General features: G+C 35.5%; 6 protein-coding genes and 1 long non-coding RNA gene across 8 annotated transcripts; 3 read left to right on the forward strand and 4 right to left on the reverse strand.

Moving 5' to 3' along the window:
* Nucleotides 1–361: 361 nt before the first annotated feature.
* LOC104246804 (zinc finger BED domain-containing protein RICESLEEPER 1-like) lies at nt 362–4,934 on the reverse strand. The gene is made up of 3 exons (XM_009802687.2): nt 4,802–4,934; nt 761–2,729; nt 362–678 (listed from the first exon to the last, which is right to left on the reverse strand). Exons 2-3 carry the CDS (start codon nt 2,706–2,708, stop codon nt 623–625), a joined length of 2,004 nt encoding a protein of 667 aa, XP_009800989.1. The 5' UTR covers nt 2,709–2,729; nt 4,802–4,934; the 3' UTR covers nt 362–622.
* Nucleotides 4,935–9,837: 4,903 nt separating this feature from the next.
* LOC104246805 (HVA22-like protein f) lies at nt 9,838–12,865 on the forward strand. The gene is made up of 5 exons (XM_009802688.2): nt 9,838–9,991; nt 10,521–10,547; nt 10,643–10,765; nt 11,665–11,911; nt 12,595–12,865. The coding sequence occupies exons 1-5, from the start codon at nt 9,945–9,947 to the stop codon at nt 12,619–12,621; spliced, it is 471 nt and encodes a 156-aa protein (XP_009800990.1). The 5' UTR covers nt 9,838–9,944; the 3' UTR covers nt 12,622–12,865.
* A 1,317-nt stretch (nt 12,866–14,182) lies between these two features.
* On the forward strand, nt 14,183–15,687 carry LOC104246806 (receptor like protein 29-like). Its single transcript, XM_009802689.2, has one exon. The coding sequence runs from the start codon at nt 14,201–14,203 to the stop codon at nt 15,599–15,601; it is 1,401 nt and encodes a 466-aa protein (XP_009800991.1). The 5' UTR covers nt 14,183–14,200; the 3' UTR covers nt 15,602–15,687.
* Nucleotides 15,688–23,569: 7,882 nt separating this feature from the next.
* LOC104246807 (uncharacterized) lies at nt 23,570–25,252 on the reverse strand. Its single transcript, XR_716058.2, has 3 exons — nt 24,847–25,252; nt 24,616–24,758; nt 23,570–24,007 (listed from the first exon to the last, which is right to left on the reverse strand). It is a non-coding gene; the product is annotated as an uncharacterized lncRNA (long non-coding RNA).
* A 4,467-nt stretch (nt 25,253–29,719) lies between these two features.
* Nucleotides 29,720–35,474, reverse strand: LOC104246811 (glutamyl-tRNA(Gln) amidotransferase subunit A, chloroplastic/mitochondrial). Its single transcript, XM_009802693.2, has 10 exons — nt 34,844–35,474; nt 33,494–33,805; nt 32,890–33,069; nt 32,696–32,790; nt 32,111–32,186; nt 31,895–31,972; nt 31,383–31,476; nt 31,181–31,230; nt 30,934–31,047; nt 29,720–30,223 (listed from the first exon to the last, which is right to left on the reverse strand). Exons 1-10 carry the CDS (start codon nt 35,375–35,377, stop codon nt 30,131–30,133), a joined length of 1,626 nt encoding a protein of 541 aa, XP_009800995.2. The 5' UTR covers nt 35,378–35,474; the 3' UTR covers nt 29,720–30,130.
* A 1,079-nt stretch (nt 35,475–36,553) lies between these two features.
* Nucleotides 36,554–44,765, reverse strand: LOC104246808 (uncharacterized). 2 transcript variants are annotated; one of them, XM_009802691.2, is made up of 11 exons: nt 44,518–44,765; nt 43,332–43,373; nt 43,066–43,210; nt 42,161–42,390; nt 41,817–41,874; nt 40,797–40,874; nt 40,583–40,671; nt 39,235–39,316; nt 38,363–38,551; nt 38,104–38,252; nt 36,554–36,879 (listed from the first exon to the last, which is right to left on the reverse strand). In XM_009802691.2, exons 1-10 carry the CDS (start codon nt 44,640–44,642, stop codon nt 38,106–38,108), a joined length of 1,185 nt encoding a protein of 394 aa, XP_009800993.1. In that variant the 5' UTR covers nt 44,643–44,765; the 3' UTR covers nt 36,554–36,879; nt 38,104–38,105. The 2 variants fall into 2 exon arrangements, with proteins under 2 accessions (XP_009800993.1, XP_009800994.1); XM_009802692.2 differs by having other exon boundaries at nt 36,554–36,895.
* A 5,054-nt stretch (nt 44,766–49,819) lies between these two features.
* On the forward strand, nt 49,820–50,215 carry LOC104246812 (uncharacterized). The gene has a single exon (XM_009802694.2). It carries the CDS (start codon nt 49,820–49,822, stop codon nt 50,213–50,215), a length of 396 nt encoding a protein of 131 aa, XP_009800996.2.
* The last annotated feature ends 21,197 nt before the right edge of the window (nt 50,216–71,412 follow it).

Below are 71,412 nucleotides of genomic sequence, written 5' to 3' on the forward strand. Positions count from 1 at the left end.
TCTTGTAAGGTCCCATAGTAAGCAAAAACCCTATAAAATTCTTTGGATATTTTCTCCAACTAGTTTGAATAACTCACTATTCACTTCTCCCTTTATTCGGCTGTGACACACCTTAGGAGGTTGAAATACAAAACAGCAGACTCTATTGTCTCCTAGTAGGCTGGAGCATGGGAATGAAAGCTGCAAAAATCCAAGAATACCTCGCAATTTTCCACTCAGCTGGTTCAGATGAACAAATCACTGACCATAATGAGCATGAGTTACACAAGTTCTGAACGATCCACCCCCACGGAAAAGGCTTCCAGTTTGGCTTGTTCAAATACCACAATGGGAAGAAAAAACAAAACTACATACAGATAAATAAGTAAACTGATGGGGCCTAACACGGCAAAAACTGTTAGATTCTTGAACAAAAGATCCCATCTGATGTTTGGCATAAAGTGAGAGCAAATGATTTCTATCACCAACTTATGGAAGCTCTGGAAAAGCAAAATCTTCAAATGAACTAATTTCTACAAAATCTTAACATAACAAGGAGAGAAACTGTTTAGAAGATGCTAATATACACAGAAAGCAAAAGAATGGCAACCTGGAATGACAAAAGCATACCAAAAGCTTGCTATTATTTTGCATCATAGCATAGGGCCAGAGTAACGGTGCTCGATGAAGCCCTTGAATCTGTTGAACAAAAACTCAGAATTATTCTTCACAGATAATATAGAATATATCATAATTGTAAACTACAAAATTAAATATCAACCTTCAAACTCATCACGCATCCAGTCCTGGGCACACATCAAAGCTTGCAAGGTATCTGATCTTAGCGAACTGCGATACTGTTCAAGAGCTTTATTCCCAGTGTTGAATACAAACTCTAATGAAGCTTTTGACATAGGCATTCCAAGAATATTCCGTGCCATCATGGACAGAATAGGATACCTTGGAGTGTGAACCTTCCACCAGTTTAATATGCTAAAATCGGCTTTTCTAGGGAAAAGCGGCTCTTCCAAGTATTTATCCAAATCTGATTTTATGTTGTTGCTCTGTGAGGTCTCATAGATGAATTTGTCGTACCCTGTCAGCCGATCATTATTACCACCAACTTGAGATGCTTCAGCTTGACCATTAGGAGCTAATGGTGAGTAAATAGCATGGCCATTATACAGAGCCTTCATACAATCTGAAACAATATTAATACAGTCTGGAGCACTATCACCATATATTTGAGGATAATAGTATTCAACCAATTTCATCTTGTATCGTGGGTCTAAGATGGCTGCAATTGCCAAAGCCAAGCTACATTTTTTCCAGTACTCATCAAATCTGCTTTTCAACTTTAGAGCCAAAGAATTAACAAAATCATCTGAGTTTTGACACCACTCAATCAACTGCAAATGAATATCACAGATCTCTGGAAAGTATGTATTTGCAGTAGGATACTTGCTTCCTGCAAAAACACTGGAAACTTCAACAAAGAGCTTTAGGAAGCTAGCAATGGCACTTATTCTATCCCACTCTGTGGCAGATGGACACATTCCATACCCAGAATCATGTTCTTGCAAAAGGGGAAATGCATCTTTGTACTCCAAAGCAGTTTCAATCATGATATATGTTGTGTTCCAATAAAATGAATTATCAAGATTCAAGCGCTTCTTGCAATCGACCCCAACAATTTGAGCCATCTCAGTGAACTTTTCCTGGTTTGCCTGTGAACTTCGAACATACCGAATACTTTCCCGGACCTTGTGGATTAGCGGGCTTGCTGTTTCTAAGGTATCTTGGACCATCAACTTGACAACATTAGCTGCACAGCGTGTATCAAATAATTGGCCGTCACAGTAAAGAAACCTGTGCTGGCAAAGCTGCTCTCTGATTCTACTTACAATTTTGTCATATGTCGAGTAGTTATCAAATGTCACAGAAAACAATTTCCTGTCAATATCCCAATTTCTCAGACTAGTCATGATAACTTCTGAAAGCATGTCTTCTGTTTGGGAAGGATCAGTTGTTAAAAAATTCAGAATCTTCTTTTTCAGCTGCCAAGAGTCATCTATGTAATGCGCTGTCAAACACAAGTATTCAGCATCGCCATTAGCAGTCCATGTATCAGCACTAAGGCTGATTTTCCCAGGCAATTTGTCCAATTCTTCATATACTTTCTGTCTCTCCATCAGATAAATTTCCCTGCAGTCAGCCTCAACTCCATCAAATGTTGCAATGTCAAATAAAGGTTGAAGATTTCTGACAAATATACGGAAACCAATATGTTCAACCATAGACAAAGGATAGCCATGTAATATGATCATGCGAGCAAGATCAAGCCGGCTTCGCCTATTATCAAAGTTAATCCCATTGTTGAGTAACCCATCTCTTGTGTGTCCTTGTTCAAACTTAGTCCTCACAATGCTGACTGCTTCAGCCTTCCTCTGCTCTTGATCAAAACTAAAATTCGAGATGGCAAGGGTTCCCTCCTTTTTCTTTCCCCGTGTAAGCAACTGACTTATGTCATGGTTTGATCTCCTACGACATCTGATCAAATGATTTCTCAAATGTGAAGTCCCACTGGTGCTAGACCCGCTAAGTTTCCTTTTACAGTGCCTACAGATAGCCACAAAAGTATCACCTTTTTTTACTCTATCAAAATCATTCCACACAACAGATTTTAGTCTACTAGAATTCACTATAACTGCTTCCTCAGCTATCTCCATTGCTTCCGACTGTAGCAATACCTGAGATTTTTTTTAGGGAGCATGGGGAAAGTGCAAAGACACTTATTAGTTCTAAACCAGAATAAATGAAGAGACAATAAAGCTTCAATAACACAAAGGCTAATCGTAATCAAGCAGTTCTTTTAAATACCAGTTGAATATAGCTGTTCCAATCACAACAAGCACAAAGATATATATCTTGCCAGAAATTGACAAACCTTCGAAATGATAATAAATATTTCAACACTAATTGGAAGGTCTCAATGCACATAAAGGTTGTACAACTATTTCTATCAACTATTAGGAACCTCAGCCTCCTAAAAAAGCTTATTACAGAAATAATAAGTAATACTTGGGAGAAAAAGGAAGTACAAAGTAATCATCAGGGACAGAGCAATATTGCATGAAGGGCCTTCAATTGAATCCCCATAGTTTAAAATTATACAGCACAAATAAGGTAAAAACTAATTTTTTGGGCATAAGGGAATTTCTAGTGTAGCAGCAAAGGTGGCTCAAAAACTGCTTCAAGCAGCAGGGTTGAGAGCTAGGTGGACATTCTAACATTTTTTAATCTCCTTGTTAGAATTCTTGACTGTGCTACTACTAACCATATACTTCAATAGCACCAGCAACTTGTAAGATGGCTTCTAGCTTACACAAGATCCGACGAGCTAAACTTTTTTAAAAAACTTGAAGGATATCATCAACTACAACATGCTCAAAAATGAACTTTTAACAAATAAAAATGGAAGCAAACTCGTGAAGAGTTCCGAAGAAAACATGACAAACAAAGTGGTCAATATAGATCATTCACTGTCAACCAAAATAACAAGATACCTTGTTTTAATGAGCAAACAAAATAGCACAGCTTTCTGCATTTCAAGTTTTCTTTTCTACCATTAAATGATAGAAAGAATGTAGGTATACACAGTTGCCTTATTCGTTGGCCGAGCATCAGTATGTATATATAATATACTAAATAGTAGACCTATGCCAGACTTTTCTACCAGTTAAATTAAGAAAAAACTATCAAATTCACCCACATATTTGGGCGAGGATCAGTATATATAATATACAAATAAACCTATACAGGACATTTCTACCATTTAAATTACAAAAAAACACTATCACATCCACACACATTACATAAAAGCCAGACCTTTCTACCATTTACATGACAGAAAACACTATCAAATCTGCACACTTTAGACTTTACATAAATTTTTTACAGCTTTATCAAATGTTTTTGTTTTTTATTTATTTATTGTTACAGCTTTTTCAACTGTCTTCTAATTATTGTTACAGCTTTATCAAATGTTTTTCTAAAGGTAAATTAAGCTAGAAACCTTTAAATTTCAAACTACCCATCTAAGGCAGCACAAGACAACTATAACTTCAATCCCAAACTAGTTGGGATCGACAATATGAATATCCATTCTGCCCCATATCGATACTTAAACCCACCTAAGATAATAAGAAGAAATTCACAACTAAACTAGGCACTAGTGAAATTCTAGCCAACACAACACCGGAATTCCTCATTAATTTAAAAAAACACAAGGTGATTTTTTCCATCTGTTCAAATCTTGCTGGGCAAAATTACCTGGTACCTATGCGAGTGGGAGGTAGCAGGCACCGGTAGTCATAAAAAAAATTCCTCTTTAATTTACAAAGCACTACATTGTTTGGAAATAAAAGATGCAAATTTCATTGTTCAAAAAACAAAAGATGCAAACTTTAAGCACAAATTAGAGATTAAAAGGAAAAATTTAAAGAGCAATAGCGTAAACGACTCAACAAAATAGTGAATTTCGTCCAACCAAACCGGGTCTCCATGACCCAGTACCCGACCCATAATCCGATTCATTAGGGTAGACGAAAAATAAAAAAAATCGGGTCGGAGAAGCACATATTATTAAAACCTTATGAATATCGGATCCGAAACCTAAATTAACACAAAATCCTTTCGGACTTCGGGTCTAAATATATCCAAAACAACAGCTTCAATTATAATACTACCATACATGACATGAAGAGAGAGAAAGACAGAGAGAAACTGTGTGTGTGTGTGTGTGAGAGAGAGAGAGACTTACGAGAATTGAAGAACGTTGGCGTTGTTACAGAGGGAAGTTAGGGTTTGTTTGTAAGCGGTTAAGGTTTTTTGTGTGAAGAAAATCACATAGTGAAGGTGTAATTGTGTGTGATAAACGAAGAGATGAGAGTGAAGTGAGCGTCTCGTTAGCGAGAATTGGTGAAGTTGGGTTGCCAAGAGAAGGCGCGAACCCGAAGAGACAAGTTGTTGGGCCTACGGTTTGGGTTTATCTTCGATCTGTTTGGCCCATTTTGTCTGTTCCCGTTTTGAAGAATTAACCTAAATAGAAGTCCATCCAACTGCTTAATTTAAAAGTAGAAATTTTTACCTCCGGTAGCAAAGCAAAGGTTAACACCTTATTTATTTTAAATAAATATCATTTAAAAAAATTATATTTTATAGATACATTTTAAGGTTTATAACAAAATATTTAATTTTGGTTACCTCCTAGCCCTAAGTCACTAAATACGTTATTCAGTTATACTATTTTTTTTCTCTCTCTACTTTGATACATCCCATTCTCTTCCCCATTCTCTGAAAACACGAAGCTCAATCTCAAAATTCCTCTTACCCACACTATTTTCTTTTCATTCCGATCAATTCTTGCACCGAAAAATTTGAATTACGATTTCTCTGTCATCAATTCTCTCCACGAGTTTCGTCCACATATTGCCCGATGCATTCGAGAGCTTGTCTAGCTCTTACCTTCCTGAAAAACCGTGGGGTGATTTTCCTTTTGCAGGGTTTATAGCAATGGTTGCGGCAATTGGGACAATGATGGTGGATTTGATAGCTATGAGTTATTTTAGGAGATCAAGAAAGGAGATTTCTCTGTTAAGGTCACTAAAAGCAAATCAAATCCCTAACCAAATCACTAAAAGCAGGTAATGAAAATAAGAAGACGCGTGTTGTATCTTCAAATCTCAAAGGTGTCGCGTGTTGTATCTTCAAACATTGCTACGGCGGATTCGCCGGAAATTAGGGTTTGTTCTTGAACAAAGACGACGGAGTTTGGGGCTGAACAACATATTTTCTGTTAATGTATTTTAATGTATTTCATTGTATTCATTGTCTTTTTTTCATTGTAATTCAATGTATCTTGTTGTATTCTATGTATTTCATTGTATTCACTATCTTTTTTTTCATTGTATTTCAATGTATCCCGTTGTATTCTATGTATTTCATTGTATTCATTATCTCGCTATATGCCATGAATGTATTCATATATTTTTTTAATTAACATAATTTATGTATCCAGATGTATTATATAATTTCTCTGAAGATTGCTATATTTTTTGGGGTATTTTTCGATTGAGAATCTTTTTTATAACTGAAAATACAAAATTTGTATGTTATAATTGAGTTTGTTGAGTTATATTAGGAGTCTGTTATGTTAATTGATTCACTTTTCGCTTTAAAAATAGTGTAATCCCCTATTTCACGTCGTGAATACAGTCGAATACAATAAGAATACAATAATCTGTTAAGTTGTAATGCCACGTTTTACTCCATGAATATAGTCGAATACACTCGAATACAACAACCGATTAGCTGGACTTCCCTGATTCATGCCTATTTTTGCTACTGTATTCATGAATACAATAGCTTAAATCCATCAAATACATCTTATAACCACAGAAAAGGTATTTATAATCCGTAATATAGCAAATGGTATCTATAGATGGCTAATTACTACTAAATGATAGTGCTTTATGAAAATTTCTCTTAAAAGTAACCGCTAAATGTATAATTTATATATAATCTCTATATATATATATTAAAGCAAGAAAGTTACCATATATAATTGACATTATGGTTAAGCCAAGTAGCAAGCTAATAAATATCATGGTAACTTTATCTTATATTTAACTATTTTAGTTAAATACAAATATTATATATATATATATATATAAGATAATTTTAAATATATAAATAAAGTTCTACAATTTGAATTTAAATTAAAAATAAAATTTATCTTTTTTTATCATGTTATCATACTTAATTCGGTTAATGATCATCTGCAATCATGTTAGGAACTTTTGTTATTTTTTATAATTATTTAAATACTACTTCGCCTCTAGCAACAAAAAAAAAACTCCATATAACTATAAAACTCTTTCACATTTAAAATCCAATAAGTATAGTTCTTTGAAACACTATCGCTAGATTTGAATAAAACAAAATTCTTTTAAAATAAATATAATATATAGGGTATACGTCTATGTTTATCTAAATAACAAAAAAGAGTTTACAAAACCAAATAAAAGTTTGCTTACATATATAATAAAGTAAACATACATGCTGGAGAAAGAAATATCACAAAATCTGTCAATATTAAAAAACAGTTGTTTCTTTTTTCTTCTTGAAGAAAATTTGTTTGAAGAGTCAATTTGTATAAATGGATATCAAACAAATAACAAAACTTTGGCTATACAATTGCTATCATTAATTTCAATTTAGCACATTCAAGGAATTGAAGGGTATAAGCTGAAACCTCTTCATTTAGCTGTAGTCAAGCTAATATTGTAAGGGTATAATATTTTTTTCGTTGAAGAATATTAGTTTTGAATCATTAGATTATGTGTTTTTTTTTTTCAAACTCAACAAGAGATAAATTGGTTTCTAATTGATAGTTTTTATAGCGACTTTTAAGTGTAAAAAGAATATATATAAAGAAAAAATTGGTATGACGTGAAATATTTTTTAAAAAAATGCAAACAAATTATTTCGAAAAATCTCTTTGCTTTTTTTAATTCAAAGATAATAAAAAGATAAGATATTTTTGAACATTACTAGAGAGCTTTAAAATTATTATAATAGAAGTTATATCATGGATAAACTCAAAAAACTGAAATCTAATGGAATATTTACATAATATCTTTACTTTTTATAGCTAATATAAATAGAAGATATACTGACAACACATGATTATACACATATTATATTTGGATTATATATAAATTACACATCATTCAATTTTTTAATTTAAGTGATGGAGTGAGCACTTATTTAGGCTAATTAGATGAAGCCAAAAGAAAATATGAAATAATTTCAACCAAAGACTAAAAATATAATTAAAATTCATATGTAGACAATTTTTATTTAAACTCATCCTTTTATAGTGAGATAAATTAATTTTTTGTAACAACAGAAATAATGACATAAAAAACAAGATAAAAGAAAATAAATATTGAAAAAATGTTAGAAAGATCTAAAAACGAGAAATAGAAGATGACAACAAATTTCTTCTTATGTTTTCATCTTTGTTGAGTATAAAAAATTTGAAATTTAATCTCATCGATTTCAAATATATTTTTCTCAACTCAAATACATAGATAATAAGATAAGGATATCTTCGAATATTTTTTAAATTTACATTATGTGTCGTTTTTAAAAAATCATTATTACTAACAAACTGATATGATATTCGAATTTGAATTGGAATGCAATTTGAGTAGTTTGCATTGAGGTTAAGCCAAGTATGGTGTCGAAAAATAAACTACTTGACAATTTTAAGACAATATATGTAATGTTTTATAATAATAATCAACTAATTTAACATTTAATGATTCAAAGAACAAAATTTTTGTATATATAGGGTATTAAAAATTCAAATTTTAAGATTATTTACATACAATCCAAATAACTTAAATATTTGACATGATTAGTGTCCGCGCATCCGCGCGGGTACTAATACTAGTATATGTATAATTATATAGAATTAATATATAATTTATGTATATCGGTTAGAAAAAATAAACAAAAATGCAATCGGCATTTTATAAAGATCCCGTGTCCCCCCCCCCCCTCCTTTTTTTAATTCCCTAATTATCATTTAAAAAATTCCCCAGTTCTCTGTTTTTTCCTTCTTCTGAAGGTCTAATAAATTTATTGCCTTCTTTTCTTCTTCTTTTATTTATTTTTTATTTATTAAATTAATCATTTCTCATTTTCTATTTTTCCTTGCTGACCCAATTTATTTATTTTTCAACCTAATAGAGAATAGATTTAACTTATATATTGTCAATATATTTTTCACATAATCAGTATATTTTAACTACAGTTAGATAATAGAAGATGAATGTATTATTGTATTTTAGTCGGGAAAAAAGATCAAATTTTCTCTTAACCCTTTTCATTAAAAAATAAAATATATTTGCTCTTATTGACTAACGCTGGAGCTTAGTTTTTAATGACAGTTTAGCAATTGTTAATAGTGGCGGAGGCAGGATCTCCACGGAGGGGGTTCAAAAAATATTTTTTTAGCTAGTGAGAATTGAACTCATGACCTTATGTAGATTTTGAACCCCCTTAACCATTAAACTATACTTTTGGATTGTGTTAAGGGTGTTCAAAACTTAATATATAGAGATAAAAAACAGATTTTGCCTTATATATACAATGTAATTTTTCGGCGAAGGGTGTTCGGGTGAACACCCTTGCGCCCCCTAAATCCGCCCCTGATTGTTAATGCCGCATATCTAATGTGTGGGTCTTTTTTTTACAAGAAAAAGGGTTAAATTTTCCCTTGAGCTATACCATTTCACGTAGTTCAAGAGCAATAAGTAGAGGTCAAGTTGAGGCAAATTAGAGCTCCGTAATTAATAAAGGTTATGGTAGAGTGGTAAGTACTCCTTTATTCTTATTCAAAGGTCTTAGATTCGAACCCGGGATACAAAATCACGTTTGTTAAGAAGCGTTTTACCCCAATATAGGGTTTTCCAGCGCGACTCCAGATTTATCGGACCCTAATACAAATACCAAATATCGGATAAAAACCGGAAAAAAATCTAGATTATAGTTGACGTATAGGTAGAGGCAAGGTTGTGTGTAATTATAGGAACGAAGAATATAATCAACCACTTTCTCATGTGTTAATTTCCACTTTAATTTCTTGACCATATTCTCATTCCTTCATGAAGGAGAAAAGAAGACTTTCTCTCTTTTGAAAAGATATCCTTTACTTGCTTCTCTCATCTACCAAATACCTAATAATTAGTACGTATATAAAATCATGCAACTATTTGAATATTTTTTATATTCCCTACTTCTCTCCATAATTTCCTTTCTCATTGGATAAAAAGAAATTAAAGAGATCAAATTTTCAAGAGGCAAGAGAGCAAAGTAAGAAAAACATTTCTTCAATGGGTGCTCTTGGAACTATTGCTAAGAGTTTGAATGGGCTAATCGGGTATTTTTTTTCGTAAATTTATTTTTAGTTTTATATGCTTTTTACAAATTTTATTCATTTATATTAAATTTTTTACATCTATTATATAAAAACCTTCTTAAGTATATAAAAGGGGTATTATCACTTTTAGCCCGCATTAAAAATTATTTATATTTGATAGTCGAAAAAGTGTATAAAAATTGTATAATTTTTGTATATAATATACAAAATATATATATAATAAAAAAAATATACAAATTGTATACATTTATTCCGCTTTTATTTTTACAGTGACTATACAGAGTTAATCTTTTCTATATAAAAACCGTCTTTTTTTTTATATCTCTCCCTATATATATATACATATACACACACTATATGACCATTTTGTTATATTGTAAAAACCATATATGTTCAACATGCATGCTAATTTTCTGCAAAATATGGTTGAAGACTATTGTATATTTTCTTCATTTTTATTGGTTATTTTTTGTAATTTTGGAAAATTAAGACCTAACTTTTTAATTTTCCATCTCCTTTTTCTTAACAGCCCTGGAGTGGAGCTTCTTTATCCTTTGTAAGTTGCCATATAATTTAGTTGCTAGTAAAAATCCACAATATATAGAATACACGACATTATGTGTCACTAATTAATTTATTTTCAATGAATAGGTATTCTTCTATGCGAGCAATTGAGAGCCCTTCACCACTAGATGATCAACAATGGCTAACCTATTGGGTTCTCTACTCATTTATAACTCTTTTTGAGTTATCTTGCTGGAAAATCCTCCAATGGTAACAAAATATTATGTACAACCATCTAGCTAGAGAATTAATTTTGTGAATTCTAACTTATATAAATGGATAAAAAGGACAGTCCGATGCACAAAGTATCCCGTGTTTACGCAAGGTCCGGAAAAGGATCACACCCAAGAGGGTGTAATGTAACAGTCTACCCTGATGCAAGTATCATTGGCTGATTTTACGGCTTAAAACCCATGTGACCTAGGTTATATGTTAGCGAGTTTATTGTTGCTCCAAGACTCCCCTTCGTCTTATATTATGTTGCTTGCCTTATTTTTCAGATTACTAGTCACCTTTTTCAATGAACGATTACATGTAGTCATCTTTAGATGACCTAAAAACATTCAAGTAAATGATCATTGTATAGTTTTGTATATCCTGAATTCAGTGGCGAACTCGAGCTTCGGCTATGGATTCCGTCGAATTCAGTAGCTTTGTTCCAAATCCTCTATTTGACTTAAAATATTCATTTAGAACTCAATAACTTAAAAAGACTAGAATCACGAACTCACTAACTTTAAATCCTGACTCTACCTCTGCATGAATTTCTTCATCTTATATATGTTATGTTACTTGCCTTATTTTTCATATTACTAGTCACCTTCTACAATGAACGATTCCATAGAGTCATCTTTAATTAGATAACCTATAAACATTCTATTACATTGTCAGTGTATATTTTGTATATTATGGATTCATCGGTGGAACTAGAGCTTCAACTATGGGTTCGGTCGAATGGAGTAGCATTGATTCAAACCCTGTATTTATCTTAAAATATTCATTTAAAACTCAGTAACTTAAAAAACTAGAATCACGAACTCGCTAACTTTAAATCCTGACTCCGCCTCTAGCTGAATTTGATCATATTACATTTGTAATGTCATTGGCAGGCTTCCATTTTGGCCATACATCAAGCTTGTATGTTGTATGTGGTTGGTGCTACCAATTTTCAATGGAGCAGCTTATATACATGAGAATTTTATAAGAAGACATGTTAAAGTTGGGAGTCAAATTAGCTCAACTTATCCTGAAAATCAAAGAAAGGCTCTTCAAATGATGAGCTTAGATGCAAGAAAAGCAGTTGAGAGATACATAGAAAAATATGGACCTGATGCCTTTGATAAGGTCGTCAAAGCGGTACGAACCAGTTTAATTTCTATACATTGACAGTATATTACTAAAGAATGAATTTTTTTTATATATATGCGTGTTTTGGTCTAATGAATCCATTGGAAAAAAATTTACTTTTTTTCAAAATTAGTGTTTGACCATGAAATTTTCAATTTTCACTTGAAGATGAATTTTGAAATTTTTCGGAAATTTTAAAAACTCCAAAAAGTTATTTTTCAAAATTTTCGCTCAGATCACTCGCAAAAATTCAAAAACAACCCCAAGCTATATTCATGTCCAAATACAACTTTAATTTTTAAATATTATTTTCACTTGAATTTTTTTTTTCAATTTTTTCGGGGTTTTACAATTTTTATGTCTAAACGCCCACTAAGAATTCTTAGTGGGCGTTTGGACATAAGAATTGTAAAATTCCAAAATAGGGGGGAAAATTTTTTCAAGTGAAAATGATATTTGAAATTTAGAGTTGTGTTTGGACATGCATATAATTTTGGATTATTTTGAAGTTTTGTGAGTAAAAATTTTGAAAAACAACTTTTTGGAGTTTTTTAAATTTTCAAAAATTTCCAAAATGCATCTTCAAGTGAAAATTGAAAATTTTATAAACAAACACTGAATTTTTTTGAAAAAAATGAAAAAAATTTCTTATGTCCAAACGAGCTCATATTGTGAATTTGAAATGTTTTCAGGCGGAAAGAGAAGCAAAGAAACACTGAAGAAACGACTGATTTCAGAAATTTCTCTCCCCGTACCAACAACAACAGATTGTATATCAATTTATATTTAGAATTTCATAACTCTTCCATATAAGTGAAATTACGAATATATAAGCCTTTTTTTTTTATTATATATATTAATAATTTGGAGAATCTTTGGGATGTTTCATATTGTATTCAGGGAAATGAGCAAAAACTATCAAGGATTAATACATAATATATATCATAGAGATTTACGTGTAAATCTAGCATTGATATTCCTCTAAAATTAATTAAACTTAAATTATATACACGGACCGCATAAAGAATTTTTACACTACCAATATATTTTAAAGTTAGCCATCAATTTTACTAGATTAAAAATTGATGTTTATTATATAGATTTACGTGTAATTACTTTATAAGTAATATGAATATGTAAATATTTTTACACTATTAGGGATTATTTGGTTAGGCAAGTTATCACAGACTTATAATGACGTGATTATAATACGGAAGATCAAATAGTAACGAGATTATTTAATGATATATTTTTATTGATAGATGTTTGATTCATATGACTAAATAAGCATGCATTTGGTGTTTGCTAAATAAGCTGAGATAAACTTTTATTTCTAATTAAAGGACTTGAGGAAAGAGTCTTGAAAAAGACTTTGTCGTTAAAGTATTTTATCCTGAGATTATTAATCCGGAAATTACTATATAGAATAATATCACAATTGTGGTATAAATTAATCCCGAAATTATTAATCCTAAATTCGAAAATTCAACCAAATGTGAGGGATAAAATAATCTTACGTCTAATCCCAAAATTATTATCCGTTATCTCACCAACCAAACAGACCCTTTACTATATAGAATTTGAACTCCAATGAAATACATATGCATTGATATTTTCCAATATCTCCTCTTTCTGTCTCCCCCCATGGATTCAAATGTCCTATGACCCTACCTTAGGTTTAAATTTCTCACTCAATATGATCATGTCCCCACTTCCCACCTGTCATTTCAGTCACTTCTCCTCAGTTCAAACTCACCCCAAACACCCCCACCTCCCCCCCCACCCAAGAAAACCAAAATTCAATAGCCTCCTAACAACAGTTAAAAAAAAAAGTAGCTCGGTACATAAGGTATTCCGTATTCACACAGGGTTCGGAGAAAGGCTGCAACCTAAGGAAAGTGATGTAGACAACTTGCTCTAATACAAGTATTAGTGATTGCTTTCACGGTCGGGGGCGAAGCTACATAGCCCCTAAGGGTGGTCAACTGACCACCCTTCGTCAAAAAAATATATTGTATATATAGGTAAAATATTGGATTTTAGAGGTATATAATATATATTGAATATCCTTCAACGGTTTTTTTTTTACTTTTTCAAGTTTGAAACCCTAAATAACATTCCTGACTTTGCCACTGTCCACGGCTCAAACATGTGACCGATATATCACTCAAAAATAACTTTACTGTAGCTCCAAAACTCCGTTTCAATACCCTCCTAACAGTTCTTGCAAAAATGATTCTATACCTAATACCAAATATAGCTACAACAATTGATCAGAACTTCAGAGACTTTAACACAATGTATCCATTTGCACTCTCTTTGTTTCCTTTGCTTCTACTCCTCATGTTCATCTTCTCATTTCTTTCTATCCCTTCTATCTCAACCAATCAACATGCAAATAACAAGAATCTCCCACAGCCAATTACTAACATGGAATCCCAAGAACTTGAAATCCTTTTCAAGATTATGGAATCCATGTCTTCTGATCAAAATTGGAGAATTTCCCATCCAAATCCATGTAAACAAAGTTCATCTTGGCTTGGAATAGAGTGCAAAAAAAGTAATATTGATAACATGTTTCATGTTACTAGGCTTGATTTTGGTACAAATCCAAACCCCACATGCAAAAATACATCAACTTTCCCTTCACAAATTTTTCAACTCCCAAATCTTGAATCTATTTTCTTTATTCAATGTTTCACATATATCAAAACAAGAATGACTTTTCCAAAAACAAGAATTCTAAGCCTTTCACTCCAACAACTTAGTCTAAGATCAAATCCTTCACTTTTTGGTTCAATCCCACCTCAAATATCACTACTAAAATCACTTCAAATTCTTACTTTGTCACAAAACAATCTTGTTGGTCAAATTCCTTTAGAAATCTTTACCTTGAGTTCACTTGTACATCTTGATTTAAGCTACAACAAGTTTACAAGCAAAATCCATGACCAAATTGGTAATTTCAAGAATCTTGTTGGCTTAGATTTAAGCTACAACAATTTCATTGGTCCAATTCCTAACACAATTGGCCAACTTGGTACACTTCAAAAGCTTGACTTAAGTTCTAATTCATTCACTGGAAAAATTCCAGAGAGTATAGAAAATCTACATTCTTTGATTTTCTTGGCTTTAAGTAACAATAAATTAAGTGGGAATTTTCCTAAAGGTTTAATTAAGTTGCAGAGTTTACAATATTTTCTTATGGATGATAATCCAATGTTTATTTCATTACCAGTTGAGTTCAGTCAGCTGAAAAAACTTCAAGAATTGAGACTTTCAACTTCTGGTTATTCAGGAAAAATACCATCAAGTTATTCAAAACTCTTGAATTTAAGCACATTGTCATTACAAAATAATCGATTAACGGGCGAAATTCCAGTTGAATTTTCTAGTTTTTCACATATGTATCACTTGAATTTGAGCAGAAATTTTTTGGATGGTGTTGTTCCATTTAATTCAAGTTTCTTGAAAAGACTTGGTAGGAATTTGGACTTAAGTGGAAATCCAGGGCTTTGTTTTAATCCACCTGAGGCAAATGGAGTTTATGTTGGAGTTAATATTTGTGGGAGAAACAAAAATAGTTCTATAATTATGCCATTGAAGAAATCTGAAGCTTCATATGGAGTAATGAAGTCATTTTTTCTTATGTTTGTTTTGTGTACTATGGCTTTGTATTATTTGTTGTTCTTTGTTTAGGAATTAGGTTTGGTTGTATTATTGATTCTTTCTAGTAAATTGTACTTCATCTGCCTCGTATTATATTATGTGTCGAGTTTCTCTTTTATGCGCTCTTTAAGAAATATTAATTAGGAATGAGATTTGACTATTCTATTATTATTTATGTCTTAAAATATAATCTCTCTTCGTTGAATATTTATTTCATTTATATGTTATCTTCATCTTCAAGAACAATTATTACTAATGGTAAAAAAGAAAAAAAAATCAATTTTGTCTAGAACTTTTAAAATGACAAATAATTTGAAACAACTATTTTTTGTAACCGCGACGTTTAATATGAGACGGAGGGAGTACATCCCAACATATACTTCTGAGTCTATTAAGTAACATAATTATTTCTTACTATTCTCTCCATCTCAAATTATTTATTGTGCTTTCTAAAAATAGTTGTATCAAATTATTTATTATTTTAGAAGTTTACGACAAAATAAATTATATTTTTCCCATTTTACCCTAAAAATAGTTGTTCTTGAAGATGGAGATAGCACATAAATAAAGAGATCATATCTTAAGATATACATAAGGGTAAAATTATTTAATCATCCTCCTAATTAATGTTTCTTAAGGGGCGTGTGTAAAACAGAAACACGATAGATAATTTCAAACGGAGGGGGTACTATTTACTTTGCAATTATTACTTTTTCCTGTTCATAATAAGTGACTTTGACACATCTCTTAATAAAATATAAACTTCTAGACGAAAAAGAAATATTCACTAAATTATCCTTAACTAATGATTACCTTGACACATTGGTATATGTAAATGAGAGGGAATTTTGAAAAAAAATAAAATTAATTACTTCTTATGTAAATGAACACTTATTATGTATCGACTTGAGCCGGTCCCCGGTGGCTAATACCTTCTCGAGACTATCTAACCTGAAATCTACTTTCCATCGCTCGTTTTAGGTTGACATAATATATATATCTCATTTTTTTTAAAAACAACAACATGATTTTCGATCTCTTAATAAAAGGAAAAGGAATTATACTCACAAATTATTACTTATATAATTACATTTTCCAAAAATCCAATGTTTTGGCATTCTAATATTAGAGGAGATAATACTTTAGGTCAGAGCAGTTCGAGTTCGAGTCCTGGGTATGGAAAAATCCTTGATAAGGAGCGCTCTCCCCCGAATGAGTTCCTATGCGGCGCGAATCCGAATATAGTCTGACTCCAATGCGGGTACCGAATATCGGATGGTAAAAAATCCTGCTTCCGCCACTGGTGGGGCAGAGTGATAAGGGGTTGTTTGTGTAGGGACATGAGTGCTGTGTATGAAGAAACAAGACCTTCAGAGGACTGAACACAAGGACACTTAAAAGAAGAAGCTGCTGGATCCCACCCTTCAGTTCAGTCTATTCATATCAGTACTAAATTTCAACTTCCTCTTATATATGAACTAACTTGCACCATTATAATACAAAGTTTTTTCAAATATTGATAGCTGCATTTCTTGTCCTATGTACTTTAACTGATCATAAATTTTACCTTATTTACCTTTCACTACTATTCTATTAACCAACAATTGTGAATAATGGTAGCAGACATATCAGTGGCGAACTAAAAATTACGCTAAGCGTGTTCAAGATTTAATATATATCTCTAAAAAATATTTTTTGATTATATACGCAATATAATTTTTTATATACATAGATCATGTTGAATTTAGTATAATTACAACCACATGTTCATATTATTTATCTTTTAAGATTTTCACACGACTCTTAGCTTGCGTTTGGCCAGAAATTTTTAAATTTATTTTGAAAAATCTGATTTGGGTGAAATTTGGTTTGAAGATGAAAATGAGTTTGGACATCAGTTTTCTAAACATATTTCACCATTTTTTTTTAAAAACATGAAACATGACTCATACCCACAAGTTTTAAAAACTATCACAAATACCCAACAATACATTTATTATCATTATCGTAAACCATAGTCCTGAACATAAATAAATTTGGTACAAAATTATTATTTTTAATACATAATACACTATCAAATGACCAAAAAGACGAAATACCATTGTTACAAAATAATAAATGGTGGGCTCTTTTATAAAATACAAAAATAAGGGAAAATTTTATTAAAAATATAATAGTAATATTTTGGACGCTGGCTTTGGGATTTGAGAATTTGTCAAAATATGAATAAAATTTATGAACAAACATATATTTGCCAAAAAATATTTTGCAAATACTTGGAACGGTCCTTAAGAAGATGCTTAATACTTTGAAGGAGTATTTGTCTAAAAGACCTCTTATCTCTTCTTAAATTTCTTACGTAACTAACATTCCAGTAATTAGTTAGAATAGTAAGGGTAAATTTGAAAAAAAAAACGATAAATATGATGTAAGTGATTTCTTGTTTTTCTAATATCTCAAAAAATTTGAAATATAATCATTTTGCCATAAGGTCAAATATGTGTGATCGAAGAATTTCGAGTTCGAGACATGAGAATAGAAAAAAATTCAGGTAGGGAGCACTTCCTCCTATAATAAACCACACAACATGAAATCAAATTAGTCGGGCTCCAATACAAATTACGATTAATGCTAATTCCCTACATCTTTTAACTATTTGAATGACTATAAGAGAAAGGAATAAATATTCGACCTTACGCTTTTTGTAGAAAAGGGACAAAAGCAAAAGTCTATGCTTTTTTCACTCAATCACTTGTCACTAGCTACTCTATAAAGTACCATCAATTTACTATTTTCATGTTTTGTATAGTGAATGAGCCTTCGTTCTTGTTTTGTCCACATTGTGTCTTTGAAAATGGTTTCCTTTTTATATTTTTTTAGATTTTAATCTAGTATCGGTATCTGTGTTAAAGCCCGATTAAATCTAAACCGACCCCAAATGTCTCATATTTGGGAGTGGAGGAGAGGCCCCTGGAGGGGGCGGGGAAGCATTGTCTAATAAAGACGATTCCATATCTAGAGTTCAAATAAGAAACCTCTAATTAAGATGAATTAGTACTAACCATCCAATTTATTTTGGAAATGCTTTTCTTCGGCTGAAAGTCTATCGGAAACAGTCTCCCTATCTTGTGTAGAAGTAAAGTCTATGTACACCGCATCTTCTCTAGATGCCACTTGTAGAATCATACTAGATATATTGTTATTATTGTTGTTAAGTACTTCATCCGTTCACTTTTAGCGGTCCTCTTTGGACTTTTCATACCCCTTAAGAAACAATAAATGAAATATATATTTTACAATTTTACTCATAATAATGATAATATTTTTAAAAGTCTTGAGAAATGATTTGGGAAATAAATAGTTAATGATAAGGATAAAACAGGAAAAAAAAAAGATTGTTTTTTTCTTTTAGTATAGGGGCCAAATAAAAGTAAAAAAATATTTTTAGTATAATAGACAAATAAAAGTGAACGAATGAAATACTTATTGTCCACTACAACCTTTATCGTTTCGTTACCATCAATTTACTATTTTCATATTTGTATAATTAATGAGCCAAAGTTATAGTTTTGTCCACATTGTGTCTTTGGAAATGATTTCCTTTATTTATATAACTTTCAAAAAACACCAAACATTGAGGAAACAGTGTACAGACTACAATGTGAAAATATAATAAATTCTCATTGCTAAAAATGGGGCAAAACAGTACTTACACCAAAAAATAAAATAAAATAAAATTGGGTAGACACCATAAATTCAAATATGTAACCAATGAAGCATCTCATTCAGTCATTTATCATAATGGAGCATGGACGAAGCAAAAACACAGTAATGTCAAACTCCTCACGTGGCCAAACCAGTACTACTAATTGCAGGTATTGTTATGTCTTACCTCTTGTATTTTCAAATCGGTATTGAAAACGCCACTTCCAACCAAGAGGTTGTGAGTTCGAATCTCCCCAAGAGCAAGGTGGGAAGTTCTTAGAGGGAAGGATGCCGGGGGTCTATTTTGGAAACAGCCTCTCTACCCCAGGGTAGGGGTAAGGTCTGCGTACACACTACCCTCCCAGACCCCACTAAGTGGGATTATACTGGGTTGTTGTTGTTGGTATTGAAAACGCCTTTTTTTAAGCAGAGAATCTATTGAAAACAACCTTTTTATTTTATTGGTAAAGTCTGCGTACACACTATTCTTTCCCAACCTCGCATCTCACTGGATATATTTTTGTAATAATTGCAGGTATTGTTGTTATGGTGGCAAAATTTTATTATTTATACTAAATCAATAAATGTAATTCATACATATATTTCTTAAATGTATGATTAAGTAGGGGATGCACAAGCTATCCAAAAGGGATCGACATTATCAGCAGAATTATATGCTTTGATTATAAGACTTAAATTAGTCTTACAATATAATTTGCGCCCCACAGAAGTTGAGTTAGATGCTAAACAAATTATTACAATGTTGCAACCAGATAATCTTCCATTTGCCAATATGTTAAATGACTTCAGGTACCTCCTAAACCAGCTTAATAATCCGCCTGTTCACCATGCGTACAGAGAACAAAATGCTGTAACGGATCTGCTAGTGATGGACATCGGCATTATGATGAAGAGGAAGAAGAGGTATGCTCGTGGCCGACCGAGGATTAGATGGGAGCTTTAACCAAGGATAAAGCCCAGGAATTGGAGGGGAGGTTATCCGCTATGTGAGCTTGGAGGAGTAGTGGAGACGCGAGCACTATGTGGTCGACGACGGCGAACTATGTGAGGGAGGCGGCGAGAGAGGTGCTAGGTGTATCGAAGTGCTTTTCTGGCAAGCACCAAGGAGACTGGTGGTGGAATGACATAGTCTAAGGTAAAGTGGAGACGAAGAAGGTAGCATACGCGAAGTTAGCAGAGAGCACAAGCGCGGAGGAGAGGAGTGCGAATAGAGAGAGGTACAAAGTGGCTAGGAAGGAGGCAAAGCTGGCGGTTATGGAGGCGAAGAATGCAGCGTTTAGCCGCCTATACGAGTAATTAGGGGAGAAAGGCGGGGAAAGGAAATTGATTCGGCTGGCTAAAGCGAGGGAGAGGAAGGCTCGGGATCTGGACCAAGTAAGGTGCATCAAAGACGAGGGTGGTAGAGTATTGATGGGAGAGTCCCAGATTAAACAGAGATGGCAGACGTACTTTTATGGTCTCCTGAATGAGGAGGGGGACCAGGAAATAGCGCTAGGGGACTTGGGGCATTCGGAAAGTCTCCGAGAGTTTAGATATTGCAGGCGCATTAAGGTGGAGGAGGTCGTGGGGGGGGGGGGTTGCGTAAGATGAGTAGGGGTAGAGCGACCGGGCCAGATGAAATTTCGGTTGAGTTTTGGAAGTGTGTGAGTAGAGTAGGATTAGAATGGCTGACTCGGTTGTTCAATGTAATTTTTAGGACGAAGAGGATGCCGGAGGAATGGAGTACAAGTTCAGTGGTACCGTTGTACAAGAACAAAGGAGATATCCAGTGCTGTAACAATTATAGGGGTATCAAGTTACTTAGTCATACCATGAAAGTCTGGGAGAGGGTGGTGGAGGTGAGGGTGAAGAAGACGACGTCTATATCCGACAATCAGTTTGGGTTCATGCCGGGCCGCTCCACTACGGAAGCTATCCACCTTATTAGGAGGTTGGTGGAACGGTACAAGGATAAGAAGAAGGATCTGCACATGGTGTTTATTGACTTGGCGAAAGCGTATGATAAGGTTCCGAGAGAGGTGCTCTGTAGATGTCTTGAGGCGAAGGGTGTGCCGGTAGCCTACATACGAGCGATCAAGGACATGTACGATAGAGCAAGGACTAAGGTCAGGACGGTGGGAGGCGACTCGGAGCATTTCCCGGTTGTTATGGGATTACACCAAGGCTCAGCGCTTAGCCCGTTCTTATTTGCCTTGGTAATGGATGCTTTGACACACCATATTCAAGGGGAGGTGCCATGGTGCATGTTATTTGCCGATGACATAGCTCTAATTGACCAGACGAGGGGATGTTAACGAGAGATTGGAGGTTTGGAGACAGACTCTCGAGTCTAAGGGTTTCAAATTGAGCAGGTCTAAAACAGAGTACCTGGAATGCAAGTTTAGCGCTGAGTCGAGGGATATAGGCGGGGACGTGAGGCTTGGGTCACAGGTCATCCCCAAGAGAGATAGCTTCAAGTACCTTGGGTCGATGATTCAGGGGGACAGAGAAATCGACGAGGACGTCACTCACCGCATAGGGGCGGGCTGGATGAAATGGAGGATTGCATCTGGAGTCTTGTATGACAAGAAAGTGCCACCGATACTCAAAAGTAAGTTTTATAGAGCTGTAGTTAGACCGGCCATGTTGTATGGGGCAGAGTGTTGGCCGGTTAAGAACTCCCATATCCAGAGGATAAGAGTAGCAGAGATGCGGATGCTAAGGTGGATGTGCAGGCACACTAGGATAGACAAGATTAGGAATGAAGATATTCGGAAGAAGGTGGGCGTCGCTCCTGTGGATGACAAGATGCGGGAAGCGAGGCTCAGTTGGTTCGGGCACGTGCAGAGGAGAAGCCTCGAGGCACCGGTAAAGAGGTGTGAGCGGTTGGCCGTGGCGGGTTCGAGAAGAGGTAGAGGGAGACCTAAGAAGTATTGGGGAGAGGTGATCAGGCAAGACATGACACGATTGCACATTTCCGAGGACATGGCCCTTGATAGGAAGGTCTGGAGGTCAAGCATTAGGGTTGTAGGATAGTGGTAGTAAAGCTTTCCTTACTTCATTCCGGAGGTGAGACAGGGTTGGATTAGGGTTGGTCTTAGATGGCTTGCAGTTTATATTGGTCCCACACTATTCTTGTTGTTTGTCTTAGACCCGGGCCGTAGATTATGGTTACTGTTATTGCATGTCATTCATCTTTTGGTTTTTATGTTTCTGTTACTATTTCGATTTCTACTGGATTTACTAATGAATTCTCTCCTTATCGAGCCGAAGGTCTATCGAAAACAGCCTCTCTGTCCCGATCGGGGCAGGGGTAAGGTCTGCGTACACATTACCCTCCCCAGACCCCTCTATATGGGATTTTACTGGGTAGTTGTTGTTGTTGTTGTTGTTGTTGGATCAGCTAGCAAAGGCAGCCAAATATTTTGTTAAATCGACTGATCCGTATGTCTATGCTACTGCAACACTTTTTGTGAATCAAGCTTTGGAAGATGATAAGAAGCACCTTTTGGAAGTAGATATAAGCCAACAACAAAATGGCTTTATTAGTGGTTATGTGTAAACAATATGTTGTATGTTAACAGTAGTAGTAATGTACCTTCGTCTAGTAGTAGTTTATTAAAGTATGGCACTAATACCACTTGTAATGGAAGGCTACCACAACCACTCTTTGTACGCACTAGTTAAATATATATAAATATTATCGTTTGCACCCAAAAAAAAATATGTATTTTTATTTTTAACTAATAAGGTTAAATTCCTTAATTTGATATAAACACTTGTGAAAATTATATACCGTCCATCTAGCCTGCCTTTTCTTTTCATTTTTCACGCATAATTTTAGGTGATTAGAAAGAAAGAGAAATGTATAAATTTAGATGCTCACAAAAATAGTCGATAAAATGTAAATTTTTTTTTTTGTATATGTATATATAATATACACATTTTACATATTTTTTTACTAGCGGAAGTAATTAGTTTCGGCCGACTGGCCATATTGGTAGATTCCTTCCTTCATAATATACCTTCACTATAGATAGATAAAAAAATGAAAAATCGTCGTGTCAGAGCGGACCGGGTTGAAATAGTTGCGGGTTAAGGTTCAAGCCGCACCCCTATACCATTGCCATCTCTACTTGTGGAAATCATGGACAAACTCGAAGCTCAAAGACAGTTGATTTCAGTTCTCTTTTCTTGATTTTCAGACTTGACCTTTACATATTTGATTAAGCATGAGACCACTAGTCAAGAATCTTGAAAAGAGGTAACCAAAGTATACAGGTTAGAACAAAATATGTGTAAAGTTTTAAAATGTTACTAATACTCTTGCACCACAATTTTACAGTCCAATAGTTATTTGAATAAAACTTTCTTCAACCACTAGTCAGGGCAGAGCTATAATATTAGGTACGGGTTCGAATGAATTTAGACTCTATATTTGTATTATGAAATTCATCAAATATATAAAAATATTTAACTGCAAACCTAGTAACTAAAATGAGCAATGGGTTCGGTGGCAGACCTATAAACTTCAAAACTTGACTCCGTTTTTGCCACTAGTTTTGTCTTGCCATTGCTCTCTCCATCTCCTCTTCCCAATATCTACACCACCTATTCTTAGTTGCTGCAGCTATGAGGAAGTGCTTAGTTACCATCTTCCTTTAGGTATAAGTACTGCCCAATTCTTTTGAATAACTTGTGTTGAGTTTCTTCCAGTTCCTCTACCTTTGCCTGCATTATGAAGTTACCATATATTAAGGAAAACAAGAAAACCATAACTGATTTTTCGTGCTGGCTGAAACATTTCACATAATTCATAACATAATCACTTGAAGTTCATAATGAAGAAGTACGGAACATAAAATATACTTCCTCCATCCCACTTTATGTGAAGAAGTTCGGAGTACGAGCATCAAACCACCAACTTTCGGTATAAATTCAGACATAAAATTTTCAAGTTTTTGAAATAAAATTGACATATGCAGGAACTATGGGAAAAGGACCATAAGCAGCATAGTTAATAATTCGAACTGTTAGAAAAAGTTTGAAACAATCATACTAGAAGAAAAACTGTTTGATCCTTAGAAAGTACAACAAAAAAGGGCAGCCTGGTGCACAAGGCATCCTGCATTCACGTATGGGGAAGAGCCGCACGCCAAGGGGTGTGTGATGTAGACAGCCTACCCTAATGCAAACATTAGTGACTGCTTCCACAGCTCAAACCCGTGACCTATAGGCCACATGGAGACAACTTTACCTTTGCTCCAAGGTTACCTTCTTTAAAAAGAATAATAGTATCACATAAAATGGGAGAAAGAAAGTAAAAAAAGGTAAACCACCTCGTACAATTGTTTCCATTTGAATGTTCCATTCCTTAGCTTCATGTCTTGGACAACCTGATTTGTGCTTTTTTCACCAAATTGAATCTTGTAAAATCTCTTCCAGAGTTTAGTTTATTAGTTACTGGACAAAGATCTCTTCCCTGAATTTAGCCGAAAGTCGAGCACTGAATCAAACATGATGTGTAATGTTGAAAAAGAAGAAGAAGCTAAAGCAGTTTAATTTCTTACTTGTGTTGAATTCTCTACATGTATCAACTGCTCAAGAGAACAGTGAGGCAAAATACGCTGAAGAAGATGAAACTCTGTTTCACCAACATCTCCAAGAAATCCAACATTATCTATTGCTTTTTGAACACATAAATCTACTAAAGAAGGAGCCATATGCATCATTGTCATACGTCTTTGGTGTCTGATTACGTGTGTGACCCAATCGATTCGACTGTCTTAGACCTTGGTAAATTAAGCTGATCAGCTAAAGAAAAGAAATGTAGAATCTAAATCGTAAAAATGGTACAAAAGATAACAATACATCCCCAGTGTAAATATACTGTGACACTTCCCTTAGGAACTTAAACAGCGGAAAGATACAACTGTAGCATAACCTTTAGGCTTTAAGTACTGACCAGCTTTTACCATTTCTTCAATCTCAAGTTTCTTGTCACTATTATTAATTATTTTTACATATTACAAGTCATGATTTGTATATAATTTTCCTTAAAAAGATGGACAAATTTTCCTTAATTCTAGGAATACTGAAATTTTCCAGTCTCAGCTAAATCATACAACACAACAAGCGCCAATCAAAACAAGTCACAACTACTACTAACCATATGTTTGTAACACAATAATACAGAAAGTTTAAGGCATACTTATGCATCCTATGATAATCAAAATATTCGTGCAATTAACTAATGGAGCAACTTTAAGAGTTTAAAGAAAATATAATAACAAATGAGTAATAGCCCGTTTGGCCAAGCTGCAAAAATCAGCTTATTTTGAGAACGCTTTTTTTCAAAAGTGCTTTTCTCAAAAGTACTTTTGGTGAGAAGCAGTTTGTGTTTGGCTAATTTGAAAAGCACTTCTGAGTAGCAATTAGTGTTTGACCAAGCTTTAAAAAACTGTTTCTAAGTGTATTTTTCTCAAAAGTGCTTCTCAAAAAAGTGCTTTTGGAGAGAAGCTACTTTTTCTGCTTCTCCAAAACTGCTTCTGCTTCTCCTCAAAAGCACTTTTTTTCCGCCCAGAAGCTTGGCCAAACACCTCAAATTGAGGCCAAAAGTGCTTTTGGCCCAAAAAAAAAGCACTTTTGGCCAAAAATAAGCTTGGCCAAACAGGCTATAACTCTCTTTGCCCAGAACTAATGCAGGGACACCTGTACTGAAATTTGGGGAACCAAATTTAGGGAAGTTCTCATTGGTGTCAATAGATGTCGATGTAAAACAATAATAGTGAAAGAGTGAATTCACTAAATTAATAAGTAGATAGCACTTATCCACGATAGCTTTAGTAGAAAACAATAACTATAAGAACTGTAAAATACTATGCTGCAAACAAATACATACACTTGGTAGGTTTCTAAGAATGAATAATGTAATCAGTAGGGCTCCTTACATGAGGAATAGCCAAAATAAACTCGGGAACTCCTTCTCAATGGAGTCAAACCACAATGATGGTCACTACTTATTGAGAGACATAACTGACGGTATGCTAGTTCTACTTCCCCATCGGTAAGAGTTCTAACTGTGATGTAGAGTTACAAAGTGCACTAGGTCTAGCGAACTCGCTGTTGAATATAGAATCCGTCAAAGTCCCCAACAAAACTACATTTTAGCAAAACTACATAATATCCATATCAAACAGTAGTAAGAGGATACCAGGGAGTCCAGTTCCATATCTATTCATATCATGAAACAAACTTTAGCAAAATGCTTGCAACGTAGATACATTTCAAGTAACGATACGTGAAAAATCCATATCTAGTAACAGTAAATATCTCAAGAAATGGTTTGGTAAATAAAATCAATATAGTTCAAAAATATTTCTAAATCATATAAATCAATAAAATCCTAAGGTTTTTTTTATAACCGTATTGTCTCGGGGTACTTGCTAGTGATACCTTCCACCAACACAGGTATTAAGTAATTCCGTTCACCAAGGTTTAGACTGAGATATCACGGTTCTAAACCCGCTTCATTGACCACTATGATACAAACCCTTGGGTGTGCAATCCCTAAGTTTTTTCCTAATGACCAACAATGCCCCTCTACCCTTTTCCACGTAAATACCGGGCTTAGTTGGCATTGAGCATGGCTCAAACATGTGATCTAATTCATAAGACCCTCAAACTTTGCTACATTCTAAACCCTAACTTTCTCAATTCAGTCTATATCTTGGTTGAATTTTCACTATGTCCAAATCCCAATTAACACAATTTAATTCAAACTACCAATGAGAGGCGGATCCAGGATTTGAGGCTTATGGGTTCCTACCGTAATTTTAGATTAATATGCAATAATAACTGGGTTCACAGTAAGATATTTACAAATATTTAGTGAATTTCTTAATATAAATACAAGATCTACGCAAAAGTTACTGGGTTCCCGATAACCCGTATTGTAAGCTCTAGGTCCGCCCCTGCTACCAATAATACTAACTTTAAATTGAAATAAGAAGGCATTAATACCTTAAATTTTTCCTCCTCTCTCTTTCTCTCAATATAAATTCTTATTTTGATAGCTTCGCAAAAACTTCGGGCTTTTATTTTTCTTCTTCAGAAGCTTCGTTCATCACCCTTTAGAAATCTCTTATATAAATTCTTATTATGTTATTCTATTCGCGACAGATGCCCTTCACTAGCTAAAGATATTACATCAATGTCCGTTCTATCAATTCTAATGGTGGATAAGTGTTAGGGCTGGACATATATCGGGTAAAACCGATAACCTGAACCATTAATTCTTTATTGGGTTATCGGTATCGGGTTATTGGGTTAACGGTTCGACAATAGTTTAGAATTTTTTTACTATTGGGTTATCGGTTCGGGCCTTAATTTGCCAATTGTGTTAATGGGTTAACCGATAACCCAATAAGAATTAATAAAATTACGACTTAAACCCTTAAGTATATGCATATGCTAGGGCGTCACTTCATTCTCTCCTGTTATTTTTCAGCCGTATTCTTCAATTGCTTTAACGTAAGTCTGTAGTCTTATACATTAGGCTTTTAATTTCTATAATAAAATTCATCTTCATATTGGTATTTTTGATTATTAATGATTCTTTTTTTTTAATTTTCGTTTCTTAATTTTGTGAGCTCATGTTGTGCAGCCTATACCTACTACAAATTTCTCTTCGCACTTATCAATTCTCAATCGACAATCTTCGTCAGTTTCAGGTATATTTTTGAACATTATTCTTCTATACAGTATGCTAAGCTTTGACAACAAGATAACATTTTCTTGCCTTCTAGGTATTTTTCATTTCTGTATCAGTATTGCCCATGCATAGATCAAGATTTTGCTCCATAGTTTCTTTTTTCAAGTTAGGCATTTGACAAACAACATCCAGTTTATCTTGAACTGTTAGTACTATATGTTTGGACTTGTTAATTTTAAGGTAAAATTGCTACTACTTTGTATTATTATTAATGTATTTGGACAACTGTTATTGAAGAATTAGTACTATTCCAGTTGTGGCCACTGGACATAATGCAGAAATGGATAGTATACTATATGTGAATTCTTTTTTTTTTTGCTTGACTCCAGTAAATTGTTTTTTCTTTTTTGCTTAACTCTATATTGAGTTATCTTATCAGGTAAACCGATAACCGAACCGATAATGATCGATAACCGATTAACCGATATCTTATCGGTTCGGTTATCGGTTTATCAAATTTGTAAACCGATAACCGATATGCTAAACCCATAATATTCATAACCGAACAGAACCGACCGATGCCCACCCCTAATAAGTGTGTCTATTCGTGGGCTTCATCACACTCTGCTTTTTGGGAAAGTGCACAATTAGCCACTAATTAGAACTGTATTTACTTTTAAGCCACTGTTTAAAATATATTTACTCTTTAGCTAGCTCTTTAATAAATTTTTATCCATCCGGACGAAAATACCCCTGAACTAGACATGGTGTCCTTAACTTCATAAGTGTTGTGTAAATATTAAGGACAAAGTGTCATGTATTTACACCTTCTGTTATTAAACTTTAGGACATCATGTCCTTAATTTCATGAGTGATGTGTACATAATATTTTAATAGAGTAATGACTATTTTTGCTCAGCATTAAAATACTAGATAAAACTGAATGCCACATTAAAAAATGGCTATCTAACGCCATTTCTACCCATTTTTAATGGGAAAGTTACACATTTCGATTTAGCTGTGGCCAAAAATATTTATATTTGTTAATTAATATATTTAAATTGTATACTATATTATGTAATGACTAACATGTCCTTTATTACTTAGAGATTACAATCAGAGGCTGTTTGGTTTCCTTTTTACTATCTTTGTTCTATTTTATGTGGCTATCTATATTTTTTTATTAGTTCGCTCAAAAGAATAGACAACTTTCTATATTTAAAAACAATTTAATTTTAAATTTTTTATTTATCTTCGAAGTATTTTACACTGTCAAAAAAGTCATGACAGACTTAAGACGATAAATTTTAAAATTCTTTCTTTCTTGAATTTTATGCAAAGTCAAACTCACCACATAAATTGGAAGGAAGGGAATATAAGTTTTTTTATACCAGACTACCAGTAATTTTCATAAGATTATACTATGTCAATCATGTAAAAAAGTAATGTCTTTAAAATTGTCTTAAGTACTCATAACAGATCAAAGACCTTGAAAAAAGAATTTGCACTATAGTTTGATTGCCTGCTAAAGTCTTGATTCACAATATATGCAAAGATTTATAAAAAGAAGATGAATTTCATGAAAGTGAAGATGATGATAAAGATAAAGATAAGAAGCTTTACAAAGATAAAAATTAAAGATATTCAAGGGCCAACTCTGAAAGAGCACTTGAACATAAGAACAAGTTATATATGTATAACTTTCCAGAATATAAACAGAATGAAGGGAATTTATGAAATACAACTTTCCAGAAAATAAAAAATATGAAATAAATGTGTACATGATGAAGGTGTTCAAAATTTATGCAAGCTAATTTACACCTAAGAAAAATGCTTTCAATAAGTAACAGTGTCCCAATTTTTTGAGAGTTCTTATGAATTCGCAATTGGCGCATATTTTTTACGCCAATCCTCCTTACAAAAATTCAGCACTAGAAACTTCTGAACATATCAGTTTTGTGTCAAATGTGGCACGAGCAGAGAAAGCTTGGCGGAACATTTGATATGGAATGGATGCATCTGTCTTCCTATTAGCACAGAGTTTTCCACCATAAGCTATTTCGCCAGTGTCTGAAATCGCTAGGTTGATTAACTGCTGCAAGTGGAAGAACACTCTCCCACAAATGTGCAAGAATTCGCGACTAGCATGCCAATTCATCGGCTACTATAGGAGGAATAAAAGAGCAGCCTTGCAGTGTCTGCTCAAAGATATGGCCTACTTTAAGCAATTTCTCCTGCAGTCATTTTAGTAAGTAAAATATCAAGAACTTTAGCATGTCTTAGCGGGAAACAAACACACACATATGTGAGCATGAGCAAATAACAGCATGAAGAGAAGGAAAAGAAAAGGACATATACGACTAGAAATCATGTGAGGCAAGGTTCAAATGATTTGAAAATCTCTTCAGAACATAGACAAGGATATCCTTCAGTGAACTCTAAAACTACTTGGTGTTTGCATTAATTTCTAAATTCTAATCATTTTCTACTAATTAAGTTTTGCTTGTGTTAAATTCGAACATTCGTGCTACATAGTTTCCATTTCATCTTTCCTTGAGCTGAGGGCCTATCGGAAACAGGCTCTCTACCTTCTCAAGGTAGGAGTAAGGTCCGCGTACACACTACCCTCCCCAGACTCAACTTGTGGGATTACAAGAGTTTTTTTTTTTTTTTTTTTTTTTGTACTCCATGGTTACCAATTATTCTTTCCTATAGTCCCGTAAAGAACTGAATGTATTCAGCACTTCTTTTTTAGATGCTCATGTTTAACTCGATTACAATTTCAAGCTAAGTAGCTATATCATCCCTCTTTCCCCCTTTCTCTAACTTTTCTCAAAAGAGAGGTCTAAGTAAGTCAAAGTACCCCCCACGTTCAAATATCCTGTTTTATCCTAAATACTGGAATATGAATACCAACTGGAAAAATCGGAGTACTGAGACCCACCTCTTCAAATGCAGCACCAATCATCTGAACACCAACGGGAAGGGCCGCAGAGCTGCTATCAACAAATCCACAGGGGAGAACTAATGCTGGAAGACCAGCCAAGTTGACATTGACCTGCCGATGATAAAAAGAATCATCAACTGAAGAGAATAGAGAATAAACGAACAAGTTACATCATCAACCGACTAGAGGGGAAAAAAGTTCGAAAATTACCAAGAGAAATATAAGAAGCAACAAAACTACTTACAGTCATGATATCACCAGCATACATTGACAATGGATCGTTCTTCTTTTCACCTGTAAATGTCACATGTCCTAGTCAAAGTTAGTGTGGCCTTTCAATAGAAGGGTCTTACGGAATAAAAAGAAAGAATAGAAAAAGATATTTAAGCAAGACTGCAAAGTAGATACATCAGTAGAAGTAAAAGCAAAAGCTAAAAGAAGTATACCAATTCTGTAAGCCGCTGATGGTGCAGCAGGTGAAATCAAAATATCATTCTCCTCTAATGCTGCCCTGAAGTTTTCCCTTACCAAAGTCCTAACCTGGAATAGAATCACTCTTTAACTTCTCAAAGAATTAAATGAACATGAAAATACCAAAGCACTTGTAAATTGGGGTTACATAACTCATTAAAATATGAATTATCGAGTCTAATAGATGCATCGACCAAACATGATTGGTTCTAAATGCCACGTACACACTTGATCAAAACTCAACTTGATAAATTTTTGGAGTTAGAACTTCACAGTCAGAAACTGACGTGTAGATTGTCTTGTATAAGCATTATTGCCAGAGACACAAAAAAGGTAATTTAAGAGGCTGAAATATTTACTTAGTTCTAATTGGCTTATATTAGCATTAATTATCTTGAGATGCATGAGAATATAAGAAAGTGTTTGCACTTTCAACTTATATATAACTATGAGGACTTGGAATATTCTGAGTGCATGGATGTACAACCTGCTGAGCTCGCTTGTAGTATGCATCATAATAACCAGCAGATAGAGCATATGTCCCCATTAGGATTCTCATTTTCACCTGTAAAGACATTTAATACACTCAGTCCAATAGTGTTGTCAAAAGTCATCACATTCATGGAGAAGGGGAAGCAGGAGATCCTTTGTGATGTAACCACTAGAAAGCTACTTTACACAGAAAACTTTTGTTCCTTGGTACCTCAGAACCAAAGCCTCCAGCACGAGATTCCCCATAAAGGGAGTTTAACTCATCGGCAACAACTTGTTTGCCATACCTGCATTTTGACATCACATGAAGTTACGCTAGCTCCGATGTAATACTTCTAATCGTACATTAACTACTTTCTGCAGAATTTCTCCGAAGCTTATGTTTGGGTCTTCACCCATGAATTTTTGGGTTTTAACATTTTGAAAGCTTATCATTACTAATGTCAGGCAGTCTCCGAGATTATAACTTCTCTTTCTAAATTATGGTTGGTATCCACTTATTCTCTTAGCAAAATGGCAGTAAATTCTTAGTTCTTGAGACTGGTATGCAGTAATTAAAAAGAATATATCTGTTCGGCACTCCCTCTACTTTCTGCTCTCTTTAAATGGTAAGACTAACGAGGTACTTAGTTACTCTCCTTCAATTTGGCTTCCAAAACAGAGGATTAGAGCTGAGGAATCCTAAAAGATATCTAAAAATTGAGGATTGAAGATAGTACTGCCGTTATGTATTTCTATTTGCTCCGAGGAATGGAAAGGAAAGTTCAGATGGAAAAAGAATTCTTTAATGCATCACCTGATACCATCATAGCGGGACAAATTTGAAGAAGATTCAGAAGAAGCAAGGATATAGTAAGCTGGCAATCCTAGAGAGAAGGATGGCAATGAGACCTGCAAAAGTAAAAATTAACAACTAATTTCAAATAAGGAACGCCACAGAATATGGTAACTCAACATGAGGTTCATAACTACCGAAAAAATGAAGAATACCTCGGTGACGGTGCATCCTAGTTCTTCAAGATGACTAGCAGCACCACGGATTGAAGTAATTACTTCCGGGTCAACTCCATCTTCAATGGTTTCTCGGATCAGACCAACTCTCAATCCTTTCAGAGGTTTGGAGTCCAAATGATCTCTAGCAATAAATTGGGAAGCAAAGTCGGGAACTTCCTGAAGAGTAATATTGCCAAATAATTAAAGCAAACCTCTAAACATATACCACTAGCAGACTGTATAGCCATGTGGCTGTTTATATCAGAAGGAAATACCAACAAGCTCTTATTAGACTTGAATCAGATTACATTACTCTCTTCCCCCAACCACTCATTAATAACATAGAACTCACTCTTTGAGACTTTGTATGCCAAAATCTTCATATTCATAACAAGCACAAGTGTATTCAATGAATAAAACTTAATAGAGGAGATTCTTTTTCTACCCTCCCTAGACCCCACGATGTGGGATAATACTGGGTATGTTGCTGTTGTAGAGGAGATTCTTTTTCCCTTTCTAAAATAGAAAAACATAGCATACCTGAGGCAAATACAAGGAGTCATGAACTACAGAAAGCAAAGAACATGTACAGAAAGCTTACTCGCTTGCTACTTGTTGCGTCAAACTTGTCATGACCAGATATTGCATGAAGGAGAATGCCTGCATCAGCAACTGATGAGCCAAAACAACCGATAACATCCAGAGATGAAGCATATGCCACAAGTCCGTATCTAGAGACACGCCCATATGTTGGCTTCAAACCAACAACACCACAGAAAGAAGCTGGTTGTCTAACACTTCCACCAGTGTCACTTCCCAATGATACCATACATTGTCTAGCAGAAACAGCTGCAGCTGAGCCCCCTGATGAACCACCTGGTACTCGGGACAAATCCCAAGGATTTGCTGTCACCTAATAATACCAAGATGCATCACCTGAGTAAACCATGTTAAGTTACAAATCGGACTCGTTAGAGCAAATTCTTTTAGCTACTCTTATGTCATTACTACCTGATGATATTAAATAGAACCTACTCGCATATTTAACATGGTAGAGAATCCACTCTAACCCTTCTAAGTTCCAACGCATACACCTTGATGTATTCAACTCAGAACCCCAAAATAAATGAGGCTGGAGACATAAAGATGGAAACTTTATTTAGATTAACAGCAAAACATAGAAACTTGAAATTGTTTGTTTTTGTTGACAAATTAGAATTAAGCTATTCTCCTAACTTCAATTGTACAAGCAGACATTAGGCAGCCAAACAAGAAAATATGCAAGTACAACTCAACTTATTACAAACTGTAATACAGTCCCAACGGCAAATTGCAAACTCACCCAATTTCAAAGTTTAACTCATGGGCACTTAAACATGGGGCTCGATAGGTTTTTTATTTTATAAGGGGAAAAAAATACCGGTAAAATTTTTCTTAGTGAATACAACCTTTAGTTTTCGGCATTGCGTTGCTAACTCAAATTCCATATAACTAATACGTCATATAATTTTCCGTGTAAAACTCTTTGTTACTAATACTGGCATAACTTAGGCGAAGATCTATGTATTAGTTTGTTTAAGATCGAATGTGATACTAAACATACACATTTAAGCTAATACAAAACATAAGAGCATGAGCATCTAAAAATGCCAAAAAAGAATAACCTTTAAGCTAATTCTTGACTTATACATAAAATAAGAATCTGTACGTTACTCCCTCCCTCCGGATTTATGTGATAGTATTTCGTTTTTGGTTGTCCTAAGAAAATGATACATTTCTATATTTAGAAATAATTTTAAATTTTAAACTTCCCATCATACCTTAATGAGATGATTTATGACCACACAACTATCTATGACTTGTTTAGACCACAAATTTCAAAAATTTCTTTCCTTTATTAAACTATATGTCAAGTCAAACAACATCACATAAATTGAAACGGACGGAGTACCTGATAAGCGGAGCCTTCAGTTGTACTCCCCATACCAAACTCATCCATATTAGTTTTCCCAAAAACAATGGCACCACACTTTTTCATTTTGCCAACAGCAGTAGCATCAAATGGGGGTTTATAATTCTCCAAAATCTTGGACCCTGCAGTTGAAGGCATATCAGCCGTACAAATATTATCCTTAACCCCAACCAAAACCCCAGCAAGTGGGCCCAACTCCTCATTGTTAGCAATTTTCCTATCAATCTCTTCAGCTTCCTTCAAAACGACGTCGGATACATATAAAAAGCTCTTGAGCTGCGGTTCTGTGTGACGTAAGCGTTGAAGAAAAGTAGTGGCGAGATCAACGGCTGTGATTTCACGGGACAACAGGGATTTACGGATTGTGAGGATTTGGGAAGGTGGTGGTGGTGGGGTGGTGGAGGTGGGTAGGGGGGTGGTGAGTTGAGATTGAGATGTGTGGAGGCATTTGAGAGAGAGGGATTGAAAATTAGGGAAACGGAGAAGGCGAGGAGTTTGTACTGAAGATAGCATTTGGAGTTTGTACAGTGTGATAATGGTGAGACGGAGAAGCCCAAGGTTTTATCCACTTAAGGGGTCGTTTGGTTGGCTTTATATAATGAAACATAGCATGCCCTACCAAATGAGAAGGAAGTCGCAGGAGCAAGTTAAGAATTAGAATTCCCGACTCGTTTGACCATAGATTCCCAAATTTATTTTGAAAAATCTGATTTGGGTGAAGTTTGGTTTGAAGATGAAAATGTGTTTAGACATACGTTTTCAAAATATTTATTTTGAAAAAATCTGTACTATAATTCTCAAATTTTGGGATTTTGGTCCAAAATCAGCAATTGGGGTGATTTTGGGATTTGTAATTTTGCTAAAATGTGGGCAAAATTTATAGCCAAATATGAGTTTGCTAAATAAATCTCAAAATTGGCAAAACTTATGGCTAAACGGGTCCATAATCTCCGGGAAAATTACCAAAGGTTGTGGTAGAAATGTAGAATAGCTATAAAGTATCCCTTATTTTTAACTAACGGCTTGTTTGGATGGTTGTCATGTATCGGTTTCATAATATATTATAATATTATATTGTATTGTATTGTACTGTATCGTTTTGATGTATATAATTATTGAATATATTGTACTATTTGTCATCGTTTGCAATATTATAAAGAAAAAGTAAAATACGAGGTAGAATTATTATTAAAAAAAGTAAGGTAAAAGATAAAATATGATTATTTAATATTAAAGCAGGGCAAGATTAGAGGAAAAAAAATAAGGTAACGACGCAAACACACCAAATCATGTTACGTAACAATAGATTTAAAGATACGATACAATAAAATTTTTGTAACAAATATTGTATACAATATAATAGATAAGAACCATTCAAACAAGCTGTAAATATTTCGACTTTGAGCCTTAGAAATAAAATTATTTTTTATAAGGAGTTCCGCCGGACACCAAAGTTGCTACCCAAGATCAAAATTAAATGTTCAGCAAGGGCCCGCACTCTCTCTTTTGTAGATACGCTATCCCTCAGGCTATGGTATGGGGAAGGGGAAGGGGGATCTACTCATTGATTTTATATTAGATGAGTGCCCGTACTATGATCATTCGGGAGATAGAGTGTTCAGTTGAGGAGATAGAGTTTTCCATTTTTACTTCCTTTAGCTTATGTTTCCAACATTTGAGGATAGAGTGTTCAGTTGAGGAGATCTTGAAGCATAATATCCTTCAAAGAGATCCCCATAAAGCTTAAATTAACTGTAATAGCATCAGCTATATGACATTTACCATTCAACTTAAGAATTCGCAAACCTAATGGTTAATAATTTTTACATTGCTCTACTTGCCAAAGGTACAATAATCTCTATTTTGCAGTACAATGGTGAGCCTCAATTAGCCGCTTGTGCACTTTTCCTGAGATGAACAGCTTGCATCGAACCAACATTTTCAACAAACTTGGAAGCCAAATAACGCAGGACCAATAGCGCTCCTTTGGGGTATCAATCGATATGCCTCCATTTCTGAGATCGGCAAAAACTGGCTCAAATGTTAAAAACCAAAAGAGAAAATGTAACAAACTACATCAGAGTGGAAGAATAGCAGAAGACAAATGCAGAATCAGATATCAGCCTAAATCAGTAGTTAAACAGTTTATCCTAGCACAACTGTAGAGACTAACAGTTATGACGGTGTTTGATAGGATAATTTTACCTTTCGTAGTGGGATAGGTATAGAAGTTGAAGTTTCGCATGAAAGGAAACACGATTACATGATTAAAGGGCAGAAGGCATTATAAAGAGGTGTAGAATTGATCTGAAAGGCCAGTTTATAATGTAAACTTGAAAGGTATTTACCAGTCTAAGAAGCAAGAAACTTAAGAGTTATCAACTTAAAACAACAGGTTGTCTGGGTTTGCCCATATAAATATGGTGGAGATTTCCTAATGTGAACAAAATGAAACTTGACAAAGCAAGACATACGAGGAATGGTTAGATACACCACATGAAAAGCCGTTAGAAGGACATTTGCATGGAAGATGAAGGAGAATATGGGTTAGGGCTGCTAGAAGAATTACCCCAATCAATATAGATTAAAGTCGGATCTCGATTATATAACATAGCAAGTGGAAGTAGACCTATCTTCAGTTATGTTGCAATGTCATCAGAGTTGATGGGGCTATGGTGCACCGGGAAGAAAGGAGGAAGAAGAAGGGGAGTGAATGGGCCAAAAATGCATGATGCAGGTAATTATATAGGAAGTGGGGCCCAACTGGCGTTCAGAAACACATCAAAGGGACGAAATTTAAATTAGAGATGAAGAAGAGGAGGTAGTCATGATATGGGAGTGGGAGGGGGGCGGGCTGAGCAATTAAGAGTAAGAAACAGAATGGCAAGGAGAAGCTAGCAATTACTGAGCTTCAGTCTCTGTTAGCCCACGGGAGGGGAGTGTCCTACAGTATTAATTCGCTTGAAGTACGAAAAAGTCTCAAATAAAGATGTTCGGAACATGATACATCATAAATTTTCCACTTCAAGTTGGAAAACAGTTCCAAACATTATAAATACCAAAATTTCGCTAGAATCAAGATACTAATGATATATTTTTTTTTGAACATGGAGAAGAAGAAAAAGTAAACGTCATGACAATTAGTTTACACCTTGTATAGGAGAATTTGTCCACTTTTTGCTACCAATTATATTAATTATTGGAAAAATAACAGTGAGCAGAAAGGCGGATTCTTTTACCTTCAAAATGAGAGCCAAGAGGAAAATGCCACCAACGGAAACATCAACAACAAGCCAGAGCTCACCCAGGTATCTAGACCCTTAACCTTTCTCATTTTCTCATCCACCGAATTCCAAAAATGTGTGAAAGGACAAGAATCTTGTGGATCCTGTAGCATTCATTCCTAATCAAACTTTGTTTTCTTCTAAATGGGATTAGCAATAACCCGATAAGTTTTCAACAGAAGAGCTTAGAAAGAGTGTGGCAATGAACACTTACCTCAATATTTGAGTCAGTAGTTGGACACTGAACATCTGAACTTGCAAGTGTTCGTCGTATGCCTTGGCTGGATTTCCCAAGAGGCATCTTTAATGTGGACTTTGTGGAATCTTTACCAGTGAATGCTTTATAAGCAGAATCAGTGTGTACCGTCTCCATGACTGAACCGAAAAAGTTTGTCACTGGTACCTATCAAAGTCAGAGATTGCCCGTTTCACTTTCACATAATAACACCAGCAGTCTAATTAGTTTGTTGGATGACAAGAACAAATTAGGTAATCGTTTTCAGAGTAACATTTCAGTTAGTCATCTAATTTAGGACAGCTTAACGGATACTTGACTGTCTCATGCTGTTGTTTCAATTTGAACATAAAAGGGGAAAAACATTCATAAAATTCTGTGCTATTTTGGACCTCTTTTAGCACTTCTTTTATTATTTTTACTTCACTTCTGCATACTAAAGCAAGTTATTGACACTAGTTTGTGCTCGTGGTAAGCAGTTTTAAGCCCTCTTGGTAGGTAACTAAAAGAAATGAAGTGCACTGTATTTAGATGAAGATGGGGTCCTATTAAATTAGCTCTTTTACAATTATTTTGTTAATTTCTTCTACTACTACTAATTTGTCATGCAAGTCAAATTAAGATCTTCAGCTTCTTAACCGATCAACTGTACATAAAGTGGGACCTAAGAACTGCAACTTTTCCTTTTATTTTATCCTACCTATCTCCACTAAGATCCTTTACTTTTCTCTTTTTTTGTCTTTTTGGGTTTTCATGGAGTTCTTCTTTCCACGTATTTCCTTTTTCTTCGGGAGAGTTGGGGTTGGGGGAGGGCAGGGTTGCATGGTAAAGGAACAAACATAAAGTCGTACCTCTTCTAGTTGACGAGGGTATAGATCTGTTCGATAATATGCAGTTGACATCAGCATATTTGGATTATATGAACTGAAAAGACTGCAACGGGAAAAAGATTAAAGAAAGTCTAAAAAAATTAAAGAAATTCTATGTCCAAAACAAATATCATCTTCTGATTAAGACAGGAAAAAGGAGATTGGAAAAAACAACAGGAAGAGAGGCACACATAATTTCTAGGATCCATGAGAGCATAGTCAATGTAACAGCAGGAACTACCAGCAGTCAAGCCCCCAGTGCAGTTAACCTTTGCAAACTACACCAAGTATTCTGGATCTACTTTTGGTCCACTTTGCTGCTCGAGTCCATATGACATGTACAACTTGAGCAGGTAGGTTATCTAAGATGCGAACCCAGGCAAGGCAATTATCACCAAAGTTACCAAGTACGCACTCCCGTTTACCCTCTATAACAGTCCCCTTTCTAGAGTTCCAAGCATTGCTTAAAAGACTTCAATAACCCAAGCAGCATTTCTAAATATATGTAAAGTTCAAACCTGCTTAAATGTACTCGATATGGTTATCTAAAATCCTTGAATAAGACTCTTTCCATTTTATTAAAGAAAATCCTTGTGGGCCAGGCCACAGTCAGACCCTTGAACAGCCAATAATTATCCTTCAAAATTTCTGAATTATCCCCAATTATCAATTAAAGGAATATACTTCAGCATTTTTATTATCAAGTAAAACCCATAACTGATGGCCATTGCAGCTTCAAAGAAGATATCTCCTTTCTCTCTTACCTTACTCAGCTAGTGGATGACTCTCCTTTTGATAATGATGCAAGCCTAATCTCCATCAAGGAATAATTTATACCCATTTTAAATTGTTGCGCCCCACACCGGAGGGATGAGGGTTTCGTGGTCTCTTTATATAATCTTGTGCAATCCTCACCTCATGAGCTAGCTTACGAGGTTGAGTTAGGCCCAAGGTCTGTTTATCATGGTACTAGAGCTAGGCCCATCCCAATTTATTGTTACCTATGTTGGACCCCCATTTATGTTATCCACGCTTCAGTTTGCAGGCCTGGGCGTAGGGGGGGGGGGTGTTGAGTCCCACATCTGTGGGATGGGGATTTCGTGGCTTCTTTATATGGTCTTGGGCAATCCTATATATCATAAACGTATATACAGACTATTGCACTTGTGTAGCTTAAAATACAGTAAAAATATGTAAAACAAACTAGCAATGGATAGTTAAGTTGATGTCAATAGTTGATACAATCCATAGATTTCAAGAAAAGCAGCTTAAAATCTATAGATATCAAGAAAAGCGACCAGTATTGCGTCCAGTTGTGAAATGTAATTACCTGCCCAATGAGGCATTAGCATACATGTTCACCCTCTCAAAAAAAGCAAGGGTATAAAATGTGAATCGATCTATAACTGAAACACCAACCTGTACCAGAGAAGAAAAGGAGGATGAAAACTCACACAATTTTGTGAGTACAAGGAGAACATATTCTTTTGCCTCGTCGACATAGTAGGCATAGTAAACAAGTCTTTCATTAAGTTAACACTTACATCAGCATCCAAGTGATGCGAGTACGAATTTTCCCCTTTCATGCTACTCCCAATTGCCAAAACGCCGGGTGATTGAAGCTACAAAAATATAAATATCAGTTCTACCAACCTAGTTAGAGAGCCTGTTACTGAATGTGTGAGACGGACCAACCAAGAATGTTTTATGCATTGACTGAACCTGATTTGAAAGTAATCTAACCCATTATTTTTCCTTCTGTGGGGGGGTAGGGGGTGGTGATAAAGGCATCCTTACCATAAAGAGAATGTAAATCAAAGTGAAAATGAGATTTAAGATAGTTATTAAGGTACAGATGTCTGCCAATAGCCCGACCATGGGACTCTAATCTCAAAAGCATTGGAATATGGGCTTTCCTCAGAAATTTCCACACATGTCGGATACCTATTGAATTCGGATTTAGAAATTCAGTTCGCTCAGAGTATGCTTTTCATCAACTTATAAGCAAGGACCTATATCGGCACATTCTGGAGCAAGAATAAGTTTCAACCCCAATCATGACCATCGATCCTATTTGACTAGAATCATTACAGTTAACTCCTGAGTAGAGTATTAACTTGCAAAAAATGATGAATGAAAACGAATCACGTCTTCAACAGAGGTTTATTGCATCAAGGCCAGTCTTCACAAAGTCTAGCTTTTTCATTTAAGTCATGTCATGCAAATATCTTGCAGGTGAAGATTAGCATCCCAAATCACTAAACTTGGGAAGGTCAAATAACTTGGCATGCTGAAAGGTTAGGACGTGGCGAGTCATTCAAAATATACTTAGAGATAATTACAAATAAATTAATTAACAGAAAACAAAAATCCATTAAAAGACCAACCACATAAAGCCAAAATTAGTTCCTTTAGATGCTTCAAGTACAACAGTAGGAGTATGGACGAACATTGGTAGTTATGGACCAACTATTATTAGATGATGCAAGAATACAGGGTAGCAATGTGACATTCAACATTTTCCAAGAACAGCGGTGCATTAATGACAAAAAGGCAAAAGTCACCTGAGAGAAAAGAGTAGCAGCTTGGCAAGTGTCAACCATTATTAGCAGCTCCTTGAATCTGAAATTCAACAATGGAGTCATGACAAAGCATCACTTCATAGGACCAGCAAAGAAACTATCTGATCAATTCATCATCAAGAAGCTACAACCGACAAGGAGTCATGTGCATAAATGCCATAGCATCAAACAGAGTAGATTCAGAGCAGACATCCAACAAGCCCTTATCAGTTTAAAATGGGAGACAACAAAGTCCATATGATCCCTAAGCAAATTTTGCATAACAATCAATTTTATTTTTTAACGAAAATTAACAAACAACAGAAAGTCGAGGCTGATTTCTATACCTACGCTTTTCTTTCATTTGTTTCACTGCATCAGCTAAATCATGACTTTGAAGCTCCTCTGAATCCTGAAATTTTAAAAACTCGTCTCCACCATGCCCTGTCATGTACAGAAGTATGTGGCTTCCTTCATCACTAAGAAGACGTTTTGATCTTGGGACAGCTGTTTCGTGACGACCAGTCAACACCCTCAAAAAATTTTCAACCGTTACTTCATAACCTCGATAATCTACCTGATGTTTAGAAGCTTGTTTAATTAGACAACTAAATTAAATACATAACAAAAACAACCTGAATTCTGTGAAATTCATATACTCATAAGCCAGTCCGAAGATATATATAGAAGTGAATTGAAGAGAATTTCTAGTGCAACATTTAATTTAGAACGGTGTGAGGAGAAAAATATCAACCCCACCCAGCTAAAATTGTTTAAAATGCTTGAACTTTTTCTTTGATAAGTCAAAAGATTTCATAATAAACACCAAGTTGTTGTCAACAAATTTGTGGAAGACGTGTATCTAGCTCTTTTTGTGTCACTCATTGTCTTCCACCAGTATGCATATATCATAGCATTTCCTCCTTACATCAAAAATACAATTGAAACAAAAAAAAATCTCGTGGTGTTTTTACATCTTGCTCATCATTATGAAACAATCGCCTGTTCTAATTATTACATATACTCCAAAAAAGCATGACAGTGTGGTCTTCCATGCCGTCTTCTTTCATTGTCTATCCTCAAATTTAAGTGTTGACCATCAGCATCCAATACTACGTATCTCGAACATGTTAAGAATAGCTAAGTTGATAATGCTAAGGAAATGTCAACCACACAGAATATCTTACAGAATTAACATTAAATTCGGGAGCAATATTGAAAGGCACAAGACAAAGGAAGAAACTTTATACACCTCAACGTTATCTCCATATAAGTTTAGCCTGTGGTTTTCATTGTTAAAGACCTGTGCAGGGTATTTATTCCGAGAATTGCAAGCCATATCATCAGCCAACATCAGAATAATTCTTTCATCAGGTATGCCTAATCGTTTTACAGTTCTGATTTCAAAGAACAAATAGAAAAGAAATTAGAGCACAGCTAATGAAGCTCAGAAATGGAAAGGAAGACAAAGATAATCAATGATGATCACAATGGGTACTAAAACAGCAAGATTCTCACCTGTACAAAGACAAAGTATTAGCCATGTGTCTGTAATTAAACCTGAAGAGGAAAAACAAATAAGCCAAGCCTCTTGCAAATATAGAGCTTTCTAAGTAAAGATAAAAGGTTTCAGGAACTCTTTGATTATCCTGTATCAAGGCTAAATCCAGTGTCTATAGTTAAACTTGAAGTGCACCAGCTAAAAAGTAAGAGTATTGCAATGCACACAGAGAGCCTTTAATTAACAACAACAGGTTTTACAAACTCGTAATTTCTCGAATCAAGGCTAAACCCAGTTAAAAACTTATCATTCTACCACCATTACTTCTTCAATAAACACCTCTTTTAGTCCCCCATTCATGGTGAAAATTATCACACCTAATAAGAGCTGATAGGACTCCATCATAGACAAATTCTCTTTCGATGACGATGGTGTGCGGGCCAGCTTGAATGCATTTCAACTATTCGATCGGGTACTTGTGATGTCGCACCAGCACAGGTATCATGTAACTCTACCCACCAAAGCTTAGCCATATATGAAGAAGTTACCTAGCATTTTTTTCCCTCCACTTAGGGATTTGAACCTGAGACCACATGGATTTGCTCCTATTTTATTGACCACTAAGCCTCACTCTTGGGTGTCATAGACACATCATTTTTATGGCCATGATACAACACAGGGAGAACCACACTCCAAAAGCTAGCTATTGAGGTAGGAGAGCTCAAGACTAGATAAACCCCACATCAGCATATTGCAATACCGATGTAGGGCTCAAGTCCCATACCTTACAATGGATCATAACATGGTATACAATAACAACAACATACCATGTGCGGTCCCACAAGTGGGGCCTGGGGAGAGTAGTGTGTACGCAAACTACCTACCTTGTGAAGATAGAGAGATTGTTTCCGATAAACCCTCGGCTCAAGAAGGATCATAACATGGTATACATCCACATTTAATGTAAGATCATATACACACAAAGTTGACTTAAAAGCTCATTACAATGAATTATTCTAATAAAACAACCAATTAACTATGCCTCAATTCAATTTTCTACTAGTAGTGTACTACGTTAGAGTGATCATAAGCTATTTAACGATGGTTCTTCAAGTTCACGTACCCTAATTTCCCTCCCAGCCTAACCCCAGCACAAAATCTGTCAATAAATCGCTAAAAATCAGCTCTAAAAGCAAAAATTACCAGAAACGAGAAGTGCAGACCAAAACAGCCCAATTGTTCGTATGCATCGCAGATGAAGTTGATGCGATCCCATTGCAAAGGTAAGTAGAAAACAGAAGAAAACACAACAGAAATGTGGATTTCATTTTCAACTACAGCTCATACTTCCATCTCTTTCTACTGCTAATTTCTCTTTGTTCACCTTTTGGCGGAATTGTTGATTCGGAAAGAGGAGAGATTGGCTATTTGTGAAATAAGTTTTGAGATTGCAAGCTTTTGTGTTACTTTGATATGACTGAAGTTAGCGCTGTTCGTTCGGATCGGATATCCAAAATCCAATCCGAACCGATCCATTCAATTTTGAATTTCGGATTGGATTGGATTTCGGATTATGTTTATTAAAATTTCGGATTTCGGATTGGTATATTTTAATCCAATCCAATCCGAAATCCGAAATTATCAGGACAGGTATAAATACTACACTTTAATTTACATCAACCTCCAAGTTATTACCTTTACAATTGCTAGATTTAGCTATATTGGCACCATAGTACTCTCATAATTGCATAAACATGAATTTTTCTTAATGTATTGCCTCTTTTACAAAGAAAATATACATATTAGTTTAACTTTGAGGCATAATAATACGATCCGATATCCGATCCGATCCAAACTTTAAAATCCGATCCGATATAATTCGGATCGGATTCGGATTGCATTTTCTAGAATCCGAAATCCGAAATTCGAATCCGAAATATGCTAAATCCGATCCGATCCGATCCGTGCACAGCCCTAACTGAAGTAAATGTTTTCTTGGAAAATAATTTTTTAGAAAAAAGTATATAAAAAATTAATGAATTATATTAATAAATTGAAGAGTATTTTGATGAAATATTTAAATATTAAAGATTAATAATACTATCGGGGGAGTTAGTTAAAATAATTATATAAAATTAAAAGTTAATAAAGAGATGTAAGGAAAATGACTTCCGTCCGTCCATACTTGAGTGAAACCATTCTTTTGACGAAAAATATTTTTAATCGAAAATAAATTTTGTCATCATAAACACTAAAAATTTACTTTTTCACGAAAAATATTTTCTTAAAAAACATTTTATCTTCCTATTAAAAACACCCCAACTCTTTTATTTTTATCTTCAACTTTTTTTTTTTTTGGGAGAAATTCAAAAATAGCCAGATTAATATACTGGAGTTTGGAGCACCGGTGCTCCAGTCTCCAGTATATTATACTGGAGCCAGCAAAGTATACCGGTCCAGCATAATATGCTGCAGTTTATATACATGTGCACCGAACTCCAGTATATTATTCTGGACCGATCTCTGTTGCAGCAAAATAGTGACTATTTTTCATTGACTTGGTAAACGCTGGCTATTTTTGAATGACCAGTCCGAAAACTGGTTATACCTTGCTATTTTTACCCTTTTTTTCTCATGTAATATTAGTTTCTAATGGTTTTTAAATAGCTAGAATAGCCTGATAGAGCACATTTATTATCCTGGTCCCTATATTCAATGAAATTTCATCCAGACACTTATAATCGTTCAAAGTCAACATTTTAAACCCATGTGACGTTGTGTCTCTCTCAATAGCATGATGCTAGAATCCACGTCACATAAAATTATGCTACATCACCTTTTCTTTTAATTTTACATGAAAAAATATTAATAATCCTTTTGTCTTTCTTCCTTCTTTTCTTTCAATTTTTTATTTTCAAAAATATTTAGAAAAAGAAAAGAAAAGAAATTGGGCAGGGGCTGGGGGAAGAACGAGAAGGGGAGAGGGATAAAGAGAGAGAAAAAAATACGGGTACGGGGGGGGGGGGGTGAACGAGAAAAAAACATAATATGTTTTTGTTTTTAATTTTTTTGTCTTTTTCTTATTTTAATTATTTTAAATATTATATTCACGCTCGTTGTACGCATGAAATATACGCATCTTATACAACTCACCATTAAGTTGTCACATATGCTCGGTCAATGGTCAAAGAGGTTTAAAATATCGACTTTGAAAAATTATAAGTGCCTGAATGAAACTTCTTTAAATATAGGGATTAGGATGACATATGCGTACAAGTACAAGTGTTTATTAGGCTATTCTGCCTTATAAATAAGTGTAGTCTAAATTAAACTTTTGTATTTGAACGGTTGAGAAAATAACAAAAATAGTCCCTTATGTTTAGGAGTTGATCTAAATGGTTCTTTAAATATACACATGAGTAATTTTAATCTTTTATATTTAGTATAATTAAGTGATATTAGTCTATCTTATTATTAATACACATGACAATGTTATCTTTGACGGAATTGACTTGAGAAGCACGCGAGACATTTTAAACTGGAAGTGCCGAATTTTGGGAAAATAAAGAACTAAAATTAATTAAATGCATATTTTAAAGGATTATCTTTAGACCAATCCCTCAACCATGAAGGACTAATTTTATCATTTTCCTTTGGACCGTTCAACTAAGTTCCTAATAAATCTTCTTTCTTCTTTTTAATTTTTCGTTGTTACATGTGTTTTGCTTTCTGAGTCTCTCTCTTTAAATGTTCTAAACTTTCTAAACCCCCGTAATGACGAGTGCAAAATACACACTTAAAATATGCTCGCCAGTCGAATATAATATAATATAATTACATATCTACAAGGATTGAAGTAAAACAGTATTATCGTAGTTGTAGCTAGATTGCTATCCAAAATGATCAACAATTGAGGTTTATATAATGAATACTAAAATTTAACTAAGAATCTAGAGCTAATTAGCTAATGACAATCTATGCAATGAATAAGCAAGGAAAAATATCAATGGGAGAAGATAGGGTTTTGATATGATAGGTGCAAGATAATTATTTGGGATCTAACTCTAGATAATTGACGTCTAATGTTCAAGTGAGTCTCTTCGAATTCACTTAATTATTAGTTTAACTGTTTAGTAGAAACTCCTCTTTCGGTTAAGTCTCAACCTCACGAGATGAACCAATTTAAACTCTATGAAGATATGCAAGAATGCGTAGTGGATTGGTCTTTAGGAGAACCTCTCTCGATTATCCTCCTAACTAGGTTTAATCAATGATTCAACTAGCATCTTTCGATAACATAGAAGAATTAATGAACTCAATCAACAATATAATGCAAAGATATCACAAGTTATGCCTCTCTCGATTACATGAACAAGTGAATGTAGATGTAATAGTTAAATCATCCAAAAATGCTTCAATACATAAAAACTAGAGTTATAATCCACAAATATCAATACACCAAATCCATCAAAACCTAAAGAGAACTACTCCATAGACATGGAGTAATTCATCAGAGATATAATTAAAAGATAGGAAAATATAGATTTGATCCAAACTCGGGTCTTGAGTGAGGAAAGAATGATGAAATCCTCGTGCTTTTGCTCCTCTAACTCTTCCTTAGCCTCCTTCGGTTGATTATGTGTCATAAGTCCAGAAAATAATATTTTTTTTATGTATTTATACCAAGTAAAGTCGGGTCCAGACGAAACCACCTTTTCTTAGCCGAAATAGGAATTTCACTATGTAAAATTTGTTCAATCGCGTCGTATGGGGCGACGCGCTATGCAAGGAAGCAGTGGGGATCTTCAGAGAGCTTGACTTTTCAACAGGCAGCAAAATTGTACAGATGCGGCGCACCACGCGCCGCATGTGTTTTGTCTTCTCAGAGTCTGGCTTTTTCCTTGCTTTTTGATATCCAAATGTGGTTCTCGACCCCGAATGCGATCCAGGCTTAATCCTTTGGGTTTTACTCAAACTTCAAAGTTCTAAATAGCTCGAATTAGCTCTGTAACATCTACATCACTCAAAATCACTCCTACAAGGCATAAAACACACGATAAGTACAAAATACTAGCGATTAAAACTCAAATACAATTAAAGTAAAGTGAATTAGAGTGTGATAAACGACTAAAACATGAGATTATAGCCTATCATTAGGTAACCCCTAGTAGCTACACCCCTGCATCTGTCGTTTCGCCGTCGCAGGTGCCATCATAGGTAAGTTTTACTTCTCTCTTTCCGTCCCCCTTTCTCTCTCTCCTTCTCTTCCTCTTTCCCTCCCCCTCTCTCTCTTTTTATTCTTTCTTTCATCTTTTCGGTATCTTATGGCCCGTCTCGCTACCGGCATCATTTTCTTCACCCCGTCTTTCTCCGTTCGGGTGGGTGAGAGCGTGTTTCAGGCGATTGCTACAAGTCCGACAACCCTTATAGCATATTTCCGGTGACCCATATCATCTTGCTCCATCTTATCCGTCCTATCTCTCTCTTTCCCTTTCTCTCTCTTCCCTTCTGTGTGTATATGTGTGGGTGCATTATGTTTCTTTAGATAGGTGCAATATTTTCCATGCGAGGACAGGTTATTTCCCGATGTGTGTATTGATTCCCAGCGAGTTTCATTAATTCCGATGAATTCCAAATAGCTTTCCGGTAGGACACAACAGGACTGTCAGTGGTCTTAGCAGATCCGGCATACTTAAGGAAAACTCGCTCCAGGTTCTTTCATTCCGTCTTTGCTATTTGCGGTATCTGTATTTTTTTTTGCTTGCCTGTCTCTTTGACATCTACAGTATGTCTTTGGTATTTGTGGTATCAATATTTTTTTGCTTGCCTATCTCTTTGACATCTACAGTATCTTGTTTTAAATTGTATTTAGTTAGACTTGCCTGCTTATATATGTCTCTGTCCATTACTTTAATGTTATAGCTAATACATAATTTCTGCCTGCTTACCTGTACCCCTGACTAGCACCTTGTGTACTTGTAGGGTTACTTTTTTAGTCTATTCTTTTTGTAGCTTTTTGCTGGTCTAGTGGCCGCGCCGAGCTATGATAGAGTGAGGTCATGTCCTTAGGGGGAGCGAGTGGGGAGGGGGAAGGGGTAGAGAGTAGGGGTGGTATGGATGGTATAGGTTAAGAGAGGGGTCATGGAACATAGGGACTTTAATGGAAAATTCTATAGAGTTAGCAAAGATTCTCCATAAGAGGAAGATTAACATAGTCTGTGTCCATGAGACTGAATGGGTGGAGAACATGGCTCGGGAGGCTGATGGGTTTAATTCGTGGTATTCAGGGAGGGTGAGAGGGAAGAACGCGATAGGCATCTTAGTTTATAGGGATCTAATGGAGCTAATGGTTGAGGTTAAGAGGGTGAATAACAGGTTAATGGCCATTAAGATAGTCGTGGGAGGGTATATTCTAAACGTAATTAGTGATTAGGTGCCTCAGGTGGGTTTGGACGAGGAGGTTAAAAGGCGCTTCTAGGAGGATTTGGATGGGTTGGTACAAGGTATGCCATCCACAGAGAATATTATTATAGGGGGTGATTTTAACGGCCACATTGGGAGGTTGCTTAAGGGATATGACAGTGTGCATGGTGGCTTCGGTTTTGGAGATATAAACGGAGGAGGTACCTTGCTGCTGGAGTACGCTAAAGCTTTTGAGCTGGTGATTGCTAACTCATGTTACCCGAAGAAGGTGGAGCACTTGATAATCTTTCGGAGTACGGTGGCCAAGACCCAAATTGATTATCTACTTCTCAAAAAATATGATAGAGGTTTATGCACAGATTGCAATGTCATCCCGAGTGAAAATCTTATGACCCAACATATGTTTTTGGTTATGGAGTTAAAGATCAGGTGGACGAGGAGGAAGAGGGCTATGTCTGGTATATCTAGGGTCAGGTGAGGTGTATTGACTAAGGACAAGGACAAGGGCAAGGACAAGGACCAGGAGTTGGGGGAGAAGTTGCTGGCTATAGGGGCCTAGAGGAGTAGCCGGGACACAAGTTGTATGTGGTCTATGACAGCGAATTGTGCTAGAGAGACATCGAGAAAGGTGTTAGGGGTCTCGAGGGGTTTTTCTGGTGGCCACAAAGGGGACTGGTGGCGGAACGAAGAGGTTCAAAGGAAAGTGGAAGCTAAGAAAATGGCATATTTGAAGCTAGTAGAGAGCATAAATGAGGGGCAAAAGAGGGCTAACAGGGAGGGGTATATGTCACGACCCGGAATTTCCACCGTTTGGACCGTGATGGCGCCTAACATTTACTTGCTAGGCAAGCCAACATTAGAGATCAGTATATCAATTCTTAAACCTTTCAGTAATTAACAATAATTAAACCATAATAAGTTGAAAAGAGTGCGGAAATCCATAACAATCTTAGTATATAAAGCTAGCCAGAATCTGGAGTCACAATCCACGAACTTCTAAGATTTAACTGCAAGTAACTGTCTGAAAGAAGTACAACTATTTTCGATACAAATGAAACAATAAAGAAAATTTATAGAAGGGGACGTCAGGGCCTGCGGATGCCAACAAGACTACCTTGGGTCTCCGATCAGATGAAGCCAACAGCTAAGTACAATATCAAAATATGCATAGAAGTATAATGTAGTATCAATATAACTGACCTTATGTACTGGTAAGTGCCGAGCCTAACCTCGGCGAAGTAGTGACGAGGTTAGTACAAGACACCACAAAACAAAATGTACTATATAACAATATATATATGCTAATAATATCAGTAAAAAGAACAAGACAGGTAATATTTGGAGGGGGACATGCTGAGGGGATCACAAGATAAGGAATCAAAGGAGTGATAAAAATCTAATCAACCAATATGCCTTAAACAGATAGGAACAAGTTATACAGTAAAGGAAAAATGTACGGTATCGCCCTTCGTGCTTTTACTCTCAACTTCACCATACGAAATAATAGAAATGGCACGACAACACCTTTCGTGCGTTAACTCTCTCATAACATGATACAGCATTACCCTTCGTGCATTAACAATCACAACATGACATGGCATCACCCTTAGTTCATTAACACTCACAAAAATATGGCACAGCATTACCCTTCGTGCATTAACTCTCCACCTCACCAAAACAAGTGACAATAACAACATGGAGATAGAAATATCAAGAACAAGTCTTATTTCAACCTTTGGTTCACAATACCAACCTCAACTTTGAATCAATACTCAGCAATGCCATAATCCGTAAATAAGATAAGAACGATCAACATAATGATAAACTAGTCTAAGCATAAGTAATATGATCAATGAAAGCTACAAATTTCACGAATAAGGCTCACTCGCATGTTATGACTCGACAACAATGCATAGGTACTCGTCACCTCACCTATACGTTGTACTCAACATTCAAACACGTAGCAAATAGGAAAATAAGACCTAATCCCTCAAGCCAAGGTTAACCACGACACTTACCTTGCTCCAACGGCCAAACTCAAAGCTCAACCACAACTTTTCCCTTCAAACCAGCCTTTGAACCAATAGAATCTAGCAAATTTCCAACCAAACGATTCAATTTAAGCCTTAGGAACTACCCACGATTGCAAAATATTTAATTAAGGCCATTTTGAAAAAGTCAACAAAAGGCAACACCCGGGCCCGGTTGGTTCAAACACGAAATTTGGACCAAAACCCAATTACCCATTCACCCACGAGCCCAGTTATACAATTGGTTTTGGAATCTGAACTCAATTTGAGGTCTAAATCTCCAATTTTCGAAATCCCTAGTTTCTACCCAAAATCCCCAATTCCACCATGAAAACCTTAGATTTTAAGTTAAAATCTTGTAAAATGTAGTGAAAGATTGAAAAAAACTAGTTTAGAATCACTTACCTATGATTTGGGGAAGAAAAGTTTTTTGGAAAATCGCATCTTGTGTTTTAGGTTTTGAAAATTTGAAGAATGGGAGAAAAATCCCGTCTAAGTCACTTTTACACAACTGTATATGTCGCATTTGCGACCTGAGCTTCGCAAATGCGAGAGGACTATCGTAAATAAGAAGTCCTTCTCACCTCTGCTGCCTTCGCAAATGCGAAGGTTTGTTTGCAATTGCGATAGAAATGATCGCATTTGCGATCATGCCCTCCCCAGACTCACTTCGCAAATGTGAGGACTGCCTGCCCCAACTACTCTTCACATTTGCGATGAGTAGCTCGCAAATGCGAAGCTGTCATGCTCGCAAGTGCGAACTCTTATCTTGCAAATGCGAGATCAGAGGCCAATTCTCAAAAATTGCAGATACCAACAATGCCTAAGTCCAATTTCACTTCGTAGCCTATCTAATACTCACCCGAGCCCTCGGGGATCCAAACCAAGCATGCACACAAGTCTAAAAACATCATACAAACTTGTTCGCACCATCAAATAGCCAAAATAACATCTAGAACTACGAATTTAGCACTAAATTAAATGAAATTCTCAAGAACAGTTAAAATTTCTATTTTCTCAATCAGACGTCCGAATTACGTCAAACCAACTCCATTTCTCACCAAATTTCACAAACAAGTCATTAATAGGGTATTGGACCAATACCAAATTTCAGAACCAAAATACGGACCCAATATCCAAAAAGTCAAACCTTGGTCAAACATTTCCATTTCATTAAGCCCTAAACTTTCAAATTTTGGCAAAGTCCGATATCTCGGGCTAGGGACTTCCGATTTCGATTCTAGGCATACGCCCAAGTCCCAAGTCACGATACGTACCCACCGGGATCGTCAATATACGAATCTGGGTCCGTTTACCAAAAATATTGACCAAAGTCAACTCAAATGAAGTTTTTAGGCAAACTTTCTTATTTTTATCAACTTTTAACATAAAAGCTTTCCGAAAACATGCCAAGACTATGAACGCAAATCGAGGAGGGTAAAATGAGATTTTTAAGGCTTAAAAACGCAGAATTGAGTTCTAAAACACAAGATGATATTTCGGGTCATCACATTCTCCACCTCTAAAACAACCGTTCGTCCTCGAACAGACATAGAAAAGTACCTGGACTGGTGAAGAGATGGGAATATCTACTATATGTAAGCACGTGATTTTTGCCCTATATGAGAATTACTCCCAAAAAATTCAAAATAAAATGATTTTCCTTGGTGTGAAATTTTGTGAGATTTTGTGATATTTTGGATAATTATTTGTATTTGTCTGTGTTTGTTTATTTGTTAAATTAATAAAAAAATACAAAAATATGTCGCATTTGCATGTAGGATTTAATTCTATAATTGTTACTAATTAAATTTGTTTACAAAAAATTAAAAATTACAAAAATAGGCATCGTTTGCATTTTTAGCATTTAATGTCCAAATATACAATTTTATGCTTAATTATTACTTAATTGTGCGTTAATTGTTATTGGGAGTTAATTTGCGCTTTTATAACTTAATTTAATTCTTAATAATAGTTTAAGTATTTTTATAATTTAGTTTTAGAGAAATAAAAGAAGAAAAAAGAGCGAAAATATAAAGAAAGTCGGAATTGGGCCTCTTCTTCGATTTCAAGCCATAGGCCCAAAAAATGGCCCAATCTTCCCTACGACCCAGTCCATTTCAAACTGGGTCGCCCCTGTCCATTAACCCAAATACCCAACACCCTTCTTCATTTTTCAAAACACAAAACAAAAACAAAACCAAAAAGAAAAGAAGAAGAAGAAAACCCTAAGAAATCCATCCGCCCCCTCCTATCTTCTTCTTCTTCCTCAAGCTTCCCCAAGCTCCTCCCATGGCAGACCTTCCCCCCTCACACCCCTGCCCCCCTCACGTCAACACACACACAACACAACCACTCTCACCCCTACGACATCCCCTCGCTGCCATGGCTGCGTTTTTCAAGTTCGTCGAGCAACTTCTACGCCACCATTGTTGCCCGTAGTTGCTTCTCCTCCTGCTGTTGCGTTTTCTTCTTCTCCAACACTGCTGCTGCTGCGTTTTTCATCCTTCATGTTGCTGCTGTGTCGTCCAAACAAACCACCACAACTGCTGCCCGCCGCGTCCAGCCATGGACGAGCTTCATCGAGCTCGAACTCGAGCTCCCATGGCTGTCGTTGCATCTTCTCCGACACTGCTGCTGATACTGTTCCGTGCTGCTGCTCCAGCAGTGTTGCTGCTGCTGCCTTCTGCTTGTGGCGGGCTGCCATTGTTCGTTTTAAACGATGCCAAACGACCACCTTCTTTGGTCGTCCGTTCGTAGTCGTCTTCGACGTCAAGTTATCTTGGTGCGAGATTCGTTCTCGGACAGATTTGTTTACAATCAAAGTTCGTCGTTGATTCATCTCCGGTTAGTTTTTTTGAGTTTTATTTTTGTCCATATTTTTGTTTGATATTTTCCGGATCCAAAATCGTTAAAGAATTCAATTCTTGTTTTGTTCGTTGTTCATCGTTGAAATAATTTTCTAGTGTGTTCATGTTGTTTGTTAAATTAATTTTCAGATTTCAAAATAGAAGTTTAATTAGTTGTTTTCATGTTTATTTCATGTTTGTATTATTGTTTAAGTAAGTATTTGTTAGTTTGATGTTTGTTAGATTCAAATTGAAATTTAATTAACTATTTCTTCAATTTGTTTCATGTGTTTATGTATTGTTAGAAATTGTTAATATTGTTAAGTTCAAGTTTAAGTTCATAATTGTTTCTTCGTCGATCTTGTTATTTGTTTAAAGAATTTAGTTGTGTTAAAGGAATATATTGATTTAATCGTTTAATCCGTCATGTTTGTTGTGTTAAAATAGATTCATTCATGTTCATGTTTGGATGATCTTGAATCCGAATTTTGTATAGTTTGATTTCTTGTTTACCATTTATGATTATTTCTTGAATTGTTCTCATAATCTTGTTTAAAGTTTAATATAAGAATTGTTTGTTGTAATGTTGTTAGAGTTGATTTTAAGTTCAATATTATTGAATTTAGGAATCTAAATATACTTGTTTGATTGTTGTTGTTGTTTAAATCCGAAAAATAGGTTTGTTGTTGCTAAAAATATTGTTCAATCAAATTTTAGTTGTTCTTGTTTGTTCAATTTGTGTTCATGTGATTTGTTGTTGAAATGTTGTTAAAATCATGTTCATGTGATATTGTTGTTATGATGTTCATCCGTGTTCATATTGTTGTTTGAACATTGTTAGAAATTGATCATATTGTCTATATTTTGGTTAAGTTTGATTAATTGATGTGTTATAGCTGATGGGTAGTTTGGTAAATTTGTAATACGTTCAGGGGTAGTTTGGTAATTTCAGTAAGGTCGGAAGGGGTAGTTTAGGAATTGTACATTTTGTAATTGTTTATTTGAAGCATGGGGGACAAAATGAAATGGGGTGGGTTGTGATATGATTATTTAATATAAAGGGGGGACAAGATTTAATTTAAAGGGGAATCTTGCATTATTTTAAATAAAGCATGGGGGACAAAATGAAATGGGGTGGTGTGATATGTTATTTAATGTAATGGGAATGAGTGGGAAGATAATGGGTTTGGTAGAGAAAATGGGTTGATTTTAATTAATGGAAAGATTTTATGAGAGGGGTTATAAGAAGTCTTGAAATCAGAATAAAAAGGGAGGACAAGAGAAATACACAGACAGGAAAAAAACGGGAGAGAGAAACAAATCTGAAAATAAGAGAGAGAAAAGGGCTGAACATTTAAGAGAGAGAAAATTCCGAAAAAATATTTAAACTTTCAAATAAAAAAAAAACTAAAAAAAGTTATTCTGTTTTCTTTCATTGTTTGAAATCAGAATTAATTGTTGTGTCATCAAAGCTTGAAGTTTTTTGTTTTGGGATTAATACTCCACCGGTTTGCAAACTCTGTTCCTGGGTTGTTACTGTTGCTGGATTGTTGCTGCTGTGATGTATTGTTATTACTGCTGTTGATTCTCATCTTCATTTTCTTTTGCTTCCAATATCAGGTAAACAACTGACACGCTGGTTATTGTAATCCGAAATATGAAGCATGAATACGAAAAAATGAAGAGTTGAAATTCTGAATTATATTTAATTATATTCTGAATTTTATTTGTATGTATAAATTATTTAGCTTGCAAAAATCAGAATCATGTAGATATTTAATACATATAGTGGAACATTCGACGATAGCTTAACAAATGAACTATCTACATCTATTGCCTAAAAATAAATAAATGGTGCAGTAATTCCGTCGAGTCAAAAATCAAACGAATAGGCCATCTAGTAGGAAGTTGGTAGAAATATTGTTTAGTTAAATAATATTGGTTAATTTCAGCATGTAAATAGTCTAGGATTAAAATTAAAATTGCTATATTTTTTTTAATTTGACATACTGAGAACATACCTAGTATAATGTAACTAGGTAATAACATGTAAATAAATTAAGATATTTCTCCTTTATTTTGTAGAGACAAATTTCAATAAAAAATGTAGGCATTTTAGGACTGTCCTTTTAAAAATAAAATGAGATGAGCCTCGCCCAATAAAATGCACTAACTGCGGGGCCCTCAATAAATGTTTAATTGAGTATTTAGAATTCGGGATGGATTGTTTAGTGAATTCCACAGTCTTACCCATAAATAATAACACGTTAATCGCTTTAGGCATGATTTTAATAATAATACATTCTTAAACACGGATGCGCATTTATGCGACCCAAATCCAAATCCCAAAACATTGAATAAAAATATGTTCCGGATCGCGGGTGCATTTTATGTGACGCAATCCAAAGACATGTTTTTAAACAATGTTCACATTCTTGTAAAAATAATTAAAAAATAATAAAAGCGGTAAAAAGATAAAATTTGCACATAAGTTCATATTTGTATTAAAATCAGATAAATAAGCCGAATATGACAGTTGAGCGACCGTGCTAGAACCACGGAACTCGGGAATGCCTAACACCTTCTCCCGGGTTAACAGAATTCCTTATCCGGATTTCTGGTGCGCAGACTGTTAAACAGAGTCATTCTTTTCCTCGATTCGGGATTAAAATTGGTGACTTGGGACACCCTAAATCTCCCAAGTGGCGACTCTGAAATAAATAAATAAATCCCGTTTCGATTGTCCTTTAATTGGAAAAACTCCCTTGTACCCCTCGCGGGGGCGGAAAAAGGAGGTGTGACAGCTCTGGCGACTCTGCTGGGGATAAAACCCAGAACCAGTGGTTCAAGGTTAGAAATTCGAGCTCATATAAATTGTTATATTTGGTTTTATCTGATTTTTACATGTTTGAGCCTAATGTGCTAAATGCTGCTTTTACCGCTTTGATATTACGTGAACTGTGTATAAACTGTGCCGAAACCCATCTCCTCTCTGAGTCTTCTAAATCATGAAGAAGGGTGTACTTCGTACGACTTCTTTTCTGTATAGTGTCAAATCCCAATTTAGAACGAGGTTCGGACAAGTTGCTAAGCCGGTGAAGCTTCTGTATTCCCGGTACGCTACCCCCCCTCGGCTCGAGCTGTCCGCTCGGGTAAGCCAGGTCTAGAACAAACACCCAGGTTCTGAACCTAGTATAACAAAGCCACATGCCGGATCCCTAGTAGGAACGTTTGTTTGCATCACGTGCATCTGACTTTGGAGGCTCAACACAGGGGTTGAGTCTGTCTAGGACAGGTGCACCAAAAATGAAAATGACCATCCTGATGCATCTTACTTGTTACAACTTGCACATTAATTTGATTCGGACTTGTGTGTTGACTGACTTGTGAATATCAGGAATAATATTTTGAAATTGAAAAAAAAAGAAATAGCGGTTAGGGAATTGATTGTTTATTTTTGAAAAGAAAAATGCCCAAATACTGTCAAAACTCTGCCGAAATTTTGAGAAAATGAAAAAAAAATGTCTTATTAGTTTGTTTTATTAAAAGCTAAGAAAAAAAAAGAGTCGTTGTTCTGTTTTGTTTTTCAAAAATAAAAATAGAAAAAATATATAGTTTGTCTTGCCATGAAAATGAAAATGAAAAGAGTCTTATTTTTAAAATGGTTTTTTTATTATTATTTATTTGCTTATGAAAATGCAAAAAATAAAAAAAAATATAAAAAAGTCTTTCATTATATATCGCAAATATATATATATATAAATCCGAAAAGTTTTTTTTATTTCCAAAAAATATATATATCTTTATTTGTTGCAAAGAGTATTTGTCTTGCCAAGAAAATTCAAAGTAAAATTCCAAAAAAAGATATGTCTTGCAAAAAATAATATAAATATCTTTATTTTCCATTGTTGATAAAACAAAAATAATAAAAATGTTTTCTTTTTTTTAAAAAAAATCCGAAAATATTTTGATACTTCTTTCAAAATTGAAAAGAAAATTCAAAATTCAAAAAATATTTTTTAGAAGCATTTCTTTTATCAAAAGTAAAATTCCAAAAATATTTTCTTTTTTCTTTAGAATAAGAAAAAAAAACAAATGGAAATTCAAAAAAAAAAAAAAACTTCCTTTTACTTTTGAAATTCTCAAAGTTCAAATCAAAAGAAAAGGATTTTTTACAAGTCTTTCTTTCAAAAAGAAATCAATCAAAAAAAAATAATATACATATACTTCCTTTCTTCTTTTGAAGCAGTTCTTTCACAGTTCCAATTAAAAAAAAATATATTAGTTCATTTACTTATTCGCGAGGCTCGAACTACGCGGGTTTGATTCTCACCGGATGTGAGATACGTAGGCAACCCTCATCGGGTCCAACCCCCCTTTTGCTAAAATAGCCAAAAACAAATAAATAATAATATAAGAAAAAAAAACATGTCAATTTTTTAATTCTGTCATAAGTAAGTCGGGTGATGTTGTCTTGTCATAAATAGCCGAATGTTCCCGAAAGGGACGCCGGAAGGCTGACTTTGCATAAACAGCCACTTTTGGGTCATATTTAAGATTTGGTCCAGTTGACCCACACAGCCTTAAAAATCTTCGTCCCCGAGACGTTGAAAGGCCGTGTTTGCAGTATTGAGTTTTCTAATTTGAAAATCGATAAAAAGAGTCATAAATAAGTCAGGTGATGCTGTTTTGTCATAAATAGCCGAATGTTCCCGAAAGGGACGCCGGAAGGCTGACTTTGCATAAACAGCCACCTTTTGGGTCATGTTTAGGATTTTTTGTCCAGTTGACCCACACAGCCTTAAAAATCTTCGTCCCCGAGGCGCTGAAGGGTCGTGTTTGCAACACCAAGTTTTTATTATAATTTGAAAAGAAAGAAAAAACAAAGAGTCGGCGGTCAGGTGAATACCGTTTGAATTTTGTCATAATAAGCCGAGCCAGCTTCGGCCGCGTCTTAAACCGTTCTTGCCGAAATAGCCTTAGAGTATCTTTCAGTTGTCGAAAGGTTATTTTCGTAAAAGAATGGACAAGTTGGTAAAGTGTCATAAGATAATCCTCCCCGGCCTCAAATTCATGTAAAATTTGGAGGGGGGCACGCTTGCAAAAATAACCGTTTGGTTAAAATTAGCAAACGAAGGAAGGAAGTTGGCCATTTGTTTTTAAAGTTTGTAAATCTTTTGATTAGAATATGTGGGTTGTTTGATTTTCAAGTTTGTAGGTCATCTTCAAACCTTTGAAACCCAGTTTGTTCTAATATGAAAATTGAAAAAATGTTTATTATTGTTTATCTTTTATGGTCCGAACTATGCAAGGTCTGATTCATGCGGGGTCATGATACGTAGGCAATCTCCATAAGATTCGACCACAACAAAAAATGAGGAAAAAAAATCGAAAACAAATAAAAAAAAAGAAAAAAAATCAAAAAAAATAAAGAAAAAAATGAAGAAAAAAATGAGAAAAAAAAATGAAAAATGAAAAAAAAATGTTGTTAATAATGAGGACCGACTGAGTCCATTCTAACCTGTTTGTTTCGCAAAGAATGTTAAGGAGGTTGGTTTGTGGTAAGCCGGACAATGACACCCAGAATCCTTTGTTTGCACCTCATGATACACACTCTGCGGGGATCAGGCCTGATAACAGAAGCACTTGAATCCTATTGGTGACTTGTTGACGGAGGTTGATGATATTAAAGTTGGTAATGGTCTTGGCAGTATTGATGCGAAGCTCAGTGGCTAAGATGCCAATTTTGATAAAACGGCAGGACGCTCCGTTCCTTGGTTATCAAGAGAGAAGCTTGTGGTGACTTATTTTGTTGTCATTTCTGTTGTTCGGATTATTAGGATTGTAATTCGGATATTGTTTTGTGTCAATATCTTTCCGCTTATCTTTCTGTTTTGTCATAGCGATTTGTTTCAGTTTTGTCCAGGTTGTTTAGGATTTTATTCCGGTTTGTTTTTGTTTTTTTCAAACCATTTCACCGGTAGTCTAATGCAAAATCCGGTCTTTTATTATTTCCAGTCATCTTTTATTTAGTCCTTTTATCATTTTTGTTCAATGCCGATTCTAGTGACATGACATGCGCACACAGTTTTGGCCTAATCTTAAAAGTTAATCATAAAACCCTAGGAAGGTGATCAAAGCATTTAAAGGAAATAAGGACGGTTGAGATTATTCAGAGCTCGAGTCATATGGAACTGGGGCAAGTAAAATATGAAGAAAACCGTTAAAAGCAAGATTCGCCAAATTGGCATGAGGGTCGTTCATGATAATGAGAATGTCGCCCAACGGTGCTTTAGAAATGACAAATGAAAAGCAAATGTTGAATATAATTGTCAAGTCCAGCACCATCGGAAGAGACTATAAATCTATTGTTTAAATGTGTTGTTTGCACTTGGCATGTTTTAAAGACTGGAATGACGAAGGCATTTTATTCTGCTACCTAAACACTTTATCCTTCGTTACCCCTTTTGAGCCTTATTTATTTTTCTTTCATACCCCTCGTTCGGAATTAGTAGCAACGAATAGAATACGCAAGCATGACAGGTAAAGAAAAAAGAAAAGAAAAGAAAACAACAAAACAGAAAAAAAAGAATAAAAGAAAAAAAAAAGAGAGAAAGAAAAGAAAAAAAAACGACAAAAAGAAAGGAGAAATGAGAAAAGAAAAGAAAAATGATAACGAAAAAAAAGAGAAAGTCAAATGTAAAAGAGGAAGTGGGAACTACTTTTGACCTGATTCCTCAAAGAGGATACGTAGGCGCTTCACGGCTCGGTCATAGGGTGCATAGTGTGCATGGTGTGCATAGTGTAAAAAAAAAAAAATTTAAAAAATATATATAATAAATAAATAATCCCCAAGCAAGAAACTGGGGCAAGGGTTGCGCTTGTTATAAACAAGTATGATTTCGAAGGTTGTAATTTTGAACCCCAAATTGATTTGTTTTTGAGCCTTTAATACCCTTTATTTCTAAGCCTATCCAAAAAACCCACATTACGGTCCAAAGAAAGACCTTCTGATCAGTCTGCAAAAGATGCCAAGTCAGACAAATGAGAGTCTTACCGGCGAACATAACATTCTGTTCCACAGCAGAAAGGACTCTAATCTCCAGTAGAGAGAGTCATACTGGCAACACTCCAAATCCCCAGCTGGAAAGTGACACAAATGAGAGAGTCTTATCGGTGAAAATCTTCACGGACACCATAAGGCGATGAAAGCTGAGAGAAAAACCAAAATGAGAGAGACTTGATAGTGAAAACCCTTCGGGCACTACAAGTCGAATAAGATTGAGAATCAGATGGGGAATTGCCAATTGAAGGTCTTGAAAGACGATTGACGACGGAAGATAGGCCACAAATGCATGCCATGACCATTAGAGTCGGTGTCTGCGTTTGATAGGTTTTTATTTATAGTTTCTTTTGTTATAGAGTCATCTTTTTCATTTGTTTTTTATTCTGTTCCCTTTTTATCTTTTTCCTTTCATAGAAAAACTCCCCAATAGAGTATGTCTGGTCAAAACAAGTGTGAATTGACTTCAAAATATGCCATCAGCTTTCCAATTATGCAAAATAAGATCTGACTAGTACATCCAAGTGGTATAGTCAACGAGGAACAAACGCGAGGCCAGTGTCAAAAAAGATATCCCCAGCAAAAGGGAATTGACAAAAGGATTGACAAGTGTCAAGAGGGATACCCTTGCCAAAATCAAAGGTTATAAACCTCAAGGCCAAGGCCCGTTGAACAAAGCAAGGAGAGCAGTGAGCATGATTTGGGGAAATTCATACTAGACTAAAAGGTCGGGGAAATGCCAGTTTCCGAGCTATGCCACAAAAGAAGAGGGATATCCCCAGCAGAAAGGGATTATCCCCAGCAAATAATATCATCCCCAACAAGTTGTGGAGCGCAGAGCAAGGAAGGAGAAAAGGAAAAGCCATCCCAGTAGGAATATCACAACCAACCACCACGTTTTAAACTAACAAATTTTGTTTGATTTGAAACAGGTAAAGGAAATGGCATTGATGACAGAAATGCATGCCATAAGGGAGACTGTCAAACTGGGGCAGAAAATTTTCCTTTCATTTGGAAAATTTTCTGGAAGTCAGGTACCCATTCGAGGAAGAATAAAGATAGCACCAGTCTCAAGGGAAGTGGTATTTGAACTAGTGTTGCCCCAACATAATAAGTTTAAATGGAGGAAGTATTCCCCAACAGACAGAATAAAGGGATGACACTTGTGCTCAGAAAAGCAAAAAGCCATTATCATCCCCAGCAGCTTCCAGAAGAATGAAGCATCGACTTGAAGGGATAAAATTCCCCAGTAGCGTTATCCTCAACAACGTTATCCCGAGAAGATAACACTTTTATCCCCAGCAGTGTTGAAAAAAAAAGAAAAAAAAGAAAAAAATTGAATTTGAAGGAGGGGAAGAAGGGAGACTTCCCTAGTAGTATTATCCCCAGCAATCAGGCGTCCACCTGGAGAACAAGGAAGATCAGTTGGAGTATTAGCAATCAGGCGTCCACCTGGAGAACAAGGAAGAGCAGTTGAGGTATCAGCAATCAGGAGCCCACCTGGAGAATAAGGGAATACAATGGAAGTATCAGCAATCAGGAGCCCACCTGGAGAATAAGGGAATACAGTTCAAATTTTAAGTAATCAGGAGCCCCCCCTGAAAAATAGAATGGTGATTTGTTGGTTGAAGTTTGGAGCCTGCCCATATAACAGAGGAATACATTCAGTCTTTTCATTTCAAAAAAAAAAAAAACGAAAAAAGAAAGAAAAGGGGGAAGTAGTTTGCAGAGGAATGAAACATCCTACTCAAAAGGAAGTAATTTTGGAAGGAGTAAGATAACATATTTACTCAGCAGAGTTATCCACAGCAGTGTTATCCCCAGTGGATCATCGAGATGTAGAAGCATCCTCGACAGAGTTTCGGGCAACCCAGAGTGGGTAAGGAAGAAAAGGAAAAGTCATCCCCAGCAAAATAATCCCCAGCAGTTTCGAGGGAAGACAACACAGGTAAGTAAATAATTCAGGAAGAAGGAAATGGTTCACGCATAGGAGAGGCATTTCCTCCTAAGTCTAGTTTCACCCATAGGAGATGCATTTCCTCCTAAGTTTACTTTTACCCCATAGGAGATGCATTTCCTCCTAAGTTTAGTTTTTACCCATAGGAGATGCATTTCCTCCTAAGTTTGTTTTAGTTTCACCCATAGGAGATGCATTTCCTCCTAAGTTTGTTTTTACCCATAGGAGATGCATTTCCTCCTAAGTTTGTTTTAGTTTCACCCATAGGAGATGCATTTCCTCCTAAGTTTGTTTTTGCCCATAGGAGAGACATTTCCTCCTAAGTTGTTGTTGAACCAATAGGAGACGCATTTCCTCCTAAGTTTAGTTTCACCCATAGGAGAGGCATTTCCTCCTAAGTTTAGTTTCACCCATAGGAGAGACATTTCCTCCTAAGTTGTTGTTGAACCAATAGGAGAGGCATTTCCTCCTAAGTTTAGTTTCACCCATAGGAGAGGCATTTCCTCCTATGTTTGTTTTCACCCATAGGAGAGGCATTTCCTCCTAAGTTTAGTTTCACCCCATAGGAGATGCATTTTCTCCTAAGTTTAGTCTTACCCATAGGAGAGGCATTTCCTCCTAAGTTTATTTTACCCATAGGAGAGGCATTTCCTCCTAAGTTGTTGTTGAAATCAGGAGTCCGCCTGGAGAACAGAGACATACTTTTCAAGTATGACGTCAGGAGCCCGCCTGAAGAGAGGAAAGGCGTTTTTAAAAGTTGTTGAAATCTTGCCAACCTAAAGAAAGGAATGGCGATGTATTGTTTGAAGTCAGGAGCCCGCCTGAAGAGAGGAATGGCGATTATTTTCAAAGTTGTTGTCAGGAGCCCGCCTGAAGAGAGGAAAGGCATTTTTAAAAGTTGTTGAAATCTTGCCAACCTAAAGAAAGGAATGGCGATGTATTGTTTGAAGTCAGGAGCCCGCCTGAAGAGAGGAATGACGATTTATTTTCAAAGTTGTTGTTGAAGTCAGGAGCCCGCCTGAAGAGAGGAAAGGCGTTTATTTTAAAAGTTGTGTATTTGAAGTCAGGAGCCCGCCTGAAGAGAGGAATGTCTTTACATTTCAAGAGTTGAAGTTGGGAGCCCGCCCAGATAACAGAGGAATACATTTCAGTCTTTTCATTTCAAGCATTGAAGTTGGGAGCCCGCCCAGATAACAGAGGAATACATTTCAGTCTTTTCATTTCAAGCATTGAAGTTGGGAGCCCGCCCAGGTAACAGAGGCATACATTTCAGTCTTTACATTTTAATCATTGAAGTTGGGAGCCCGCCCAGATAACAGAGGCATACATTTCAGTCTTTATATTTCAAGCATTGAAGTTGGGAGCCCGCCCAGATAACAGAGGCATACATTTCAGTCTTTACATTTCAAGAGTTGAAGTTGGAAGCCCGCCCAGATAACAGAGGCATACATTCAGTCTTTAATTTCAAGTGTTGAAGTTGGGAGCCCGCCCATAGAACAAGAGGCATACATTTCAAGATCAAGTCAGAGGACAATAAAACAGAGGGTTACAATAGGAATCCCCAGCAGGAAACAATAAAATTCCCCAGCACCGGGAAACAGAAGGTTGCAACAAGAGGTCACAGTACAAACTCAAGTACATGTGTCAAAAAGAAGAAAAGCACCGGAAAAAATGCAAGCAGACAAGAAAGCAAGGCAACAAGAAAAATTGCAGTATAGCTTAGCTTCTTGTTTTCTTTTAAGCACGGTGTAACAAGGAGATCGGTAAGCAGTAGTAATAGCATGCAACAACAGTAACATTGCAGTCCAACGGTAGTCCCAGCTACCAAAATTTCCCGAACTACATTGACCTGATTCCTGTTTAGCCCAGGATATGTAGGAAACCTTTGAAGCAAAGGTTCGGTCAAATCTTTTTCAAAAAATGCTTCACACGGAGTACTCGGATGGGCAAAAATCGCTCGCTTTATCTTTGCACGAAAACCCTTCGTGTCTTCGGGCAAAGAGGGGCAGCTGTAAGCACGTGATTTTTGCCCTATATGAGAATTACTCCCAAAAAATTCAAAATAAAATGATTTTCCTTGGTGTGAAATTTTGTGAGATTTTGTGATATTTTGGATAATTATTTGTATTTGTCTGTGTTTGTTTATTTGTTAAATTAATAAAAAAAATACAAAAATATGTCGCATTTGCATGTAGGATTTAATTATATAATTGTTAGTAATTAAATTTGTTTTACAAAAATTAAAAATTACAAAAATAGGCATCGTTTGCATTTTTAGCATTTAATGTCCAAATATACAATTTTATGCTTAATTATTACTTAATTGTGCGTTAATTGTTATTGGGAGTTAATTTGCGCTTTTATAACTTAATTTAATTCTTAATAATAGTTTAAGTATTTTTATAATTTAGTTTTAGAGAAATAAAAGAAGAAAAAAGAGCGAAAATATAAAGAAAGTCGGAATTGGGCCTCTTCTTCGATTTCAAGCCATAGGCCCAAAAAATGGCCCAATCTTCCCTACGACCCAGTCCATTTCAAACTGGGTCGCCCCTGTCCATTAACCCAACTATCCAACACCCTTCTTCATTTTCTAAAACACAAAACAAAAACAAAACCAAAAAGAAAAGAAGAAGAAGAAAACCCTAAGAAATCCATCCGCCCCCTCCTATCTTCTTCTTCTTCCTCAAGCTTCCCCAAGCTCCTCCCATGGCAGACCTTCCCCCCTCACACCCCTGCCCCCCTCACGTTCAACACACACACAACACAACCACTCTCACCCCCACGACATCCCCTCGCTGCCATGGCTGCGTTTTTCAAGTTCGTCGAGCAACTTCTACGCCACCATTGTTGCCCGTAGTTGCTTCTCCTCCTGCTGTTGCGTTTTCTTCTTCTCCAACACTGCTGCTGCTGCGTTTTTCATCCTTCATGTTGCTGCTGTGTCGTCCAAACAAACCACCACAACTGCTGCCCGCCGCGTCCAGCCATGGACGAGCTTCATCGAGCTCGAACTCGAGCTCCCATGGCTGCCGTTGCATCTTCTCCGACACTGCTGCTGCTACTGTTCCGTGCTGCTGCTCCAGCAGTGTTGCTGCTGCTGCCTTCTGCTTGTGGCGGGCTGCCATTGTTCGTTTTAAATGATGCCAAACGACCACCTTCTTTGGTCGTCCGTTCGTTGTCGTCTTCGACGTCAAGTTATCTTGGTGCGAGATTCATTCTCGGACAGATTTGTTTACAATCAAAGTTCGTCGTTGATTCATCTCCGGTTAGTTTTTTTTGAGTTTTATTTTTGTCCATATTTTTGTTTGATATTTTCCGGATCCAAAATCGTTAAAGAATTCAATTCTTGTTTTGTTCGTTGTTCATCGTTGAAATAATTTTCTAGTGTGTTCATGTTGTTTGTTAAATTAATTTTCAGATTTTCAAAATAGAAGTTTAATTAGTTGTTTTCATGTTTATTTCATGTTTGTATTATTGTTTAAGTAAGTATTTGTTAGTTTGATGTTTGTTAGATTCAAATTGAAATTTAATTAACTATTTCTTCAATTTGTTTCATGTGTTTATGTATTGTTAGAAATTGTTAATATTGTTAAGTTCAAGTTTAAGTTCATAATTGTTTCTTCGTCGATCTTGTTATTTGTTTAAAGAATTTAGTTGTGTTAAAGGAATATATTGATTTAATCGTTTAATCCGTCATGTTTGTTGTGTTAAAATAGATTCATTCATGTTCATGTTTGGATGATCTTGAATCCGAATTTTGTATAGTTTGATTTCTTGTTTACCATTTATGATTATTTCTTGAATTGTTCTCATAATCTTGTTTAAAGTTTAATATAAGAATTGTTTGTTGTAATGTTGTTAGAGTTGATTTTAAGTTCAATATTATTGAATTTAGGAATCTAAATATACTTGTTTGATTGTTGTTGTTGTTTAAATCCGAAAAATAGGTTTGTTGTTGCTAAAAATATTGTTCAATCAAATTTTAGTTGTTCTTGTTTGTTCAATTTGTGTTCATGTGATTTGTTGTTGAAATGTTGTTAAAATCATGTTCATGTGATATTGTTGTTATGATGTTCATCCGTGTTCATATTGTTGTTTGAACGTTGCTAGAAATTGATCATATTGTCTATATTTTGGTTAAGTTTGATTAATTGATGTGTTATAGCTGATGGGTAGTTTGGTAAATTTGTAATACGTTCAGGGGTAGTTTGGTAATTTCAGTAAGGTCGGAAGGGGTAGTTTAGGAATTGTACATTTTGTAATTGTTTATTTGAAGCATGGGGGACAAAATGAAATGGGGTGGGTTGTGATATGATTATTTAATATAAAGGGGGGACAAGATTTAATTTAAAGGGGAATCTTGCATTATTTTAAATGAAGCATGGGGGACAAAATGAAATGGGGTGGTGTGATATGTTTATTTAATATAATGGGGATTAGTGGGAAGATAATGGGTTTGGTAGAGAAAAATGGGTTGATTTTAATTGATTAAAAGATTTATGGGATGGGTTATAAGAAGTCTTGAAATCAGAATAAAGGGGGGACAAGAAAAAATACACGGACAGACAAAAAAAAACGGGAGAGAGAAACGAATCTGAAAATAAGAGAGAAAAAAAAGGGCTGAACATTTAAGAGAGAGAAAATTCCGAAAAAATATTTAAACTTTCAAATAAAAAAAACTAAAAAAAAATATTCTGTTTTCTTTCATTGTTTGAAATCAGAATTAATTGTTGTGTCATCAAAGCTTGAAGTTTTTTGTTTTGGGATTAATACTCCACCGGTTTGCAAACTCTGTTCCTGGGTTGTTACTGTTGCTGGATTGTTGCTGCTGTGCTGTATTGTTATTACTGCTGTTGATTCTCATCTTCATTTTCTTTTGCTTCCAATATCAGGTACACAACTGACACGCTGGTTATTGTAATCCGAAATATGAAGCATGAATACGAAAAAATGAAGAGTTGAAATTCTGAATTATATTTAATTATATTCTGAATTTTATTTGTATGTATAAATTATGTAGCTTGCAAAAAATCAGAATCATGTAGATATTTAATACATATAGTGGAACATTCGACGATAGCTTAACAAATGAACTATCTACATCTATTGCCTAAAAATAAATAAATGGTGCAGTAATTCCGTCGAGTCAAAAATCAAACGAATAGGCCATCTAGTAGGAAGTTGGTAGAAATATTGTTTAGTTAAATAATATTGGTTAATTTCAGCATGTAAATAGTCTAGGATTAAAATTAAAATTGCTATGTTTTTTTTTAATTTGACAAACTGAGAACATGCCTAGTATAATGTAACTAGGTAATAACATGTAAATAAATTAAGATATTTCTCCTTTATTTTGTAGTGACAAATTTCAATAAAAAATGTAGGCATTTTAGGATTGTCCTTTTAAAAATAAAATGAGATGAGCCTCGCCCAATAAAATGCACTAACTGCGGGGCCCTCAATAAATGTTTAATTGAGTATTTAGAATTCGGGATGGATTGTTTAGTGAATTCCACAGTCTTACCCATAAATAATAACACGTTAATCACTTTAGGCATGATTTTAATAATAATACATTCTTAAACACGGGTGCACATTTATGCGACCCAAATCCAAATCTCAAAACATTGAATAAAAATACGTTCCGGATCGCGGGTGCATTTTATGTGACGCAATCCAAAGACATGTTTTTAAACAATGTTCACATTCTTGTAAAAATAATTAAAAAATAATAAAAACGGTAAAAAGATAAAATTTGCACATAAGTTCATATTTGTATTAAAATCAGATAAATAAGCCGAATATGACAGTTGAGCGACCGTGCTAGAATCACGGAACTCGGGAATGCCTAACACCTTCTCCCGGGTTAACAGAATTCCTTATCCGGATTTCTGGTACGCAGACTGTTAAACAGAGTCATTCTTTTCCTCGATTCGGGATTAAAATTGGTGACTTGGGACACCATAAATCTCTCAAGTGGCGACTCTGAAATACATAAATAAATCCCGTTTCGATTGTCCTTTAATTGGAAAAATTCCCTTGCACCCCTCGCTGGGGCGGAAAAAGGAGGTGTGACACTATACATGTCGGACTCAGACTCCCAGGTAGCTGCCTCAATAGGGTGACCTCTCCATTGCACTCGAACTGAAGGATAACTCTTCGATCTCAATCGGCTCCTCCTTATAGGTCAAATCCTTGTCCAACTGGACAGAGCTGAAATCTAGCACATGAGACGGATCACCGTGATACTTCTGGAGCATGAACACATGGAATACCAGATGAATTGCTGATAAACTGGGTGGCAATGCGAGCCTGTAAGCCACCTCACCCACTCTCTCAAGAATCTCAAAAGGTACGATGTACCTAGGGCTCAACTTGCCCTTCTTTCCAAACCTTATTACACCCTTCATAGGTGACACACGAAGCAACACTCTCTCTCCGACCATGAATGCAACATCACGAACCTTACTGTCAGCATAATTCATCTGCCTAGAATGAGCTGTGCGAAGTCTATCCTGAATGACCTTAACCTTATCCAAGGCATCTTGTACCAAATTTGTACCCAATAACCGAGTCTCCCCCGCCTCAAACCATCCCACTGACGATCGACACCGTCTACTATATACTGCCTCATAGGGGGCCATCTAGATGCTCGACTGATAGCTGTTGTTGTAGGCAAACTCCGCTAGCAGCAAGAACTGATCCCACAGACCTCCGAAGTCAATAACACATGCGTGAAGCATATCCTTCAATATCTGAATAATGCATTTGAACTGCCCATCCATCCGAGGATGTAATGTTGTGCTCAACTCAACGTGCGTGCCCAACTCACAGTGCATTGCCCTCTAGAAATGCGAGCTGAACTGCATATCTCGATCAGAAATGATAGACACGGGCACACCGTGAAGACGAACGATCTCGCAGATATAAATCTCTGCCAACCGCTCTAAAGAATAGGTAACTGCCATAGGAATGAAATGCATTGACTTGATCAGTCTATCCACAATAACCCAAACTATATCGAACTTCATCTGAGTCCGTGGGAGTCGAACAATGAAATCCATAGTGATACGCTCCTACTTCCACTCAGGAATCTCTATCTTCTGAAGCAAACCACCAGGTCTCTGATGCTCGTACTTTACTTGCTGACAATTTAGACACCGATCCACATATGCCACTGCATCTTTCTTCATTCTCTTCCACCAATAATGCTGCCGTAAGTCCTGATACATCTTGGCGGCACCCGGATGAATATAATACCGGGAACTGTGGGCTTTCTCTAGAAACAACTCACGAAGTCCATCCATATTAGGCACACAAACACGACCCTGCATCCTCAAAACTCCATCGTCTCTAATCGTAACCTGCTTGGCATCATCGTGCCGTAATGTATCTCTAAGGACAAGCAAATGAGGGTCATCATACTGCCGTTTCCTGATGCACTCAAATAATGAAGATCGAGCGACCGTACAAGGTAGAACACGACTGGGCTCAGAAACATCCAACCTCATGAACTGATTGTCCAAGGCCTGAACATCTAATGCAAGTGGTCTCTCATCGGCTGGAATGTACGCAAGGCTACCCATACTCATTGACTTTCTACTCAAAGCATCGGCCACCACATTGACCTTTTCATGATGTTATAAGATAGTGATATCATAGTCTTTCAATAGATCTAACCACCTCCTCTACCTCAAATAGAGTTCCTTTTGCTTGAACAAATACTGCAAACTTCGATGATTCGTGAATACCTCACACGACATGCCATAAAGATAGTGC

Source organism: Nicotiana sylvestris, chromosome 8 (assembly GCF_000393655.2).
Source record: "Nicotiana sylvestris chromosome 8, ASM39365v2, whole genome shotgun sequence".
Taxonomy (NCBI): domain Eukaryota; kingdom Viridiplantae; phylum Streptophyta; class Magnoliopsida; order Solanales; family Solanaceae; genus Nicotiana; species Nicotiana sylvestris.

Excerpts from the sequence above, each read along its gene's own strand:
- LOC104246812 (XM_009802694.2), top strand. The coding sequence starts at position 49,820 with ATGCCATCCACAGAGAATATTATTATAGGGGGTGATTTTAACGGCCAC.
- LOC104246805 (XM_009802688.2), top strand. The coding sequence starts at position 9,945 with ATGGGTGCTCTTGGAACTATTGCTAAGAGTTTGAATGGGCTAATCGG. Across the intron at positions 9,992-10,520 it reads AGTTTGAATGGGCTAATCGG|CCCTGGAGTGGAGCTTCTTT; the intron begins GTATTTTTTTTC and ends TTTTCTTAACAG. Across the intron at positions 10,766-11,664 it reads TGCTGGAAAATCCTCCAATG|GCTTCCATTTTGGCCATACA; the intron begins GTAACAAAATAT and ends TGTCATTGGCAG.
- LOC104246808 (XM_009802691.2), bottom strand. The coding sequence starts at position 44,642 with ATGAAATCCACATTTCTGTTGTGTTTTCTTCTGTTTTCTACTTACCTT. Across the intron at positions 42,391-43,065 it reads TATATGGAGATAACGTTGAG|GTAGATTATCGAGGTTATGA; the intron begins GTGTATAAAGTT and ends TCTAAACATCAG. Across the intron at positions 38,253-38,362 it reads CTACTGACTCAAATATTGAG|GATCCACAAGATTCTTGTCC; the intron begins GTAAGTGTTCAT and ends TGAATGCTACAG.
- LOC104246811 (XM_009802693.2), bottom strand. The coding sequence starts at position 35,377 with ATGCTATCTTCAGTACAAACTCCTCGCCTTCTCCGTTTCCCTAATTTT. Across the intron at positions 32,791-32,889 it reads TAGGATGCACCGTCACCGAG|GTCTCATTGCCATCCTTCTC; the intron begins GTATTCTTCATT and ends TTACTTTTGCAG. Across the intron at positions 31,048-31,180 it reads ATGCTGGTGATATCATGACT|GTCAATGTCAACTTGGCTGG; the intron begins GTAAGTAGTTTT and ends TATCATCGGCAG.
- LOC104246806 (XM_009802689.2), top strand. The coding sequence starts at position 14,201 with ATGTATCCATTTGCACTCTCTTTGTTTCCTTTGCTTCTACTCCTCATG.
- LOC104246804 (XM_009802687.2), bottom strand. The coding sequence starts at position 2,708 with ATGGAGATAGCTGAGGAAGCAGTTATAGTGAATTCTAGTAGACTAAAA. Across the intron at positions 679-760 it reads GATGCGTGATGAGTTTGAAG|ATTCAAGGGCTTCATCGAGC; the intron begins GTTGATATTTAA and ends TTTGTTCAACAG.